At 42.9% G+C, this 68,043-nt stretch overlaps 1 protein-coding gene across 1 annotated transcript; it reads left to right on the plus strand.

Moving 5' to 3' along the window:
- Nucleotides 1–34,680: 34,680 nt before the first annotated feature.
- On the plus strand, nucleotides 34,681–60,648 carry TEKT1 (tektin 1). The gene is made up of 8 exons (XM_010377899.2): nucleotides 34,681–34,773; nucleotides 35,993–36,199; nucleotides 46,930–47,095; nucleotides 50,309–50,437; nucleotides 50,969–51,112; nucleotides 53,221–53,443; nucleotides 59,690–59,886; nucleotides 60,395–60,648. The coding sequence occupies exons 2-8, from the start codon at nucleotides 36,010–36,012 to the stop codon at nucleotides 60,600–60,602; spliced, it is 1,257 nt and encodes a 418-aa protein (XP_010376201.2). The 5' UTR covers nucleotides 34,681–34,773; nucleotides 35,993–36,009; the 3' UTR covers nucleotides 60,603–60,648.
- The last annotated feature ends 7,395 nt before the right edge of the window (nucleotides 60,649–68,043 follow it).

Here is a 68,043-nt window from a genome sequence, read left to right on the forward strand (position 1 = left end):
ACCAGTGCTAGTGCATGCACGGATGCTGCCATCCCACCCCCACTGGTGCCCCGCCACTGCTGATGTGCAGGCACCCCACTGTGCTGCTGTGGCTGCTGGCAAACGCATGCGAGCATGGATCCCACCGCCACTGCCACAACAAAGCACTTTGGACAGCACCCAGTGGCAGAATGTTGTGGCCACTGAGCCAGGAACACCTTAGCTCCCCTTTTTGCAGCAAGTTTCTAATCTTGAAGGGCCACAGAACAAAGCTAGGACCCAGTACTAGCTCCCCAGAGTTAGAACATGCAGACCAGGAGTGATGAACTGAGCCTTGGCTCCCTGAAATACTTTAAACAAAGACAGTTGACTGAACCCATGTTGTACCACAGTCAAACCCTCAAGGCATCAAAGAAAATAACATCAAAAAACCCCATGCAAAGGAAAGCAGTTTCAAAGATCAAAGGAACATCAGCTAAAAACTCAAAAAACTGTAGGAGTGCCCAAGATGGCTGAATAGGAACAGCTCCAGCCTCCAGCTCCCAGCGTGAGCAACACAGAAGATGAGTGATTTCTGCCTTTTCAACTAAGGTACCAGGTTCATCTCAATGGGGCGTGTCGGACAGTTGGCGCTGGTCCACGGGTGCCACCCGACCAGTGAGAGCTGAAGCAGGGCGAGGCATCACCTCCCCTGGGAAGCGCAAGGGGGAAGGGAATTCCTTTCCCTAGCCAAAGGAAAGTGAGACACACAACACCTGGAAAATCGGGTAACTCCCACCCTAGTACTGCGCTTTACCAAGGGTCTTAGCAAACGGCATACCAGGAGATTATATCCCACACCTGGCCCAGAGGGTCCCACGCCCACGGAGCCTCCCTCATTGCTAGCACAGCAGTCTGAGATCTAACTGCAAGGCGGCAGCACGGCTGGGGGAGGGGCGCCCACCAGTTGCTGAGGCTTAAGTAGGTGAACAAAGCCCCTGGGAAGCTCAAATTGGGTGGAGCCCACCACAGCTCAAGGAGGCCTGCCTGCCTCTGTAGACTCCACCTCTGGGGACAGGGCATAGCTTAACAAAAAGCAGCAGAAACCTCGGCAGAGGTAAATGTCCCTGTCTGACAGCTTTGAAGAGAGCAGTGGATCTCCCAGCATGGAGGTTGAGATCTGAGAACAGACAGACTGCCTGCTCAAGTGGGTCCCTGACCCCTGAGTAGCCTAACTGGGAGACATCCCCCACTAGGTGCAGACCGACACCTCACACCTCACATGGCTTGGGTACACCCATGAGATGAAGCTTCCAGAGCAAGAATCAGATAGCAACACTTGCTGTTCAGCCATATTCTATCTTCTGCAGCCTCCACTGCTGATACCCAGGCAAACAGGGTCTGGAGTGGACCTCAAGCAAACTCCAACAGACCTGCAGCTGAGGGTCCTGACTGTCAGAAGGAAAACTAACAAACAGAAAGGACACCCACACCAAAACCCCATCAGTACGTCACCATCATCAAAGACCAAAGGCAGATAAAACCACAAAGATGGGAAAAAAGCAGTGCAGAAAAGCTGGAAATTCAAAAAATCAGAGTGCATCTCCCCCTCCAAAGAAACACAGCTCATCGTCAGCAACGGAACAAAGCTGGATGGAGAATGACTTTGACGAGTTGAGAGAAGAAGGCTTCAGTCTATCAAACTTCTCAGAGCTAAAGGAGGAACTACACTAACCAGTGCAAAGAAACTAAAAACCTTGAAAAAACATTTGATGAATGGCTAACTAGAATAACCAATGTAGAGAAGTCCTTAATAGAACTGATAGAGATGAAAACCATAACACAAGAACTATGTGACAAATGCACAAGCTTCAGTAACTGACTCGATCAACTGGAAGAAAGAGTATCAGCGATTGAAGATCAAATGAATGAAATGAAGCGAGAAGAGAAGTGTAGAGAAAAAAGAGTAAAAAGAAATGAACAAAGCCTCCGAGAAATATGGGATTATGTGAAAAGACCAAATCTACGTCTGATTGGTGTGCCTGAAAGTGATGGGGAAAATGGAACCAAGTTGGAAAACTCTCTGCAGGATATCATCCAGGAGAACTTCCCCAACCTAGTAAGGCAGGTCAACATTCAAATTCAGGAAATACAAAGAATGCCACAAAGATACTCCTCGAGAATAGCAACTCCAAGACACATAATTGTCAGATTCACCAAAGTTCAAATGAAGGAAAAAGTGTTAAGGGCAGCCAGAGAGAAAGGTCGGGTTACCCACAAAGGGAAGCCCATCAGACTAACAGCAGATCTCTCGGCAGAAACTCTCCAAGCCAGAAGAGAGTGGGGGCCAATATTCAACATTCTTAAAGAAAATAATTTTCAACCCAGAATTTCATATCCAGCCAGCCAAACTAAGTTTCATAAGTGAAAGAGAAATAAAATCCTTTGCAGACAAGCAAATGCTTAGAGATTTTGTCACCACCAGGCCTGCCCTACAAGAGATCCTGAAGGAAGCACTAAACATGGAAAGGAACAACAGGTACCAGCCGTTGCAAAAACATGTCAAAATGTAAAGTCCATCGATGCTAGGAAGAAACTGCATCAACTAATGAGCAAAATAACCAGCTAATATCATAATGACAGGATCAAGTTCACACATAACAATATTAACCTTAAATGTAAATGAACTAAATAGTCCAATTAAAAGACACAGACTGGCAAATTGGATAGAGTCAAGACCCATCAGTTTGCTGTATTCAGGAGACCCATCTCACATGCAGAGATATACATAGGCTAAAAATAAAGGGATGGAGGAAGATCTACCAAGCAAATGGAAAACAAGAAAAAGCAGAGGTTGCAATCCTAGTCTCTGATAAAACAGACTTCAAACCATCAAAGATCAAAAGAGACAAAGAAGGCCATTACATAATGGTAAACGGATCAATTCATCAGGAAGAGCTGTCCTAAATATATATGCACCCAATACAGGAGCACCTAGATTCATAAAGCAAGTCCTTACAGACTTACAAAGAGACTTAGACTCTCATACAATAATAATGGGAGACTTTAGCACCCCACTGTCAACATTAGACAGATCAACGAGACAGAAAGTTAACAAGAATATCCAGGAATTGAACCCAACTCTGCACCAAGCAGGACCTAATAGACATCTACAGAACTCTCCACCCCAAATCAACAGAATATACATTCTTCTCAGTACCACATTGCACTTATTTCAAAACTGACCACATAGTTGGAAGTAAAGTACTCCTCAGCAAATGTAAAAGAACAGAAATTATAACAAACTGTCTCTCAGACCACAGTGCAATCAAACTAGAACTCAGGACTAAGAAACTCAATCAAAACCGCTCAACTACATGGAAACTGAACAACCTGCTCCTGAATGATTACTGGGTACATAACAAAATGAAGGCAGAAATAAAGATGTTCTTTGAAACCAATGAGAACAAAGATACAACATACCAGAATCTCTGGGACACATTTAAAGGAGTGTGTAGAGGAAAATTTATAGCACTAAATGCCCATAAGAGAAAGCTGGAAAGATCTAAAATTGACATCCTAACAACACAATTAAAAGAACTAGAGAAGCAAGAGCAAACACATTCAAAAGCTAGCAGAAGGAAAGAAATAACTAAGATCAGAGCAGAACTGAAGGAGATAGAGACACAAAAAACCCTCCAAAAAAATCAATGAATCCAGGAGCTGATTTTTTGAAAAGATCAACAAAATTGATAGACTGCTAGCAAGACTAATAAAGAAGAAAAAAGAGAAGAATCAAATAGACACAATAAAAAATGATAAAGGGGATATCACCGCCAATCCCACAGAAATACAAACTACCATCAGAGAACATTATAAACACCTCTATGCAAATAAACTAGAAAATCTAGAAGAAATGGATAATTTCCTGGACACTTACACTCTCCCAAGACTAAACCAGGAAGAAGTTGAATCCCTGAATATACCAATAGCAGGCTCTGAAATTGAGGCAATAATTAATAGCCTACCAACCAAAAATAGTCCAGGACCAGACGGATTCACAGCAGAATTCTACCAGAGGTACAAGGAGGAGCTGGTACCATTCCTTCTGAAACTATTCCAATCAATAGAAAAAGAGGGAATCCTCCCTAACTCATTTTACAAGGCCAACATCATCCTGATACCAACGCCTGATAGAGATACAACAAAAAAGAGAATTTTAGACCGATATCCCTGATGAACATCGATGCAAAAATCCTCAATAAAATACTGGCAAACCAAATCCAGCAGCACATCAAAAAGCTTATCCACCACGATCAAGTGGGCTTCATCCCTGGGATGCAAGGCTGGTTCAACATACACAAATCAATAAACGTAATCCAGCATATAAACAGAACCAAAGACAAAAACCACATGATTATCTCAATAGATGCAGAAAAGGCCTTCAACAAAATTCAACAGCTTTTCATGCTAAAAACTCTCAATAAACTAGGTATTGATGGGATGTATCTCAAAATAATAAAAGCTATTTATGACGAACCCACAGCCAATATCATATTGAATGGGCAAAAACTGGAAGCACTCCCTTTGAAAACTGGCACAAGACAGGGATGCCCTCTTTCACCACTCCTATTTAACATAGTTTTGGAAGTTCTGGCCAGGGCAATCAGGCAAGAGAAAGAAATAAAGCGAATTCAGTTAGGAAAAGAAGAAGTCAAATTTTCTGTTTGTAGATGACATGATTGTATATTTAGAAAACCCCATTGTCTCAGCCCAAAATCTCCTTAAGCTGATAAGCAACTTCAGCAAAATCTCAGGATACAAAATCAATGTGTGAAAATCACAAGCATTCCTATACACCAATAACAGACAAACAGAGAGCCAAATCATGAGTGAATTCCCATTCACAATTGCTTCAAAGAGAATAAAATACCTAGGAATCCAACTTATAAGGGATGTGAAGGACCTCTTCAAGAACTACAAACCATGCTCAACGAAATAAAAGAGGACACAAACAAATGGAAGAACATACCATGTTCATGGATAGGAAGAATCAATATTGTGAAAATGGCCATACTGCCCAAGGTAATTTATAGATTCAATGCCATCCCCATCAAGCTACCAATGACTTTCTTCACATAATTGGAAAAAACTACTTTAAGGTTCATATAGAACCAAAAAAGAGCCCGCATTGCCAAGACAATCCTAAGTCAAAAGAACAAAGCTGGAGGCATCATGCTACCTGACTTCAAACTATACCACAAGGCTACAGTAACCAAAACAGCATAGTACTGGTACCAAAACAGTGATATAGACCAATGGAACAGAATAGAGCCCTCAGAAATAATACCACACATTTACAACCATCTGATCTTTGACAAATCTGACAGAAACAAGAAATGGGGAAAGGATTCCCTACTTAATAAATGGTGCTGGGAAAACTGGCTAGTCATATGTAGAAAGCTGAAACTGGATCCCTTCCTTACACCTTATACAAAAATTAATTCAAGATGGATTAAAGACTTAAATGTTAGACCTAAAACCATTAAAAACCCTAGAAGAAAACCTAGGCAATACCATTCAGGTCATAGGCATTGGCAAGGACTTCATGACTAAAACACCAAAAGCAATGGCAACAAAAGCCAAAATTGACAAATGGGATCTAATTAAACTAAAGAGCTTCTACCCAGCAAAAGAAACTACCATCAGAGTGAACAGGCAACCTACAGAATGGGAGAAAATTTTTACAATCTACCCATCTGACAAAGGGCTAATATCCAGAAACTACAAAGAACTTAAAGAAATTTACAAGAAAAAATCAAACAACCCCATCAAAAAGTGGGAGAAGGATATGAACAGACACTTCTCAAAAGAAGACATTTATGCAGCCAAGAGACACATGAAAAAATGCTCATCATCACTGGTCATCAAATAAATGCAAATCAAAACCACAATGAAATACCATCTCACATCAGTTAGAATGGCGATCATTAAAAAGCCAGGAAACAACAGGTGCTGGAGAGGATATGGAGAAATAGGAATGTTTTTACACTGTTGGTGGAACTGTCAACTAGTTCAGCCATTGTGGAAGACAGTGTGGCAATTCGGCAATTCCTCAAGGATCTAGAACTAGAAATACCATTTGACCCAGCAATCCCATTACTGAGCATATACCCAAAGGATTATAAATCATACTGCTATAAAGACACATGCACACATATGTTTACTGTGGCACTATTCACAATAGCAAAGACTTGGAACCAACCCAAATGTCCATCAATGATATACTGGATTAAGAAAATGTGGCACATATACACTATGGAATACCATGCAGCCATAAAAATGTTCTTGTCCTTTGTAGGGACATGGATGAAGCTAGAAACCATCATTCTGAGGAAACTATCACAAGGACAGAAAACCAAACACTGCATGTTCTCACTCATAGGTGGGAACTGAACAATGAGAACACTTGGACACACGGTGGGAATATCACACACCGGGGCCTGTCATGGGGTAGGGGGAGGGAGGAGGGATAGCATTAGGAGATATACCTAATGTAAATGATGAGTTAATGGGTGCAGCACACCAACATGGCACATGTATATATAGGTCACAAACCTGCATGTTGTGCACATGTACCCTAGAACTTAAAGAATAATTTAAAAAATAAAGTACAAAGCTGGAGACATCATATTACTTAATTTCAAACTATACAATGGGTCTACTGTAACCAAAACAACATGATACTGGTACAAAAACAGACACACAGACCAATGGAACAGAATAGAGAGCCCAGAAATAAAGTCACACACCGACACCATCTGATCTTTGACAAAGTCAACAAAAACAAGCAATGAGGAAAGGAGTACGTATTCAATAAATGGTGCTGATGTAACTGGCTAGCCATATGCCAAAGATTGAAACTGGACTCCTTCATTTCATCATATACAAATATCAACTCAAGATGGATTAAAGACTTCAATATAAAACCTAAGACCATAAAAATCCTGGAAAATAACCTAAAAAATACTATTCTGGGCATACGACCTGGGAGAGATTCCATGATGAAGAAAACAAAAGCAATTGCAACAAAAACAAAAATTGAGAAAGTGACCTAATTAAACCAAAGAGCTTCTATACGGCAACCCCCACCCAAAAAAAGAAAAAACAAACAAACAAAAAAACAAAAACAAACCTATTAACAGAGCAAACATACAGTCTACATAATGTGAGAAAATATTTGCAAACTATGCATCTGGCAAAAGTCTAATATCCAGAATCTATAAGGAACTTAAACAAATTAACAACCAAAAAACAAACAACCCCATTAAAAATTGGACAAAGGACATGAGCACTTTTCAAAAGAAGACATATATAGGGCCAAAAAGCATATGAAAAAAAATGTTCTACATCACTAATCATCAGACAAATGCAAATCAAAACCACACTGAGATACCATCTCATACCAATCAGAATGACTATTAATAAAACGTCAAAAACAATAGACACTGGAGAAGTCGCACAGAAAAGGAAATGTTTATATACTGCTGGTGCAAGTGTAAATTAGTTCAGCCACTATGGAAAACAGTTTGGCATTTTCTCAAAGTACTTAAAACAGAACTACCATTTGGCCCAGCAATCCCATTATTGGATATATACCCAAAGGAACATAAATTGTTCTGCCCTAAAGACACGTGGACACTTATGTTCATCACAGAACTATTCACAATAGCAAAGACATGGAATCAACCTAAATGCCCATCAATAGTAGACTGGATAAAGAAAATGTGGTCCATATACACCATGGAATACTACACAGCCATTAAAAAAAAGATGATGTCCTTTGCAGCAACACGGATGGGACTGGAGGTCATTACCTTAAGCGAATTAATGCAGGAACAGAAAACTAAAGACCACATGTTCTCACTTATAACTGGACACAAAGAAGGGAACAATAGACACTGAGGCCTACTTGAGGGTGGAGGGTAGGGGAGAGTGGGGATCAAAACAAACCAACTATGAAGAAACCTTCTTATCACCTGGGTGACAAAATAATCTGTACACCGAACCTCTATGACACAAAATTTACCTATGTAACAAACCTGCATATGTACCCCCGAACCTAAAATAAATGTTTAAGATTTTTAAAAATGCAAATTTAAAGGATTTGGTTTTCCCTTGTAATTGCATCGTCATGCAATATGTAGATGTCCTCCTTCTTTGCTCCAGTACATTTGATAATTTATTGGCAGATACTCAGTACCTTTTGGAAGATCTGACTTAAAAGGGACATCATTTTCAAGAGACAAAATATAATTTCACTATCCTTAGTTTTGCTATTTTCAATTTCACTTTCTAAAATATGACATCGCCTATAAGGGAAAAACTTTGTCTCCAGATGTATCAAGAGCATCCCTAATTATACTTTATCTAAAACAATGAGACAACTCCTGGACTTTCTGAGACTAGTTGGCTGTTGTAGAATGTGGATTGCTTGTCTGAACCCCTACAATGAGAATTAGCCTCTATCACAGTATTGGATCCTTTTAAAAACCCCCCTTTTCTCTTCCCCCAGCTTGGGACTACCAAACTACTCCTTGCCCTTCTCCCTATTCATTCCTGAGAGAGAAGAACATACTTTGGATGTCCTGTCTCAGAAATACAAAAGGAGCCCTGAGGCCCACTGGATATTTTACCTTCATGCTAGGCCCTATGGCTCAAGCCTTCCTTCCTTGCTTCTGAGTTGTCATAGCAACAGCAAGTTTGATTCAAGCCACAGTTGATTTTGTGCTAGGTCATACTTCGCACACTTCTGTGCCCAAGTGGTTCACATCTTTGTCCTGACTGCAAACCCCCAACATTTTTCAACCTCTAACCTTACCTCTTATGAGATCCTTTTGTTTGTTCCTTCTCACATACTATTCACCATTACCAAAATCTTAAGCTTGTTACCATTTCTCTCCCAACAGAAGTACAACCACCATGACTGTATTTCAGCCACCTAAGCTCTAACCTTTCCCTGTCCTGATCTTGCTGAAATACCTCTTATAGATCCAGATCTCATTTTCTTTGTTGATGGTTCATACCTCTGACCTCAGAAAGGGGTTTCCAGGCTGGATATGCCATTGCATATATCCACAGTCCCATAACATATGAGGCTTTACCCAGTGCAAATTAGATCAGATAGAATAATTTGTGGCGCTCACAAGAACGTACACTTTAGCTGAGAATCAAAGAGTTAACATCAACACAGATAATAGAGATGTTTTTAGGGTATCACACGACTTTGACATGTTGTGGAAAGTCAGGGAATTTGTGACTACAGCTGGAACACTAGTTAAAAATGGGAAATGTGGATAACCTTCTAGAGACCTTATTATTACAAGAGCTGGTCATACTCAAGACAGAAGCTTATATGGGCAATAAGACCCCTAAGGCAAGAGGAAGCTCAGCTGATAAATATGCTAAGTGGCAGTTTATAAACCTGTCCCAGTCCCACTGTAATCAGACCAGATATTAAACCTACTCAGTTTGCCAATTTATCCTCTATTTGAGGACATTAAAATATCTCAGTTAAAGGCCCCTGAAGATTAAAAGGCTAATTGAAAACAAGGTGGATGTTTTACCCACCAAAAAGTCCAAAGATAGGCTTTGAAGACACTAAGAAGGCTACTTGGTCTCTCCTTGGTCCCTGACCTGACGTTCAGTCTTCACAAAATTTTTCATCATGAGAAAAATACTGACTCAACTCCTTCATCATCATTTGTGGGGGAAACTTCACTCTTTACTTGGGATATCTGCCAAAAATAGAATCCTGGAAAAGTTATAAGGGTAGAGCAAGGAAAAGAGCCACCTCCAGCAGGACTCTTTCTCCATTGGCAATGATATTTTATTCAGCTTCCTAAGTCAGTGTTATTAATATGCCCTGGCCATTGTTTTTATGTTCACTTATTGACTAGAAGCTTTCCCATGTAAGAAACCCACAGCTACTACTGTTGATTCTGTTAGAACAAATTTTCCCTTCCTGAAGAATTCTACTTGCCCTGTCAAGTGACCAGGAAACTCTTCGCACCAGTGAAGTCATCCAAAAAAATCCAAGAGTTCTTCCTCTGTCCCCCAAATTACATGATCCTCACCATATCCAGTCATACAGAATGATTGAACAAGCAAATAGACAATTGAAACTAAAATTTTCAAAACGTTCAGAGGCGAGGCCAGGTGTGGTGGCTCATTCCTGTAATCACAGAACTTTGGGAGGCTAAGGCAGGAGGATCACTTGAGACCAGCCTGGGCAACACAGTGAGACCGCATCTCTACAGTAAAAATACATATTTATATTTTAAAAACCTTCAGAGAACTCAACCTTCCGTGGCCCAAGGTCTTTCCCTTGGTCTTAATTGCTCTCTAGCCTTTCCTTGCTAGACTACACCAGCACCCCATTACCAAAAAGTAATTACTAGCAGAACTAGGAGAATTCCCTAGTCTACGTGGGCAACAGAAGACTCCAGTGAAATTAATTCAGATATTATTTCAGAATTCAACCTTGGATGCATGTCTCACAATTTAAAAAGTACAGGAGTTACTTATAATACAAACCTATTTCACCTGGAGATCTTAAACCAGGGTTCTCTAGGAGGACTATGGCTGCCTCTGCTGAGTCATGCAGGTTGTCAGAGAAGCAGGCGAAAGCCAGCAGTCACAGGCCTCCCCCAGATCCCACGCAAACCGAAGGGCTGGTCTCACTCCCACCGTGTCCCCGCAACACCTCCAAGTCTGTTTCCAGGCAAAGGGCGGCCTTGAGAACTTGTCCGAGGCTTTCTGCCTCCCACCTGTGAAACAAAAGGGGTTTAGTTCTTCCCCCACCTGTGAAGTCTGCAAGCCAGATCGGTGTCCTCCCCTAGGTTCTGGCCAGGAGGCTTCTTGCCCCACTCAAAATGTTACAAAGTTCAGCTAGGGAAGTCCTTCTCCCTGGTAGGGTTTTACCCCTTGCTCCTCTGGCCTCCCTCCTGATGGATCCCAGTGGTGCCAGGCAGGAACAGGCTACTTGGGGATTCAGCGAGCTCCCAGGGCCTCCCTGCTGCCTCCTCCGCCCCTGTATTTCGCTTGGCCCAGCTCTCTAACTTGACTCAGCTCCAGGTGAAGTCGGGAGCATCTCCCGGAAACAGACCTTCAGCTTCTCTGGTGAAGTCGGGAGCATCTCCCGGAAACAGACCTTCAGCTTCTCTGGTGAAGTCGGGAGCAACTCCCGGAAACAGACCTTCAGCTTCTCCAGTGGGGAGGGTGTGTTCCGGAAAGGAGGGTCTCCCTTACCCACTTCCGCAGTTGGGGCACTCACAGTATTTGGGGTGTCTCCCAGATCCTGCAGGAGCAGTCTGCTTCTTTCAGAGGGTCTGAAAGATATATATATATATATATATATATTTTTTTTTTTTTTTTTTTTTTTTTTTTTGTAAACTTTGCGTTTGACTAGCCAGAGTTGAGTCAGTATTTTTCTCACGATGAAAAATTTTGTGAAGACTAAAGACAGGGGCCTTTAACTTCTCACTGCACTACCTTTCTCTCAAAATATTGTTTTAAATATTAAAAGCAGCCGGTGATATTGTTTGTCCCCACCAAATACCATGTTAAAATGTGATTCTCAATGTTCAAAGTGAGGCCTGGTGGGAAGTATTTGGGTAATGAGGACAAATCCCTCATCAGTGGTTTGGTGCCTTCCTGTTGGTAATTAGTGAGTTCTTGTCCTATTACTTCACGTGAGAGCTGGGCTGGTTGTTTACAAGAGCCTGGCATCTCTCTCGCTCACTTTCTCACCGTGTGACACGCCTGCTCCCTCTTCACCCTTCAACATGAGTGGAACCTCCCTGAGTCCCCTACCAGACATAGATGCTAGTGACATGCTTCTTGTACAGTCTGCAGAATCATGAGCCAAACAAACCTCAAACCTCTCTTCTTTTTTTCGAGACGGAGTCTCGCTCGGTAGCCAGGCTGGAGTGTGGTGGTGTAATCTTGGCTTAATGCAATCTCCGCCTCCCGGGTTCAGGTGATTCTCCTGCCTCAGCCTACCGAGTAGCTGGGGCTACAGGTGCGTGCCACTACGCCCAGCTAAATTTTGTATTTTTAGTAGAGATGGGTTTCACCATGTTGGCCAGGATGGTCTTGATCTCTTTACCTCGTGATCTGCCTGCCTCGGCCTCCCAAAGTGCTGGAATTACAGGTGTGAACCACTGCACCCGGCCCCTCTTTTCTTTATAAATTACCCAGCCTCAGGTGTTCCTTTATATTAATAGTAATGCAAAACAGACTAGCACAGATGGAGAAATGGATTCCAGCTTTACATAGTAGAAGCTATACCCTAAAATGCGTTGAGGGGGAACACCAGTAAGTACCAAGTCAAAGAGCTCTCAGAGAACCCCTCAAAGATCCGAGCCTTGTAGTTACCCGTTTCCTAGAATACAGGAAAGTGAGAAATGCCAGGACTGGCTAAAAGTCTCTATATGGAACAATGCCCAACCCACATACCCCACCTTGCACAGAAGATTCACCTTTGTCAAGACCCTAGAGTTTTATTCTCTGGAGAAACGAAATGAAGAGGATCTGAACTTAGAGCGTTAGGTACAGAGATCAGTTGGACTGGGGGATAAGGTAAAATGGGCATAACGTCAAAGTCTGCAAAATGAACAGTGAAGCTCCATCCTTTTTCCCACTCCCTGCCCCTAGAACATCAGGAGCCAGGTGTTGTTCTGAATTCAGGCAATTGGAAGAATCATCTATTAAAAAAAATTCTGAATGGCCCTAGAGAAAATATCTCCAAATATCAACATCTGGGGATGCCCCAATAATCACCAGCAGACTACTCAGAAAAGTTCACAAGCACCACCTGTACACGTAGAGCTTCCGTTCGTTCTTTTTATTGCCAGTATTTTCCTGAGGACAGTTCTTGCTCTTGGTCCTTTACTAATTGTTAACTTGAAACACCGTGAATATTTTCAATGAGCACAGGCAATCTTCATTTCGGGAATAGTGTTTCTAAGTTTTCTGTGGCTATGTAGTGCCATTTGTTCTATCTTTCCTGGAGTATACCCTGCAGATGACTCTCAAATCTGTGTGTCTAGCATGGACGTTTCCCTGAGCCCTGCACATGCATACACAACATCTTTATCTTGAGGTACCTCCAGGTAGTCAAATGCAAGTTTAAAAAAAAAAAAATTAGTCACTGCTCTCCCTCTAACCCCTCATTATTACTGTCACCATATCATTGTCCTCATCTACACTGGTGTTTTGGGTAATGTTATTCCCCTAGACATTCATCCTACAAATTTTCAGTCAATTCTGATTCTTCTAACTCTTCTTCACCCTTCCCTCACCACCAAGCCACTGATTCAGCGTTTATTGAATTCCCCACAGCTGTCTTTTCCTTACCCTTCCCACTCACCTTTCCCTCGTTATCATCTCCTATTTGGACTGCTGATGTCGTGTCAGAATTAGCCTTCTCACTCCACTACCTTTCTTAAATCTTCACACTTCTGCCAAGTTAATCTTTTAGATGACCTGCTGTGATCATTATCCTCCTATATCAGAAATCAACATTGGCTCCCTGCCATCACTGCAACCTAAAAACAAACAAGCAACACCTTTCCAAATTCAGCGCGTAGACTGATCTTCCTATACCTCCTTTTTAATGATAAAAAGTAATACATTTCTGGGAAGATAGTTTCAGTGGAGGCAGCACAGAATTTGGATCTTCCTGGATATCCACATAAACACAGACAGAACAACTAGATAGCAAAATCAAATACCCATGAATCACGTTTACAAAAAGCCGGACAAGTAATCCCTGCAAACTCCAAAACAGGACAAACCACCAATAGCCATAAGACCTATGTGTTATCCGCATCTCACCTGTGCAGGAAAACATGGAAGAAAACAACAGGACATATGACAAACCTGAAAATGGTAAAATTGTAGTAGGCCAATTTGGGAATAACAGCTGCAACTAGGAGGGATCATGCCCACTTGTTTTAGGCCATTCTTGCACTGCTGTAAAGAAATACCTGAGACCAGCTCATTTACAAGAACAGAGGTTTAATTGGCTCATGGTTCTACAGGCTGTACAGGAAACACAGTGACTTCTGCCTCTGGGAAGGCCTCAGGAAGCTTCCAATCATGGAAAAAGGCAAAGGGGGAGCAGGCACATCACATCCTGAAGGCAGGAGCAAGGGAGAGAGGGAGAAGGTGCCTGATATGGATTGGATCTGTGTCCCCACCTAAATCTTGTGTCAGATTGTAATTTCCAAATGTCGGAAATGGGACCTGGTTGGAGGTGATTGGATCATGGGGGTGGATCCTTCATGAATGGTTTAGCACTATCCCTTGGTACTGTTCTTATGATAGAGTTCTCATGAGATCTGGTTGCTTTAAAGTGTGTGGCACCTCTCCCCTCTCTCTCTCTTCCTCTGGCTCCAGCCATGTGAAGTGCTGGCTCTCCCTCCACCTTCCACTATGATTTTGTTTCCTGAGGCCTCTCAGAAGCCAAGTAGATGCCAGCATCATACTTCCTGTTCAGCCTGTGGAACCATGAGCCAATTAAACCATTTTTCTTTGTAAATTACCCAGTCTCAGGTATTTCTTTATAGCAATGCAAGAACAGACTAAAACAGCGTCACATACTTTTAAATGACCAGATGTCAGGGGAAGTCACCCACTAGCGCAAGAACAGCACCAAGGAGATGGTGCTAAACCATTCATGAGAAATCTCCCCAATGATCCAGTCACCTCCCACCAGTGGGGATTACAGTTTGACATGAGATTTAGAGGGGACACAGATCCAAAGCCTATCACCACTCTAATAGCGAGTAGGTGCCAGGCCCCATGATAAGACCTAAGGACCTAAGGGAACTCTTGAAACTGGGCAGCCAGGGTTCTCTTCCAGTATGCAGCAGAACACTTCAGAGAAACCCTTGGAAAAACTCAACTGAAATAAATGAAAGAAAAGATCCAGAAAAGCACAGGGCGGGGAAACAAAGCCAGGAAATCTCGGAAAGCAGGCCATCGTGTTTTTGAACATTACAAGAACAAAAATGGATGGGAATCCAAGAAGTTAGATGTGTTATCTGAACAAGCTTCTTTTTATTAACATGGAAAACAAAATCCACATAAAAATGGCAATAGAAAAGTAGTGAAGTCAGATCCCATACAAAGTTACTATAAGAAAAGAGATGGCCAGGTGCGGTGGCTCATGTCTGTAATCCCAGCACTTTGGGAGGCCGAGGCGGGCAGATCATGAGGTCAGGAGATCAAGACCATCTTGGCTAATACGATGAAACCCTGTCTCTACTAAAAATACAAAAAATTAGCCAGGCGTGGTGGCGGGCGCCTGTAGTCCCAGCTACTCGGGAGGCTGAGGCAGGAGAATGGCGTGAACCCGGGAGGCGGAGCTTGCGGTGAGCCAAGATCCGGCCACTGCACTCCAGCCTGGGGGACAGAGCGAGACTCCGTCTCAAAAAAAAAGATAAAGAAAAGAAGAGAGACAATAAAGGGCAAAATAATATCATTACACAAAATAAAAGCACAATGGAAAGATGAACAAAAACCAAAGCAAAGGATCAGAAAAAATACTAAAAGCTGTAATTTAAGAAAATGCGGGGGGAACTCGACAAGATAGCCAAACAGGAACAGCTCCGGCCTGTGGCTCCCAGCGAGACCAATGAGGAAGACGGGTGATTTTTGCATTTCCAACTGAGGTACCCAGTTCATGTCATTGGGACTGGTTAGACAGTGGGTGCAGCCCACAGAAGGTGAGCAGAAGCAGGGTGGGGCATTGCCTCACCTGGGAAATGCAAGGAGTCAGGAACTCCCTCCCATAGCCAAGGGAAGCCATGAGGGACTGTGCCATGAGGGATGGTACTATTCAGCCCAGGTACTACGCTTTTCCCATGGTTTTTGCAACCAGCAGATGAGGAGATTCCCTCAGGTGCCTATACCACAAGGGCCCTGGGTTTCAGGCATAAAACTGTGTGGCCATTTGGGCAGACACAGAGTTAGCTGCAGGAGTTTTTTTTTTTTTGGTACCCCAGTGGCACCTGGAACCCCAGTGAGACAGAACTGTTCACTCCCCTGGAAAGGGGACTGAAGCAAGGGAGCCAAGGTGGTCTTGCTCAGCGGGTCCCATCCCCATGGAGACCAGAAAGCTAAGATCCACTGGCTTGAAACTCTTGCTGCCAGCACAACAGTCTGAAGTCGACCTGAGATGCTCGATCTTGGTGGGGGGAGGGGCATCCACCATTACTGAGGCTTGAGTAGACGGTTTTCCCCTCACAGTGTGAATAAAGCCACCTGGAAGTTTGGACTGAGCAGAGCCTACCACAGTGCAACAAAACTGCTGTAGCCAGTTTTCTCCTCTCTGGGCAGGGCATCTCTGAAAGAAAGGCAGCAGCCCTACTCATGGGCTTATAGATAAAACTCCCATCTCCCTGGGACAGAGCACCTGGGGGAAGGGGCAGCTGTGGGCACAGCTTTAGCAGACTTAAATGTTCCTGCCTGCCAGCTCTGAAGAGACCAGTGGATCTCCCAGCAGAACACTAGAGCTCTGCTAAGGGATAGACTGCCTCCTCAAGTGGGTCCCTGACCCCCATGCCTCCTGACTGGGAGACATCTCCCAGGAGGAGTTGACAGACACCTCATACAGGAGAGCTCTGGCTGGCATCTGGCATGTGCCCCTCTGGCACTAAGCTTCCAGAGGAAGGAGCAGGCAACAGTCTTTGCTGTTCTGAAGCCTCTGCTGGTGACACCCAGGCAAACAAGGTCTGGAGTGGACCTCCAGCAAACTCCAGCACACCTGTAGAAGAGAGGCCTGACTGTTAGAAGTAAAAGAAACAGAAAGGAATAGTATCAACATCAACAAAAAGGATGTCCACACCAAAACCCCATCTGAAGGTCACCAACATCAAAGACCAAAGGTAGATCAATCCATGAAGATGGGGAGAAACCAGTGCAAAAAGGGTGAAAATCACAAAAACCAGAATGCCTCTTCTCCTCCAAAGGATCACAACTCCTTGCCAGCAAGGGAACAAAACTGGATGGAGAATGAGTTTGATGAATCGACAGAAGTAGGCTTCAGAAGGTGGGTAATAACAGACTCCTCCAAGCTAAAGGAACATGTTCTAACCCAATGCAAGGAAGCTAAGAACCTGGAAAAAAGGTTAGACGAATTGCTAACTAGAATAACCAGTTTAGAGAAGAGCACAAATGACCTGATGGAGCTGAAAAACGCAGCATGAGAACTTCATGAAGCATACACAAGTATCAATAGTCAAATTGATCAAGTGGAAGAAAGGATATCAGAGATTGAAGATCAACTTAATGAAATAAAGTGTGAAGACAAGATTAGAGAAAAAAGAATGAAAAGTAATCAACAAAGTCTCCAAGAAATATGGGACTATGTGAAAAGACCAAACTTACGTTTGACTGGTATACCTGAAAGTGACAGGGAGAATAGAACCAAGTTGGAAAACACTCCAGGAGAACTTCCCCAACCTAGTGAGACAGGCCAACATTCAAATTCAGGAAATGTAGAGAACACCACAAAGATACTTCTCAAGAAGAGCGACCCCAAGACACATAATTGTCAGATTCACCAAGATTGAAATGAAGGAAATAGTGTTAAGGGCAGCCAGAGAGAAAGGTCGGGTTACCCACAAAGGGAAGCCCATCAGACTAACAGCGGGTCTCTCTGGAGAATCCCTACAAGTCAGAAGAGAGTGGGGACCAATACTCAACATTCTTAAAGAGAAGAATTTTCAACCCAGAATTTCATATCCAGCCAAACTAAGCTTCATAATTGAAGGAGAAATAAAATCCTTTACAGACAAGCAAATGCTGAGAGATTATGTCACCATCAGGCCTGCCTTACAAGAGCTGCAGAAGGAAGCACTAAACATGGAAAGGAACAATCCAGTACCAGCCACTGCAAAAACATACCAAATTGTAAAGACCATCAACACTATGAAGAAATTGCATCAACTAACGGGCAAAATCACCAGCTAGCATCATAATGACAGGATCAAATTCGCACATAACAATATTAATCTTAAATGTAAATGGGCTAAATGCCCCAATTAAAAGACACAGACTGGCAAATTGGATAAAGAGTCAAGACCCATCAGTCTGCTGTATTCAGGAGACCCATCTCACATGCAAAGACACACATAGGCTCAAAATAAAGGGATAGAGGAAGATCTACCAAGCAAATGGAAAGAAAAAAAAAAAAAAAAAAGGCAGGGGTTGCAATCCTAGTCTCCAATAAAACAGACTTTAAACCAACAAAGATCAAAAGAGACAAAGAAGGCCATTACATAATGGTAAGGGGATCAATGCAACAAGAAGAGCTAACTATCCTAAATATATATGAACCCAATACAGGAGCACCCAGATTCATAAAGCAAGTTCTTAGAGATGTACGAAGAGACTTAGACTCCCACACAATAGTAGTGGGAGGCTTTAACACCCCACTGTTAATATTAGACAGATCAACGAGACAGAAAATTAACAAGGATGTTCAGGACTTGAACTCACCTCTGGAGCAAGCGGACCTAATAGACATCTACAGAATTCTTCACCCCAAATCAACAGAATATACATTCTTCTCAGCACCACATTGCACTTATTCTAAAATTGACCACATAATTGGAAGTAAAACACTCTTCAGCAAATGCAAAAGAATGGACATCATAACGAATAGTCTCTTAGACCACAGTGCAATCAAATTAGAACTTAGGATTAAGAAACTCACTCAAAACCACACAACTACATGGAAACTGAACAACTTGCCCATGAATGACTACTGGGTAAATAATGAAATTAAGGCAGAAATAAATAAGTTCTTTGAAACCAATGAGAACAAAGACACAACTTACCAGAGTCTCTGGGACACAACTAAAGCAGTGTGTAGAGGGAAATTTATAGCACTAAATGTCTACAAGAGAAAGTGGAAAAGATCTAAAATTGACATCCTAACATCTCAATGAAGAGAACTAGAGAAGCAAGGCAAACAAATTCAAAAGCTAGCAGAAGACAAGAAATAACTAAGATCAGAGCAGAACTGAAGGAGATAGAGACACAAAAAGCCCTTCAAAAGATTAATGAATCCAGGACCTGGGTTTTTGAAAAGATCAACAAAATACATAGACTGCTAGCCAGACTAATAAAGAAGAAAAGAGAGAAGAATCAAATAGATGCAATAAAAAATGATAAAGGGGATATCATCAATGATCCCACAGAAATACAAACTACCATCAGAGAACATTATAAACACTTCTATGCAAATAAACTAGAAGATCCAGAAGAAATGGATAAATTCCTGGACACATACACTCACCCAAGTCTAAACCAGGAAGAAGTCGAGTCCCTGAATAGACCAATAACAAGTTCTGAAATTGAGGCAGTAGCCTACCAACCAAAAAATTCCAGGATCAGATGAATTCACAGCCGAATTCTACCAGAGGTACAAAGAGGAGCTGGTACCATTCCTTCTGAAATTATTCCAATCAATAGAAAAAGTGGGAATCCTCCCTAACCCATTTTATGAGGATAGCATCATCCTGATACCAAAGCCTGGCAGAGACACAACAAAAAAAGAGAATTTCAGACCAATATCCCTGATGAACATCGATGTGAAAATCCTCAATAAAATACTGGCAAACTGAATCCAGCAGCACATCAAAAAGGGCATCCACCACAATCAAGTCAGATTCATCCTTGGGATGCAAGGCTGGTTCAACATATGCAAATTAATAAATGTAATCCATCACATAAAGAGAACCAATGACAAAAACCGCATGATTATCTCAATAGATGCAGAAAAGGCCTTCAACAAAATTCAACACCCTTCATGCTAAAAACTCTCAATAAACTAGGTATTGATGGAACGTATCTCAAAATAATAGGACCTATTTATGACAAACCCGCAGCTAATATCATACCGAATGAGCAAAAACTGGTAGAAGACAAGGATGCCCTCTCTCACCACTCCTATTCAACATAGTATTGGAAGTTCTGGCCAGGGCAATCAGGCAAGAGAAAGAAATAAAGTGTATTCAAATAGGAAAAGAGGAAGTCAAATTGTCCCTGTTTGCAGATGACATGATTGTATATTTAAAAAACCCCACCATCTCAGCCCAAAATCTCCTTAAGCTGATAAGCAACTTCAGCAAAGTTTCAGGATACAAAATCAATGTGCAAAAATCACAAGCATTCCTATTCACCAATAATAGAAAAACAGAGAGCCAAACCATGAGTGCTCCCATTCACAATTGCTACAAAGGGAATAAGATACCTGGGAATCCAACTTACAAGGGATGTGAAGGACCTCTTCAAGGAGAACTACAAACCACTGCTCAATGAAATAAGAGAGGACACAAACAAATGGAAGAACATTCCATGCCCATGGATAGGAAGAATCAATATCGTGAAAATGGCCATACTGCCCAAAGTAACTTATAGATTCAATGCTATCCCCATCAAGCTACCACTGACTTTCTTCACAGAATTAGAAAAACCTTTTAATTTCATATGGAACCGAAAAAGAGCCCGCATAGCCAAGACAATCCTCAGCAAAAAGAACAAAGCTGGAGGCATCATGCTACCTGACTTCACACTATACTACAAGGTTACAGTAACCAAAACACCATGGTACTGGTACCAAAATAGATATACAGACCAATGGAATAGAACAGAGGCCTCAGAAATAACACCACACATCTACAACCATCTGATCTTTGACAAGCCTGACAAAAACAAGCAATGGGGAAATGATTCCCTATTTAATAAATGGTGTTGGGAAAACTGGCTAGCTATATGTGGAAAACTGAAACTGGACAGCTTCCTTACACGTTATACAAAAATTAACTCAAGATGGATTAAAGACTTTAATGTAAGACCTAAAACCATAGAAACCCTAGAAGAAAACCTAAGCAATACCATTCAGGACATAGGCATGGGCAAAGACTTCATGACTAAAATACCAAAAACAATGGCAACAAAAGCCAAAATTGACAAATGGGATCTAATTAAACTAAAGAGCTTCTGCACAGCAAAAGAAACTATCATCAGAGTGAACAGGCAACCTATAGAATGGGAGAAAATTTTTGCAATCTATCCATCTGATAAAGGGCTAATATCCAGAATCTACAAGGAACTTAAACAAATTTATAAGAAAAAAACAACCCCATCAAAAAGTGGGAGAAGGATATGAACAGACACTTCTCAGAAGAAGACATTTATGCAGCCAAGAGACACATGAAAAAAAGCTCATCACTGGTCGTTAGAGAAACGCAAGTCAAAACCACAATGAGAAACCATCTCATGCCAGTTAGAATGGCGATCATTAAAAAGCCAGGAAACAACAGATGCTGGAGAGGATGTGGAGAAATAGGAATACTTTTACACTGTTGGTGGGACTGTAAACTAGTTCAACCATTGTGGAAGACAGTGTGGTGATTCCTCAAGGATCTAGATCCAAAAATGCCATTTGACCCAGCAATCCCATTACTGGGTATATACCCAAAGGATTATAAATCATTCTACTATAAAGACACATGCATACGCATGTTTATTGCAGCACTATTTACAATAGCAAAGACGTGGAACCACCTAAACGCCCATCAATGATAGACTGGATAAAGGAAATGTGGCACATATACACCATGGCATAGTATGCAGCCATAAAAAAGGATGAGTTCATGTCCTTTGCAGAGACATGGATGAGGCTGGAAACCATCATTCTTAGCAAACTAACACAGGAACAGAAAACCAAACATCGCATGTTCTCACTCATAAGTGGGAGTTGAACAATAAGAACACATGGACACAGGGAGGGGAACATCACAGATCACGGACTGTTAGGGGGTGGGGAGCAAGGGGAGGGATAGCATTAGGAGAAATACCTAATGTAGATGATGGGTTGATGGGTGCAGCAAACAACCATGGCACGTGTATACCTATGTAACAAATCTGCACATTTTGCACATGTACCCCAGAACTTAAAGTTTATTAAAAAAATCTAACTCTTAATTAATGGATATCACCCTTATTTTATTTTTCTGAAGAAACTGCTTATCAAATTTTTATTTTCACATTTTTTTCTACATCTTCCATCATTTCTGCTTTCTCCAAGTTCCTTTTTCCTATTTGTTTGGATCTCTTTCTTCCAAGTTGGAGGCTGTCTTTAAACGTTTGGTGATCCTGGGCTGCCTATTCCTGTCTAAGTGTGACTCACTGAAAAGATGAATGGGAACTCTGAGGGAGTAGGTGAGGCGTGTCCATAGAAGGACTTACAACAAGGTCGTTGGGCAGCAAACTGGCTTTTAAATTGGGACAGGACTCCAAGATGTCAGAATTTGGAGGTCTTTTCTCTGGAGCCACTCGGTTATCCAGAGAGAATGTGTCAAACCTCCTGCTGGCAGTGAGGGTAGGGGAGGTGTGCAATGGGTGGGTGGAGAGAGCTGGGGTGTGCCTGCTGTAGGAGGAGGAAGTAAGTCCATCCTCCCCCTATACAGGCCACTTACCCCGCCCTGTTTTTAGTCCCATGCCTCATGCCCGCCTTCTGTAGATTTGGATCTCCCCTTCCTCAGCACCTAGACTTCCACAAAACCACCCCCTTTCTGCTTGTTAGTTTCCTCGTCTGCAGGGAGCCAGGTAGTGATCTCCAGCTCTGCCAAGTCAGCTCCTGCTCCTCTCCCTCTTCCAGATATTTGCGGGACTCTGTCATCCATGTTCATCTCTTCCTTCATTTTATCCCCTTATGAGTTGATATATTCTTGATTCCTTTATTGCCATTTCAGTGGAGTTTTGGAAGGGAGAAGTGAGCAATCTGACATGCTGACTCAGAAGTGGGCTGCATTTTAAAAACAAAATCGCCTGCATTGCTCAAAGATGAGGGTTTAGGAAAACCAATTTGTGTACAAGACATACTTTGTCATGCATATATGTATGCATGCCTTACGTGATGAAACTCCTGTGAGAGGGGCCAGCCCGTGAAATTCCCAGTTGGTGAACACAGGACCCACCTCAGTGAGTTGCTGTGAGGATGAAATGAGCTAATACAAGTAAAATGCTTAGCACAGGGCCTGGCATTTGAGTTCTCAAGGGATAGCAGTGATGATTATTCTGATAGCTTCGGGATGAACTTGACTAAGGGCTGTGGGGATTTAGGGGAACTTCTGTCCATCCTCTTCTCTGCCCTGAAGGAGGAAACACCTTCTGCAGGCTTCTCATGGGAACCCCACCAGCCTGTGGATCTCAGAGCTCTTTGGAGTTTGCGAAGGCAGCGGGGAAATCCCTCTGGTCTTGGCCACTCTGACACTGCATAATCGGCATAACTGGGACATCCCAGCTCAGACAGGAATATTCTTGTTTCTTGGCATGAACCTGTCTTTTTGCAAACACAGTCTCTTTGTGTCTGGCCCATCAGCCCTCTTCCAAAGGTTTGTTCTACTCACTCCTGCCCATACACATCTTTTTCAACAGTAAAGTCGCTCTTTAATTTGTAACAAAGATATATGGGTTCTAATTCTGTGTTTGCCACTAATTGCCTAGAAATAGCTCAAACTTGGGATCTAGATTTGATCTGCCCGATTTGAATCCCAACTCTGCATGAGCCGTGTCCCACGGGCAAGCCCTCAGTCCTCTATGGGCCTGGTTTCCTCATCTGTCAAATGAAGATAATAGTTCCTAACTCATAGAGCTACCATGGGGCTGAAAGAAGTAATCCATGTAACGCTCCCAGCCTGGTACTCAGAGTTCAGATAAAGCTAGCTATAAAGATGACTATCTTTCCCAATTTAAACTCTCCCACAAACTTTGTAGCTCCAGGCATAACTTGAGGTGAGGACTCAGAGGAAATGTGATTTCCTTGATTTTGTATGTAGCTTCTACTAGATCACATAGCAACCGAGCAACACAGCAGCTAATGAAAACAATTCTGTATAATTCCAAGTCTAGGAGCTTACGTTTTCAAAAGTATGTCATTCAGACTTAAAAAAACCCCAATCTTCTTGAGTAGTTTTCATGTCATATAGAAAAGCCCTTTATGGTAAAAATGGTATTTGATTTTTGTTTTTGTTCAAAGCAGTTCTTATCACAAATTTAAAAACTGATCACAAAACTTCCTTGGCTCTTCCAAGCCTAGTTTTATAAACGAGTTATTATACTGCCCTCTTGTGGAACACATTGATTTCCTTGAGTTAAAATCCTTGCTTAGATTTGAAATAGGACTCCCATTTATAATTTATCATTCACTGTATTAGGTTCATCGGAAAGTATGCTTTATCCACATATTTCACAAAACTCTTTTAAAAATGAATTATTCTTTCATTTTCAGTTGTTCGAACTTGGAGGCTTGATGTTCACTGATTCTATCTTCCTACAGCGATTCTACCCAGGGGGTATGTCAATCCTGCTCCTCGAGCTTCCTCTGGGTTCAGAGGGCTACTCATAAATTAGTCCACAGCAATTCAGGCATAGTGGGGAGAGCAGGCCACAGGCCACAGGCCAATTATGCTGCAGGAGTTGCGGTTAGAACTCAAGGAAACTGCCTGAAAGCCTCCTTTGTGCCAGTCCCCGTCCAGCCTCACCCCAGCTGGAGGTGCTGATGATCCTAAAGAGGATCAGAACATGCCACCCCCCAAATATGCTACCTGGGAAGAAAGACATTTTGAGCTGTAGGCAATGAAGAAACAACAGATGTAATAAAAGTTCTCCGCCCGCCCTTATCTGCCTAAATGCAGGACCTAAATTTTGCTTTGAGGAAGATGCCCGTCTGTACCCGGAAGAAGGAAAGTGACTCTTATCACTGGTGATGGGAGTTGCGTCGAGAAGAATCTGCATAAACCAACCTTACAGAGAGAATTTTTATCTTCCATTATTTTCTCCGATATATTCCTAAGCAATTTCTCACAATTTATTACCCCAGAAGCCCAAACATTCTTTCCTTTGCCCGGTCACTTATCCATAATTTATCACCCTTTGTGAAAATAGTATATACTTTCTCACGTCTAACCACTTATTTGAGTTTTCACTTCTTTTTGTGAAGCTCCTGTGCACATAAAAATATTAACATCAGTTAAAATTGTATTGTTTTTCTCTTGTTAATCTGTGTTTTATCAGCTTAATTTGAATGTCCCCAGGACTGAATCATAAGAGAGTATGGTGTGGAGTTTTCTCTAATGCCAGGTGTGGAGTTTCCCAGCAGAGGGGCAGGACGTGGGTCAGCAGCCTTCATGCCCTTCTCTAGGACAGGTTCTTGCAGTTGGTTCGACTCTTGAAAAGTTACTCCCAGCTTCAGCAATCACAGCTGCTGTGCCTGACAAATGGCAAAAGACAAGAAACCGACCACACCAAGATCCCAGGGTTCCAGGCAGGATTTTCCCTGCCTCATCTTGACTTTCAGGTGGCTTTTTGTGCCTATGCAATGTTGCAATGTTAATCCTTGAGGGTGAAATCCAAGCTGGTTTATCCGCAGAGCTACCAGGGCCTGTGGTGATGGTGAGCAACGAGGCACTAAATTTCTTCTCCTACAATGCAAAGGATCTGCTCAACGCACTCGCAGTTTCACAGTACAAACAACTATTCTGTATTAGATCAGCAAAGGAAACCAGTCCCAGTGCAAAGGCAATTTTAGATCTATGTCCTGTTTCCTGTGGAAACGCGAAACCAAAGGGGAACCCACTGGCAGGACAGAGCAAGCACCTGTGAAGGTGCAGCCTGTTTTAAACTTAAGTTCTGATCCAGCAGGTTTGCGGCAGGTCCTGTGAATCCATCCGTTAACAAGCATCCCCTGCGGGAGGGGTTCTGATGCAGAGTGTAGGAGGGCTGCCTGTATTCTGAGAAACCCTGGATGGTGTCTGCCAAGATTCAATAGCAGACATTATTACAATTATCGGGAGACACAGGCTGTACCAAATAGTAAAATAAAAATAAATATATTTACATGTTCCAGGGTTTGGCCCAATCAGACTGCTTGGCTTACATAAATCCCAGCGCATAGGCATTTGCAAACAATAAGCATATGTTTAGCATCCTAAACTCTACTTTTAAAGAAAACATTAAGGAATAGTCATGATTTATGCAATTAGTAAGTCCACAATTAACACTGAAGACTATTAACAATAGTTAACACATAATTTTCACTATGTAATACTTATTTTAAAATACCTTTCACAGCTCAAGGGATCAGGCAGTTGTTCAAATTTTTCTTTTTCTTTTTTTTTTTTTTTTTTTTGAGGCGGAGTCTCGCTCTGTCGCCGAGGCTGGAGTGCAGTGGCCAGATCTCAGCTCACTGCAAGCTCCGCCTCCCGGGTTTACGCCATTCTCCTGCCTCAGCCTCCCGGGTAGCTGGGACTACAGGCGCCCGCCACCTCGCCCGGCTAGTTTTTTGTATTTTTTTAGTAGAGACGGGGTTTCACCGTATTAGCCAGGATGGTCTCCATCTCCTGACCTCGTGATCCGCCCGTCTCGGCCTCCCAAAGTGCTGGGATTACAGGCTTGAGCCACCGCGCCCGGCCTGTTCAAATTTTTCTAAAGGCCTGAAAATTTTCTAGAAGGCTTACACCAGCATCCATGAGTATCTTCCTTTCTTGGAAACTGGACCTTCAGATCTCATTCATGTGTTTGATAATTTCATCATAAAGAACAAAGACAACTGCGATGTGCAGACATACTCTGCCACAGCATAGAATTGTTCTTTGTAAAAGTTTTTTCAATACAAACTTTATATGAAAAAAAAAATGCCAAAGAAAAAAGTTCTCAAAATATACTTTTCTTGGAAGCTTCTGGTATTTGTATGGGAAATACAATCCAGTTTAACCACATATTTTTATTTTTTATTTTTGCTTATGAATTTTAAAAAAGATTACTGAGTGCCTATTTTGTTGAAGGCACTCTTCTCAGTATTGGCCTAGCACCATCTTTAAAGCAATTTTCAGTGAATATAATATATATTGATTATATATTATACACTTCCTTATTGACTAATACAAGATAGAATAATTTCAAAAGAAATGATTTTTCCTGGACATCATCTTAGCAGAAGTTCTGCTTCCTTTTCTTTCATTCATAGAAAATGTGTTTTCTCCTAATGCAGAGGGGCAGGGATGCTTTTTCTGCCCCAGTGAGTGGCCAGGAGACAATTGCTTTCTCTTTGTATATGAACTCAAGGGCCAACATTATTCTAGCAACAGTAGGACAGGTGGCAAAAGTGTTCTTGTGTCCTAGTTGTTGCCATTAGAAAGTTCAGGCAACTAGAAAGTTGCCTGAGGTCATGCCCTGCAAGTTACATACCTTACATAATGAGGCACTGGAGAGAGAGCCAAAAAATCCCAATTAAAAATATGCAAGCTAGGTGAGGTGGCTCACACATGTAATCCCAGCACTTTGGGAGGCCAAGGCAGGAGGATCGCTTGAACCCAGGAGTTCAAGACCAGGCTTGGCAACATAGTGGAACACTGTCACTACAAAAAATTAAAAAATTGGCCGGGCGCGGTGGCTCAAGCCTGTAATCCCAGCACTTTGGGAGGCCGAGACGGGCGGATCACGAGGTCAGGAGATCGAGACCATCCTGGCTAACACGGTGAAACCCCGTCTCTACTAAAAATACAAAAACTAGCCGGGCGAGGTGGTGGGCGCCTGTAGTCCCAGCTACTCGGGAGGCTGAGGCAGGAGAATGGCGTAAACCCGGGAGGCGGAGCTTGCAGTGAGCTGAGATCTGGCCATTGCACTCCAGTCCGGGCGACAGAGCGAGACTCCGCCTCAAAAAAAAAAAAAAAAAAAAAAAAAAAAAAAAAAAAAAAAAAATTAAAAAATTAGCGAGATGTGGTGGCATGTGCCTGTGGTCCCAGCTACTCAAAAGGCAGAGGTGGGAAGATCACTTGAGCTCAGGAGTTGGAGGCTGCAGTGAGCCACGATTGCTGCCACTGCATTCAGCCTGGGCAACAACAGAGCAAGACCCTGGCAAAAAAAAAAAAAAAAAAAAAAAAAAGAAAGAAAGAAAGAAAAGAAAAAGAAACAAAACTAAACAACCCCCAAACAAACAGACAAACAAGCAAAAAACAAGGGAAACAAATCCTGCAAGTTGTATAAACCTGAACTGGACGTGAACTTGAGTCTGACACCAGAGGTTGACTCCATGCTACCCACCCTGAAGCACCTTGCACTGTGCGATGTAGGGAGCGGAGCTTAAAAAGGGACTTGTTAAATGATGGATAAATAATGCAAACACTTTCTGATATACAGGCACTCAACTACTATTATTAAGGAAAACTACACAATTTCTATTCATTATTGTGCCTGGATGACTTCTGGGGCCTCACTACAAGAAGAAACAATGGTTAGGAACTGGAATGAATCCAAACGCAGGTTATGTAATGACTTGAACCAAAGCAGAGATTTGATTTCAGCTTTCTTTAAAGCAAATGACCAAATGTAGCTACTCTTTTAACTGGCTAGTCCTTACTGGTTCATAGCCCATCATTGTAACTGAAATATTCTAGCCCTTTGTCTTATTTGTTGTAAGATTTTCTATCTTGCTCCTACTTATCAATACTGGTCTAGAACTAATTTTAATAATCGTAATATAAATAAAATTCAATTACTATTTTTGCAAAAGTAGTAAATACATGTATACGGTTCAAAGTGTAAAAGACACAAAAGGGTATTCAGTGAAAAGTCTCCTTCTACCATTGTCCCTGGCTACCTAGTTTGCTTCAGAGTCAGCCAAGGTCACCAGTTTCTTGTGTATCCTTCCAGAGATATTTATGCATTCACAAGCAAATATGGATATGTGTTTTCTTCCTCCCCTCTTATTTTTAGAAATATTTTTGAGGACAAAATAGGTAATATCAACTTTTCTGCTTCAGCTACTCAGGAGGCCGAGGCAGGAGGATCACACTGATTCTTTATTGTTTTTCACTGAAAATTATCCTTTGGAGGTCATTTCATTTGGTTACAAAAGGGTTCTTCCTCATTCTTTTGTAGCTTCATAGTTTCCAATGGTAAGGATGTACCGCAATTTGTTTAGCAAGACACCTACTGATGGGCATGTAAGTTGCTTCTCGTCTTCTACTATTATCAGCGATGCTGAAATGAATAACATTGTGCATGCAGGTGTCATTCTAAAGCCGTCTCGTTTCTTTCTTGCTTACTTTTGATTATATTTGGTCTTGTTTTTGGAATACTTGGTAAAACCCTGAATATGTTCAACGTTTGGTTTGGTTGCCTAGAAAGCAGCCGAGAGCAAGCCTTCTAAGCCTGATTGAGTAGACACATATTCCCTGAGTGTCTCCAAAGCAAAAACCTTAAACCCTGAAAACAAAAGAGTTTCATGAAAGTTACTCCAGTAATTTTGGAGATGAGGGACTGCTCATTGTCCTCAAATTCAAATTGCCAAAGCACAGTCAAGATCCTGCTGTGATCAAGAGCCCAGACTTCCAGACATAGAAGACAGCCTGGAAACAAGACTTCTGGCTCAGGAGTGGGTGAGCAGAAGCTTACAGGAGAGCCGGTAGAGGCAGATGGGGTGCTCAAAGGATCACGCACATAGCTGGTTTTTCTTTAAGGAGAGCCATACAGCATATGATGAAGGGCAGGAAATAGCCACTTTGCTCAAACTCCAGAAGGCAAATAGGAACCAGACTTCAGAAAGGTCTAGTCCAGCCTCCAACGTTACACATTGAAAAGATCATTATGCACTATCTTGAAAAGTACTAACCTGTCTCTTAGGAGCATGTGAGTCAATGTGGTGCTCAGACAATGGGAATAGTGGTTAACATTACAGACTCTGGGGTCAGGTAATTAAAATCCCTGTTCTCCCATTTAGTACCTGTAAGTAACTTCTTTGTGCCTCTTCTCTTCTAAAAAATTGGGTCATTAATCATAGCTTCCCTAAAGGGCTGTGTGTAGATTAAATGGGATAAGATCTCCAAAGTATTGAGCACAGTGGCTGGCATATAATATGTGCTGGATAAACGGTGGCGATGGTGATCCTTTGAGAAACAGGAAGCATTTCACAATTTAATTCTGCACCACAAGCACGCTACTTGAAAATTTCGTGGACTCGTAGAAATAAATACCGGCTGCACATATTCTTGACTATCATGTTTCTAGCCTCAGGATTTTGATTTATTTTGTACTGTGGTGTCAATTACAGAGAAAAGCCACATTCTAGAAATGAGAGATGGTGACCCTGAATGGGGCCTCATTTGTGAACTGTGCTGGGACATCCTGGTGTGTGCCATACAGTCCTGTCATTGATCAGTGTCCTTAGAATCTTTCCCATTTTTTTCTTCCTTGTTGATTTGCTGTGACCATCTGAAAGAAAGATGGTGGAGAACATCTCTTCCTCCTTACTGACAGTGAAAATCTGTTATTTCAAAGGGGAAGCTCATGCTTTATATCCTCTTGTTCTCCTAAGGGCCTCTTAAAAGCACACCACAGTTATTTGGTAGGTTAAAATTCCAATGAAAAGCTTTTAAGTTATCATGTTTGTTAACTGCTAATTTGGGGATAGCGTCATACAACAGGGGACTCAGTCCTTGCTACAGACCCAGGACACTGAGGTCTTGAATGCCCAGCTTCACACAATGGCCTGAGATATTGATACTTATTATAAGGAATAGCGAGAACAAAAGGCTGGTGGTTTATAGCGAGAATAAAAGGCTGGTTCTTATCAATGAACTCACTGTTATCAATGAACTCACTGTTCCACAGTGAAACTGAAGATGGAAAACAATTCCCATCTTACCAACACCCTCCTAGGAGGGAAGTTTTTTTCCCCCTCATCCAGGTGCAGTTCGGTGGGGAAGTTGACACAGATCCCAATACCACGGGCAGTGCTACCAAAACAGAGGTCAAGGGTCATAGTGGCCACTGTATGAAAGTTAAACAAGAAGTGAATAAGATCTGACGTTTGGGTAGCACTTTTGCATCCATAAAATGCTCAGGAGAGCATGACAGATGTATCACGGATGGGAAACCTGAGGCTCGTCCGTGGTGAGATCCGGGCTGGAAGCCAGTCTTCAGGCCCCTGGCTAACTGTGTCGTCTGCTAGACATACCGCCTCTGTTCATTTCCCTCTGAATTCTTCTGGTTTCCAAATGACTAGTTAGCTCTGTCTCAACGCTCTCACACCTCCTGCTCTTTTAGCAGCTGCCCTATTTGTGTCATTCGTTTGCTTAAATCATTTATTATAAAGAGTTTCTGCAGTTTTATATTCTTTTAAAAGAGATAATGTATTGTACAACTCTCAAAAGGCAGAAGATTTTTCAGTAAAGTCTCCTTTCCCCTCCACATCCCGACCATCCAGATCTCTTTCCAGAGGCAACCAGTGTTACCAGTTTCTTAAGTATCTGTCTGGAGAAATTCTATGGGTACACAAACAATTACATTCTACCATTTTCTTTCTTTCTTTCTTTTTTTTTTTTTTTTGAGACGGAGTCTTGCTCTGTCGCTCGGGCTGGAGTGCAGTGGCCGGATCTCAGCTCACTGCAAGCTCCGCCTCCCGGGTTCACGCCATTCTCCTGCCTCAGCCTCCCGAGTAGCTGGGACTACAGGCGCCCGCCACCTCGCCCGGCTAGCTTTTTGTATTTTTTAGTAGAGACGGGGTTTCACCGTGTTCGCCAGGATGGTCTCGATCTCCTGACCTCGTGATCCGCCCGTCTCGGCCTCCCAAAGTGCTGGGATTACAGGCTTGAGCCACCGCGCCCGGCCCCATTTTCTATCATAACAAGGTAAAATATTATATATATGATTCCTGGGAACCTTGCTTTTTTCATTTAATATACCTTGCTGGTCACTTCATATCAAAGCGATGTAAAAAAGATTTCTAATGATGTATTTTACAGTAAAAAATACTCTATGACTGTTTCATAATTTATTTAACCAGTCTCCTCTTGGTGGACATTTGGGATATTTAAATTTTTTCCTACTAAGAACAACTTTGCAATGAATAACTTTTTCCACACAGTTACATCATTTCGCATGTGTGCAGATGTATCTGTAGGATAAATCCCTAGATGTGGAATTGAACAGCTGTGTCAACAGCTGTGCGTCTGTAATCTCCACAGAAGGCAGAGACTATGTTTTATCTTCATCTATCCTTAGTGTCTAGCACAGGTCTTGGTACTTCATAGACGTTCAACAGGTATGTGGACAAATTAATGAATGAGTGAATTCAGAGAACGAGTTCAGAGAGTGGTCAACCAATCTTTGTGGAACAAATCAATGAATGAGTTCAGAGAATGAATGAGTTCAGCTGGGATGATCACGAAGGGGATGGTGACTTTTGGCACCATCTCTTGTATTTCATATACTATTCTGAAAATGACCTCAAAATGTAATGTTCTTCATACTTATAACTTTCCTCTGCAGGTTTTTATTTTTTATTTATTTTTAGGTTTTTAGAGACAGGGTCTCACCATGTTGCCCAATCCGGTCTTGAACTTCTGAGCTCAAGCAATCCTCCCGCCTTGGCCTCCCAAAGTGCCAAGATGACAGGTGTGAGCCACCATGCCCGGCCCTTGTGCAGCTTTTAACTTTTCTCAGAATTTGTATTTGTGTATTTTTTAACTTATAAAAATTACAAAATATTTTAATAGACAGGGGTCTGTCACCCAGGTTGGAGTGCAATGGTGTGATCAGAGCTCACTGCAGTCTCGAACTCCTGAGCTCAAGCCATCCGTCCCAGGCATCCCAAGTGACGGCACTTCAGGCATGCAGCATGGAGCCTGACATCGTTTATCTACTTTTTATGGATCAGAAGAGACATAATTTCAACTCACCATGTGGTTATACTTCTGGGTTATGAATCATAGTTTGTAAAACTCTTCTTAAAGATGTTCTTCAAAACTTCTTTGGACTTTTAGTTGTAATTCAGACTGATTGCTTTTTCGTTCTACAGCTATTACACTGAGCTTTGTTTTCATCGCACAGCTGGGTCGATTCCACTATGTCTTATATCCAAATATCCAATGTCTTCTTCTTTCTGGATTTTTCACTTTTGCTCTATTATTTTTTTTTCCATAAAGAATGTATGCTCACCGTTTTGAGTACTGGTATGTTCAAAGAAGTCCTCATTTTGCTCTCACACATGAAATGCTTTGACTGGTTGTAGAATCCCAGATGAAATAATTTTCTATAGAATTTTGAAGGCATTATTCTAGCATCATTTCTAGCAACCATCATTTCTAGCAACTTGTGTTAGAGATGAAACGCTTGATACCTATTCTTTCTTTTTCTCCTTATTCTTTGAATTAAGAAATTCCACCAGAATAGGTATAAAGTTGGCCCTTCATATCTGTGGATTCTACATACTTGGATGCAATCACACGCAAATCAAAAATATTCAGGAAAAAAATTCCACAAAGTTCCAAAAAGCAAAACTTAAATTTGTTGCGCTCTGAGTGCTGTGTTGAGTCCACGCGAATGAAGTGATGAGTAGGCATTGTTAAGCATTGTATTAAGTATTGTATTAGACATTGTATTAGGTACTGTATTAGGTATTAGACGTCATATTAGGTATTGTATTAGGTATTACATTAAGTATTAGATGTTGTATAATGTATTGTATTAGGTATTGTATTATATATTGTATTAGACATTGTATGGGGTATTATATTAGGTATTAGGCGTTGTATTAGGTATTGTATTATGTATTGCATTAGGCAGTGTATTAGGTATTGTATTAGACATTGTATTTGGTATTATAGCAATCTAGAGATGATGTAAAGTATGCCTATCTAGGGATGTGCATAGGTTATATACAAATACTACAGCACTTTATATACGAGACTGAGAATCTGCAGATTTCGGTATCTGAGGAGGATCCTGGAGTTAATCACTCTCTGGATTATATGCATAATCCACTCTATGGATCCACTCTATGGATTATATGTATAATCCATAGGGAGGACTATATGTAAGGAGTGGGCGTGTGTGTTAATTTCAGGTGGGTTGTTAATCTAAAGACTCGAGTCTTCAGCTCAAGTTATTTCTCTCTCACCTTCATAATTGTTTTGCCATTTTTTTTTCTTTCCTTCTGGAAGTCCTACTTGACAAATATAAATCTTCTGGACCTATCCCCTCTGATTTAATTTTTCTCCCATATTTTCCATCTCCTAGTGGATGCAGAGTGACTTCTAGAGTGTTTGTCTGAAGGCGTCCTACTCACACCTGCCCTCACAGAGTGCCCTATCGGGCGCCCCACGCAGAAATAAGCCAGTGTGGTAACAGACCTATACAAACGCTGGAGGAAACTCATTGTAGCTTACATAATCCATCAACTTGGTTTCCTGATTTTTAACCCTCAAATTCACCTGCGACTGCGAGGGCCTGGAGGCATCACCCAGCCCAACCCCACTGTATACCCGGGGAGTCCGAGACCCGGGGTACAGAGCGACCCGAGATGATTCGGCCTGCGGGAGGCCCGGACTAGACGCAGGTCTCCTGACTGCCAGCTTGGGGCTTTGGCTGCTGTCTTCTGCTTGGTGACCCGCGTCTTCGCGGTAGGTTGAGGAGGCCGGAGCATCTGGCCCTACCCTTCTCATACGCCACACTCCTGGGTCTCTGGCTCTGGGATCCGCAGAATTTGCGCCTGCGCCAAGCCACTGCAAGGCTGCTCAGGGGCGGAACCCGCCCCCTTTGCCCTGGCAACGCGTCACTTGTTGTCATGGAGACCGCGATGTTTACCTCTTTGTTCTGCAAGAGCTGGAAGCTCCATTTGGGGTAAGGAGGCTCCCATCCCGAGCTTGCGAAGTGGTTCTGTGTGGCGCTGAGGTAAGTAAACCTTGACCCTACCCCACCGACCCCCACCCGCAACCCTCCCCGCCTAACCAAATCCTTATGCCGCTGGTGATGAGCCCTAATTTAGGTCCCCACCTCTCTGGGGGCTACTCAGACTTATCCAGGAGTCTTGGGTTAAATGCTGGGCTCCACACTCAGATAAATTTGGTAGCAGTCATAAAACGGACTGGACTAGGAAGAAATGGAGAAACTCCATGTTGTCTGAGGGGGCTGGGTGGGACAAGGTTCTCAGCCTGGTCAAGATCTTACTCCAGTTTCATCCTTACATATGTGAAGGCTTCAGAGATCCAGAGGCCCCTAAGAGCAGGGGCTCAGACTTTGAGGTAGAGTTGGAATTGGGGGCAGATTTCAGCCCTGTCTGAGGAAGGCAGTTCTCACGGTCCATCAGAGTTGTATGGAGATGAAGTGGGTGATTTTAGTGTTTCCATTGCTGACAGCCTTTGCCAGCTGGCTTCCCCTGTGTTGTTCCCCTTCCTGTTCTCTCCTTTCCTTTGTCCTGAAAGTTTTTAGATTCTTTTACGTGTTTAACAGGTTCGATACTCAGTTGTCAGTTTACACGTCACATTATTTCTTCTTCTTCTTCTTCTTCTTCTTCTTCTTCTTCTTCTTCTTCTTCTTCTTCTTCTTCTTCTTCTCTCTCTCTCTTCCTCCTCCTCCTCCTTCTTCCTCCTCCTCCTCCTCCTTCTCCTCCTCCTCCTCTTCCTCCTCCTCCTCCTTCTCCTCCTCCTCCTCTTTCTCCTCCTCCTCGTCCTCTGCTGCCTTCTTCTTCTTCTTTCTTCTTTCTTCTTCTTTCTTCTTCTTCTCCTAGAAAACATGTCTGGGTTCATCTGTTTGGCAGAACATTACTCCATGACCCTGCAATTCTACTGTTGAGTTAAAGAAGTCAAATACAAAATAATACACACTGTATGATTCCATTTATGTTAAATTCAAAAATAGCAAAACGAATTTGTAGTGTTAAAAGTCAGGATACTGGTTACCCTGAGGGGCTTGAGGTGGAGTAACTGGGAAGAGGTTAGAGATGCTGGTAATGCTTGTTTCTTGGTTTGGGTGCCAGCTACACAGATGGATTCATTTTGTGTACAGATTATGATTTATTCAACTTTCCATATGTATGTCATGCTTTAATAAAAATTGACATAAAAAGGACAAATTGCTTTCATTTAATCTAAAAGAGTCTACTTCTGATCAGGACTTTGGAAACCTCAAATGGCTAAACTATTACAACCTCCGCCCAAGTTCCTGCCCTCAGAGTGGCACACTGCTAACAAGAACCAGTACCACAGAGCAGATGCCCAAAGGTCCCGATCGGAACGCCTGGTCGCAGAAAGCCAGAGGCTTGTGGATGAAATTGAAAAGACCACAAGAAAATCTCAAAGTGATGTGAACAAGAAACTAGGTAAGACAACATGCTTGGCATATTCGCAAACATGCTAGGATGAGGCTGATGAGCTTAGCCATAGTGTCATGTTCAGGTGTGGCAACGTATTATTCTTGCGTATTAGAGAAAATCGAGTGTATTCTCCAGATTCTATGTTTAAGTTCACTGCCCTTAGACACAAGGTAACCCAGTCTGATTTTCAGCCACCCATCATTCATTTATTTGTTGATTTGATGCACAGTTACTGAGCATCTATGGGCATCTGTGTACTACACACGAGGCATATCACAGCGAATGATCAGAATCTCTGCTTTTTAGGGGCTTTTAGCTTAAAGAGCATAAAGACAAAAAAATTAATCATCAGAATACAGTCAGCACTTCGTATCCATGGGTTCAGCCAATTGTAGGTCCAAAATACTTAGGAAAAAAACCAATAAAAGATAACAATACAACAATTAAAAATACATATAGAAACAATACAGTTCAACAACTATTTACATAGTGTTTGCATTGTATTAGGTATTATAAGTAAGCTGGAGATGATTTAAAGTATACTGGCTGGGTGTGGTAGCAGCTGCTGGGAGTCCTAGCTACTTGGAGGGCTGAGGCAGTAGGATCCCGAGAGTCCAGCAGTTAGAGCCCACCCTGTGTGATACAGCAAGACCCTGTTTCTTAAAAACAAAAGAAAAAGAAAGGAAGAGAGAAAGAGAGAAAGGAAGGAAGGAAGGAAGGAAGGAAGGAAGGAAGGAAGGAAGGAAGGAGGAGGGAAAAGAAAGAAAGAAAGAAAAAGAAAGAAAGAAGAAAGAAAGAAAAGAGAAAAGGAAAGTATATGGGAGGATGTGCATAGGTTAAATGCAAACACTACACCATTTTGTATAAAAGACTTGAGCATCCATGGATTTTGGTATCTCTCAGGGACTCTGGAACAAGTCCTCCGAGGATACCAAGGGATAGTTGTATAAACAGATGGGTGCTGGGGTGGGGGAAAAAAGACAGGAGTGGAGTAGACATGAAACACTGGAAAAGTTTTTCTAGAGAAGAACATTTACTTGAGTCTTAAAAGAAGAGTCATTTCCTTTTGGCAATTCCTTACTTAAAACAGCATTTATTTATATTTATTTAAATTTCTTGAGATAGAGTCTCGCTGCATCACCCAGGCCACAGTACAGTGGCACAATCTCAGCTCACTGCAATCTCTGCCTTCCAGGTTCAAGAGCTTCTCCTGTCTCAGCCTCTCGAGTAGCTGGGATTACAGACATACGCCATCACACCTGGCTAATTTTTGTATTTTCAGTACAGATGGAGTTTCACCATGTTGGCCAGGCTGGTCTTGAACTCCTGACCTCAGGTGATCCACCTGCTTCGGCCTCCCAAAGTGCTGGGATTACAGGCGTGAGCCACTGTACCTGGCCTAACACAGTATTTAAAAGGTAGTGTTCTTTAGCAAAGATCTCAGGAAAGCACATTAAAACAAAAGATAGTGTCCTTAAATAATCAAAACAAAAATAAACATAAAACAAACCAACCAACCAATATCTCGTAAATGCCAAAAAGGGATTAACCAGGGGTCACCAACTCAACTATCTATAGGGACCAAGCAGGTAGCATAGGGCTTGGGTGTAAGGCATTAGGGTTTAGTAGAGACTGTGGGGACCTGGAGAACATGTGCCCCATCTAAGGAGGAAGCTGCTACTCGATTTCAACCCATTTCTTCCAAGAAAGAACATGGGCCCAGTGTTGCCTAATTGTTCGATTTTTTTTCCAAGAAAACCTGGAAAGCTGGAATTTATTCACGTTTTCAATGTTGGTAACTGATTTAATTTATTTATAACACTGGGTCAGCTGTACAAACACATTTATGGATCAAACCTGGTCTGAGGACTGGAGTTTCTAATTTCCTATAAACTAAACCTTCATTCAGGTCAGCAACGTTAGATGTTAGGCTCTCCTTATAGGTTGACCCTTACATTGATACCACCCTGTAGATAGGCCTGTTCTAAATATTATTCTAAATAATAATAGGTAGGTGTTAAAAATGAGAAGGCACCCGGGTGTGGTGGCTCATGCCTGTAATTCCAGCACTTTGGGAGGACGAGGTGGGCAGATCACAAGGTCAGGAGATCGAGACCATCCTGGCTAACACAGTGAAATCCTGTCTCTACTAAAAATACAAAAAATGTATCGGGTGTGGTGGCACGCATCTGTAGTCCCAGTTACTCAGGAGGCTGAGGCAGGAGAATCGTTTGAACCCAGGAGATGGAGGTTGCAGTGAGCCAAGATCACGCCACTGCACTCTAGCCTGGGTGACAGAGTGAGACTCTGTCTCAAAAAAAAAAAAAAAGAGAGAAAGCATTATTCATTTTCACAATACTGTGTTTCAGTATATATTGGGGAAAAAAGTGAACCTTCATTGATTCATTGAATCATTTTAAAAATTAGCCATTAGGCATTAAAAAAATCAAATATGTAGGAATGAATCTAGCAAAAGATGTGCAAGTGTTTTGCACTGAAAAATCATTTCTGCAAGAAATTAAAGAAACTCTTAGTAAATGCAGGGATTTATGAGTTAATGGATTGGAAAACCTAGTATTTAAAAGTGTTGATTCCCTTCAAAGATTAATCTATAGATTCAGTGCAAATCTCAGCAGGTTTTATGGTGAAATTGGCAAATTGCTTCTAAAATTCATATGGAAATGCAAAGCATCAAGAATAGGAACTAGGCTGGGCGCAGTGGCTCATGCCTGTAATCCCAGCACTTTGGGAGGCCGAGGCAGGTGAATCACCTGAGGTCAGGAATTGGACACCAGCCTGACCAACATGGCGAAACCCTGTCTCTACTAAAAGTATAAAAGAAGTAGCTGGGCATGGTGGCACGCACCTGTGATCCCAGTTACTCAGGAGGCTGAGGCAGGAGAATCGCTTGAACCCAGCAGGCAGAGGTTGCAGTGAGCCAAGATTGTGCCACTGCACTCCAGCCTGGGCGACAAGAGTAAGAAGCCATCTCAAAAGAAAGAAAAGAAAAAAATAGGCACAACTATCTTAAAGAAGAACACAGTTGGAAGACTTCTACCATAGGTACTGAGAGCTGTGACAAAGCTATGGTAATTGAGACAGCAAAGTATAAGTGGGGATAGACCTGTTGACCAATGAAAGATGACAGAGTCCACAAACAAACCCACACACATTCATCTGAGTATGACAAAGCAACACTACAGTGTAATGGGAAAAGGAGAACCTTTTCTAATTGGCAATTAGATATTCATATAAAACAATGATATCCTGGCTGGGCACGGTGGCTCATGCCTGTATTTGGGAGGCCGAGGTGGGAGGATCACAAGGTCAGGAGATCGAGACCATCCTGGCTAATACGGTGAAACCCCATCTCTACTAAAAATACAAACAATTAGCTGGGCATGGTGGCAGGCATCTGTAGTCCCAGCTACTCTGGAGGCTGAGGCAGGAGAATGGCGTGAACCCGGGAAGCGGAGGTTGCAGTGAACCGAGATCACGCCACTGCACTCCAGCCTGGGCGACAGAACGAGACTGCATCTCAAAAAAAAAAAAAAAAAAGATATTCCAACCCCTACCTCGTATTTTCTATCTATCTATCTATCTATCTATCTATCTATCTATCTATCTATCTATCAGCAAATCTAAGTGGAGTGTATATCTAAAAGGGAAAGGTGAAACTATGACACTTAGGGAGAATATCTTTATGATCTTTATGACATGGAGAAGGCAAAGATTTCTTATTCTTAAGCAGGACTGAAAAGAGACATTCATAGAAAAGAAAAACAATAAATTAAACTATATTAAAATGAAGAACTTTTGTTTAACAAAAACACCTCATCAAAAGGCTAAACAGCAATCTAAAGAGTAGGAGAAAATGTCTGCAATATATGTATCTAACAAATCCATATCCAGAATATATAAAGAACTTTTAAGAATACAAAAGAAGGCTGGGCGCGGTGGCTCAAGCCTGTAATCCCAGCACTTTGGGAGGCCGAGACGGGTGGATCACGAGGTCAGGAGATTGAGACCATCCTGGCTAACACGGTGAAACCCCGTCTCTACTAAAAACTACAAAAAAAAAAAAAAAAAAAAAAAAACTAGCCGGGCGAGGTGGCGGCGCCTGTAGTCCCAGCTACCCGGGAGGCTGAGGCAGGAGAACGGCGTGAACCCGGGAAGCAGAGCTTGCAGTGAGCTGAGATCTGGCCACAGCACTCCAGCCTGGGTGACAGAGCGAGACTCTGTCTCAAAAAAAAAAAAAAAAAAAAAAAAAGAATACGACAGATAACTCAATAAACAAATGTATAAAACCTTGATAGACACCTTACAAGTGAGGACATTCAAGCAGCCGATGAACATGTGAAGAAGTGCTCTAATTTTATGAGTCATCAGGGACATACAAATTAAAATCAAGTTGAGATGCCATTATACAGCCATGGAATGGCTACAATTAAAAAGAAGGAAGAGAACAAGAAGAAAGGAGAGGGAAGAGGATGTGGAGCAACTGGTACTGTCATACTCTGCTGGTGGAAATATAAATTGCTATAATCACTTTGGAAAGCTTTGGCGGTATTGACTATAGTTGAAGATATGCCTACTTTTCACCCGGTTATTCTACCTTTAGAGTTTTATCATATAGGAATATATGTTTACCAAATATATTTGCTGCAATGGCCAAAGGAGTGCCATTTGTAATGGCCCCAAAGTAAAACTACCCACATGCTCATCAACAGTAGGATGGATAAATATGCTATACTTTACAGCAGAAAGAATGAGTGCTCGACAGCTATACAACAACACTACAGATGACTCTTACAAACTTAGTAAGATGTTGAGTGAAATAAATGACACACAGATGAGTACATGCCGTATTATTCTATTTATGTAAAGTAAAGCATACCAAATAAAAGGGAAAAATTAATCTATACTGTTAGAAGTCTACCGTGGTGTGTGGCATGATAGGAACTGAAAGGGGTCATGAGAGACCTCCTAGGATGCCAGTTATATTCTGTTTCTTGAGTTGGGTCTGTGTTATATGTGTGTGTTCACTATGAAAATACATTGAATTTTATGATTTTATGATATGTGTACTCCTCTGTAGGTTTTTGATATTTCAATAAGAAGTTAAAAATAACTTGCAAGTACCTGTGCTGGTGCTGATGATACAGATACACCAGACTAGTGTTTGCCCTTGGGGAGCTTGCAGTCTGAAAGTAGAGATGAGTCCAGTACAGGATACCCAGGGTACGGTGTGATTCATCCCATAAGTGGCACCAATAAAGCACCGTCAGATTGGAGGAGAGGGCAAATCACTTCCAACTGGTCACATCCAATGACTACTCAATTTCCCAATCTAACGCTCACTTAGTGTTCATCCAACTTGACCTCTCTACAATACTGGATGCTCAAAACTGGATGCGTCCAGTTACTTTTAGAATTCTATGGCACAAATTTTTCCCAATTCATTTCCTTTCTCTCTGGCCATTTCTTCCTCTTCTCTATTGTTGATGCTTCTTTCTCCATTCATTTCCTATTGGTGTTCTTTAGTGTTCTGTTCTTGGTCTTCTTAGCTTTTTCTTCTCTTCCTTCTATGCAATCTCTCTTGATGACCTCATTAGAAATTTTATCACTATTTTCTTTGTGTTATTGGTTTGCAAATAGAAATCTTCAGCTCTAATTTCTCATGAGAACTTTTTGGGGAAATAGAGAACTACTTGCTATATATTGCCACCTAGATTCCTTCAGGCACCTCAAAATAAGTATATCCCAAGATGAACTCATGACTGTCCTTCAAAACTTGCTTCTGCTTCTGTAGTTCCCTATCCTGGTTAATGGGACCGGAGCTCAATCATTCATTCATTCATCCTTCAAATAGGTCTGACCCTGTGCTAGATGCTTAGGAGTAGAACATTGAAAAAGACTGATACATTCTACTATGCAAGAGAGACAAAACACAAGTAAAAAGACAAGTAACTAAAATTATTGTAAGTTGCTGGCCTAGATGAAGGCAATGACAGTAAAGATGGAGAGAAAAGGTGCTCGATAATATGTATGTTGGATTTATGAATGAATTTTAACAACAGAAGTCAAGGAGATAGCTTGGACAAAATAATAAAGGCAGGATGAGTGTGACATTTATGGGGAATGAGTAGAGAGGTCCAAGTTGATGTATAGAGTACGTGAGGAAGAGCAGCATGATGAAGATGAGAGGGAGATGAGGCAGGGCCAAGCCTGAGGAAGACCTTGAATTTGGAAGGTTCAGTTCAGTGGGTAGCCTGTTAGAATTTAAGAGGTAACGCTAGAAATCTGGAGGTAATCACATCAAGATGGGTAAGGGGAGCCATAAGTGTAGATTAAATTACCCAAAGAATGTATTGAAAGAGAAGAAAAGGGCACATGAGTTGAAGAGGACCAAGAGAAGAGCTGAGGAACAGAAGTTCAGGTGGAAGAACAAAAAGATGAGACCCAGGTTATGAAAGCCAAAAAATGAGGTTTCACAGGCGAGGAAGTCTTCTATTGTATCAGTGGTTGTCTAAATGTCAAAGAGGCTGAGAGTTGAGCCAAAATAAATTTGGACTGGTGACTTGAAGACTGGTGACCTTTAAGATAAGAGATGTCCAGTAGGGTAGTGGAGGGTACACAGTGGAGGTGAAAATCAGTTACAAGGTGTCAATGGGAAGAGGCCAATCTACGTGGTGGATTGAGCACATGCATTTGTCTTCTCTTCCTTTTAGAATTGCAACAAAATAGCAGTAAAGAATTAATAACAGTAAAGCTAACAAGTAACAATAAAGCTATGCCCCAAGCATAAGAGAGATTGAGACACACACACACACACACACACACACACACACACACACACACACAGAGTTAAAGAGGAAGCAACAGTAAACAAATGATGAAATCAAGATTTTAGAAAGCAAAGGTCAACTGGTAACAGACCTAGGGACTGCAGAAAGGTCAGGGTGGGTAGAGAACAATAAGAAGCCAGTTGATTCGTGCTACAGAAATCTTGCAGTGCTCAAAATGGATGCGTCCAATTACTTCTGAAGCTGAAGGATCAGGATAGAACCAGAAACAAGATTGGTTGAAAGTCTTTAAAAAGAGCTTCCTCTTCACTCTGGCTCTCCCTCACCCCAGTAAAAGGTAAAAGGTTAAAGGTTAAAGGGTTCAATGAATGTCTACTTAGTGATTCATTCATTCCTATGTCTACATAGTAATTCTTCCAGCTGGTTCCTAGGACACTGGTAGCCAGGCTTCTACCCTCAGGAAGGAGACTGGAGGACTTCTCTGTAGAGAAAGTAGAAAGTAACCGGCCCAAAAGGAAAGATCTATAGATATTAACATTTGAGGATTCTCCAGCAAGATGCCAGGGTCTTACCTGATCACTCTGCACAGTAAAGCATTCTGGTTGACAAGCACTGTCCCTGTAGACAGCATTTCCAGGTAGCACTTTAGCATCTCGGTCTAAATCAGATGATCACCAAATAATTGAGGAAAGCCACTAACATGGCAGACACCAAAACAAAAAATCAAAGACACAGAAACTCAGCAGACAGACAGTGCATAGAGAAAAAGAAGAAATCTATCAAATCCATCAAGAATTTAGAGAAGAGATTGCATCCTTGGGACATTCAGAGGAGTCTTTAAAAAAGATAACATTTGGAGAACAAGTGTTCTTAGAAATTAAGAATATAAGAGCAGGAAAATCTTAGAAATCAAAAGAAGTGTTGAGAATCTCCAGAATGTGGGAAAAAAGGACAACAAAAAAATAACAGCAAGGAAAAGACAAGAAAATTGGAGGATCAATCTGGGAGGCTCAATAACTAATAGGAGTTTCAGAAAGAGTATTTAGAGAAAACGGAGAAGATATGGTGGGCTCATACCTGGAATCCCAGCACTTTGGGAAGCCAAGATGGGAAGATCAGTTGAGACCAGGAGTTTCAGACCAGCCTTGGCAACATAGAGAGACCCTTGCCTCCACAAAAATAAGAAAATTAGGTGGGTGTGGTAGTGTCTACCTGTAGTCTCAGCTACCCAGGAGGCTGAGGTGGGAGGATCTCTTGAGCCCAGGAATTCAAAGTTACAGTGAGCTATGATTGCACCACTGCACTCCAGCCTGGGTGACACAGTGAGATCCTGTATCTAAAAAGAAGATGAGGAAGCAGGGCCCTAGGCCTGGCCCAGGAAATCATTTTTTTCTCCTAGGCCTCTAGGTCTGTGATGAGAAGGGCTGCTGTGAAGATCTCTGACATGCCCTGGAGACATTTTGCCCATTGTCTTGGCAATTAGCATTCAGCTTCTTGTTACTTACACAAATTTCTGCAGCTGGCTTCAATTCCTACCCCCAAAATGGGTTTTTCTTTTTACCACATGACCAGGCTGCAAATTATTTAAACCTTTATGCTCTGCTTCCCTTTTAAATGTAAGTTCCCATTTCAGATCATCTCTCTCAAATTCAAAGTTCCACAGATCTCTAGGGCAGGGCCAAATGCTGCCAGTCTCTTTGCTAAAGCATAAGAAGAATGAACTTTGCTCCAGTTCCCAGTAAGTTCCTCATCTCCATCTGAGACTACCTGAGCCGGACTTCATCATCCGTATCACTGTCAACATTTTGATCAAAACCATTCAACAAGTCTCTAGGAAGTTCCAAACTTTCCCACAACTTTCTGTCTTCTAAGCTCTCCACACTGTTCCAACCTCTGCCTGTTACCCAGCTCCAAAGTCACTATCACATTTCCAGGTTATCTTTATAGCAGTGCCTCACTTCCAGTACCAATTCTCTGTATCACTCCATTTTCACAGTGCTATAAAGAAATACCTGAGACTGGGTAATTTATAAAGGAAAGAAGTTTAATTGACCCACAGTTCCACATGGCTAGGGAGACCGCAGGAAACTTACAATCATAGTGGAAGGCGAAGAGAAAACAAGGACCTTCTTCACATGGTGGCAGGAGAGAGAAGAGAAAGTGAAAGGGGAAGAGACCCTTATAAAACTATCAGATCTCAGGAGAGCTCACTCACTATCAGGAGAACAGCATGGGGGAAACTGCCCCAATGATTCATTTACCTCCCACCAGGTCCCTCCCTCAACAGGTGGGGATTACAGCTCAAGATGAGATTTGGGTGCAGACGCAGAGCCAAACCATATCAAAGGGTATGTCTGGCATGTGGCACAACAATTAAATAAGTTTGACACCAGTGTGAAATTTCAGGGCACTAGGAAAATAGAAAGATGACTAAAATTTTTCAGAGTGGAAAAAACAGGTCACATACAAAGAATCAGGAATCGCAATGGCATCAGACTTCTCAACAGAAACTCCGGAAATTAGAAGGAGATAGGGGGACACAGTCACAATTCTAAATAAAAAAGAGTTACGAACTGTAACTCAGGGCACAGCCAAATAGAATGAAATGGTGAGGGTGGAATAGAGACATTTGCAGACTTGCAGGTTTTCAAAAACTTTACCTCACATGCATCCATTTCTTAGGAAGTTACTGAAGGATATGCGTTAGCATACTGAGAGAGTAAATCAAGGAAGAGGAAGAAAACAATCCAGGAAATGGGACAGCAACACAAGAAGAATGAAGGGGATTCCTGGAAGCAAAGTCATAGGATGATAGCTACACAGCAAACTAGAGAGCAACGAATCCAGCAGAAGATTGCAGCAGGAGAAGATGCTCTAGGAGAGATATCTCCAAGGAAGAAAGAAAACTGATAGCTTACTTCATGGGTTGGAATATATTAAAGGGATATTGAGAAAAAGTTAATAATATAAAGAAAGTGAAGCAATCACTATGCTACCCATTTTGCTATCTCATAACGTCATGTTGTAAACCTCAAATATATACAATAACATTTTTTTTTAAAACAGAGTCAGTTTATGGAAGTGGAAACTGACACTACAATACAAGCAGTACATTATGACGTTTAAGATTCAAATGCCAAACTACTCATTATCAATTAAATATGAGTATAACATATAGTTTTCCCAGTATAGTCATTTTTTACTTATAGTGCCCAATAAATCTGCCTTTAATTATTATTTAAAAAAGAAAGTGAAGCAAAAATGCCATTTTAACCCCTCCCCAAAACAGAAAATTTTGTAAGAAATTTATCACAGTGTATGATAGGGCTCAGGTGTAAATAACATTTATATATTTATAAAATGTAAATAAACAATAAGTTTACTTATTTATTGTTTAACAAAATGGTGATACAACTATATTGGGAGATGGAAGTACGTCGTGTGAGTTGGTTAAGGGCAAATCATTATCTTTCATCATAGGAAATCAACATATAATATCAAAAGTGATAATGAGTGAATAGCAGTATAAGCAAATGTCAGAAGAAGTGATAAGCGTGTTTAAAGTGGCTTCCCCCAGAAGGTGGGCATGGGTGGGGACAGGTCAGAGTTTCAATTCTTTGTGATACTATTTGACTTTTCAAACAACACACATTTATATCTTTGATGAAATTAAAAGTTATTAAAAACAGTAGGCACCAAAGAACTAGTGAGCGTAGAATGACACATTTGATGTGGACTGTAAGAAAATGTATCTTCCTTTCCTTCCTGCAAATAAACATTTATAAAGATGAAAAGATGCCCCAAGTAGCACAGTGCTAAGAGGAAAAGAGCATATCACAGGTAGTTTTACAACAGTCCTCAAGTTGCTAATTCAAATGTTAGCTACCTTGGGATAGATTAACCCTGGTGTAACTTCCCTGTGTGCTTCAGAACAGAGACTCGAGGAAGTCCGGTTCTGGAAGAAGGAGTTAGATGACAAACTTGAGCAGCTTGTGAATGTAACCGATGATCTACTCCTATATAAGATCAGATTGGAAAAAGCCCTGGAGTGCTTGAAAGAGCCCTTGCACATTACTGAGACGTGCCTGGCATACAGGTAGGAGCGAAGGTCCTTCAAATGATTCACATGTTGTGACAAATGAGATGCTGGGTAATAAATGCTGGCTGTGCGCGATGGTGAGTTAGAAATGGCAATTGAGCAGGTGTTCTTTTAGAGCCTGAAGTTATCCTGGCATGCCCCTGGTGCTGGACAGTGCAAGGGGCACTGGACTTAGTTCATGCCTCAACTCTGCTCTTGAGTAACTCAACTCAAATATATGTTAGGACTAGGTTTGGCTGTGGGTAGCAGAAAACTCTAAAATGACATTGAATTTAAAGAAAACGATTTCTTTCTCTCTTACATTTAAAGAGTCTAGAGATAATCAGTCCAGGGTTGGAGTGGTGGGCCACAGTTTTAGGGTTCCAGGCTTCGTCTATCTTGTTGTTCTACTGCACATGGCTTTCACTCCTAATGTTACCTCGTGGTTTAAGATGGCAGCTGGAGCTCCAGCCATTGTGTCTACATTCCAGCAAGTAGGAGTAAGTGGGGTCTGGCATTCATCATTTCTATTTGCATCCTATTGACTAGAACTTAAGCACATGGCCACACCAACAGAAGCTGGGAAATGATTGGCTTTACTTTGGGCAGCCAGGTGTTCAGCTAAAAAACCAGGGGTTCTGTTTCCAAGGAAGAAGGTGGGAACAGACAGTACAACTCCCAGGGGACAGTATGTCTCTCCCATGCAGAGCCACACGGAAGCACTTTGTAATCCAGACAGCACTATATGAAGGTGCTTTTAATTAGTGTTTCCCTCCTATAAATCCAATGAGTAGAATGATCCTTTCTACTCTGGGGTGATGCTGGTTTCCGGACCTGGGTCCTGCCGCAGCCCTAGCTGGAGTGCTCTAACAGGTCTTCTTGCTGTTAGCATAGTCCCCTATAATCTAGTGCACCCTCCACACCCGCTGTTCAGTGAACTTTTCCAAATGCAGATTTTTCCAGGTCACCGCCATGCTTAGAATCCTTCAAACCCCAATGGCTTCAAGATAAATTTTAAGATTCTCAGTTTAGCAAACCAAGGTTCATCATGATAGGGCCCCCAGTGACCTCTCTGGGTCCGTATCTCGTTCCCAATAGCAGGATGTGCTTAGGTGTGGGGAGCTACTTGCAGTTTCTCAAATGCACCATGCCCCCGTCTTCCTGGAAAGCCCTATTCTTTCCGTAAGCTTAACCAGGACCCTTTGCAGGAACCAGGCAGCAGTCTCTCCAGCCAGATTTAGAAAGTCTATGCAGCACAGAGAAATAGCAGCTCATCACAGAGCTCAACACCCAGTTGGCTCAAGTCTAAGCCTAAAGATAATGATAACGTAGAGGCTGCTAAGTTTATTGAGCATATACTATATGCCAGGTACTGTAACTTATGCTTTTACAGCTCATTCGTACTGTGCCACAATCCTATGAAGTACTAATAATGATCCCTGTTTTACAGAAAAGGAAAGCAAGGCACAGGTAGGTTACACAGTGACTAAAGGCACGCAACTAGTGAGTAGGGGAACCTCCTTTCCAAGCACTATCATGCAGGTTGAAAAAGAGCAAAATGTCGTGCAGCAGGGTCAGTTTGGGAGGAGGATGGCATCATGGCTAGAAGCACAAGTGATACACAATTCCGTGACACTGGGTAGGTCACTTCATCTCTCTGAAACTCAGTTTCCCCATCAGTACCTGAAAGGGCTAAGAAAGAATGTTTATATATAAAAAGCTTAGCACAATGCCTGTCACAGAGTAAGTGCTCCTTGGCGGAGGCAATATTACTATTGGTGTTATTACTATTAATAGTTATTATTGCTATAAAACGTCTTTTTTTTGAGACGGAGTTTCACTCTTGTTGCCCAGGCTGGAGTGCAATGGCACAATCTCGGCTCACCGAAACCTCCACCTCCTGGGTTCAAGTGATTCTCCTGCCTCAGCCTCCTGAGTGGCTGGGATAACAGGCATGCGCCACCACTCACGGCTAATTTTGTATTTTTAGTGGATTCAGGGTTTCTCCATGTTGGCCAGGCTGGTCTCGAACTCCCGACCTCAGGTGATCCACCCGCCTCAGCCTCCCAAAGTGCTGGGATTACAGGTGTGAGCCACTGCGCCCACCCTAAAACATCTTTCTATATTCAATTGTTTGTCTAAATACTGAATGAGGGTCAAGGAAGGAAACAGGTCTTTAATTTATTATTATTATTTTAAACTTTCTTCTTCTTGGGAAAAAAGGTCCATTTGGTTGCAAATCAAAACCACAATGAGATATCATCTCATGCTAGTTAGAATGGCAATCATTAAAAAGTCAGGAAACAACAGATGCTGGAGAGGATGTGGAGAAATATGAACACTTTTACACTGTTGGTGGGAGTGTAAATTAGTTCAACCATTGTGGAAGACAGTGTGGTGATTCCTCAGGGATCTAGAACTAGAAATACCTTTTGACCCAGCAATCCCATTACTAGGTAAATACCCAAAGGATTATAAATCATTCTACTATAAAGACATATGCACACGTTTGTTTATTGCAGCACTATTCACAATAGCAAAGACTTGAAACCAACCCAAATGTCCATCAATGATAGACTCGATAAAGAAAATGTGGCACATACACACCATGGAATACTATGCAGCCATAAAAAAGGATGAGTTCATGTCCTTTGCAGGGACATGGATGCAGCTGGAAACCATCATTCTGAGCAAACTATCACAAGGACAGAAAACCAAACACTGCATGTTCTCACTCATAGGTGGGAACTGAACAATGAGAACACTTGGACACAGGGCGGGGAACATCACACAATGGGGCCTGTCATGGAGTGGGGGGAGGGGGGAGGGTTGGCATTAGGAGATATACCTAATGTAAATGATGAATTAACAGGTGCAGCACACCAGCATGGCACATGCATACATATGTAACAAACCTGCATGTTGTGCACACGTACTCTAGAACTTAAAGTATAATTTTAAAAAATGCAAAGAAAAGAAAAAGAGAGGAAAAAGTCCATTTGGCATGTTTCAGACCAAGTGACCAGTCATCAATCAATTTTTCTTCCTTGTGTTTGGATATTTTGAAGTCACATAGACACCAACTAATACCTGTCACCCACTGCCTCATCGGATGGATCAGGTGACACTCAAATCAGTTGTGCAGGTAGCTCTGGGTGTGCAGACATTAGCCAACGTTGAGTCACCTCGTGTTGCACGTGTTGGTTGACTGGCTGCCTTTCCCCCTGCCAGGGAGAAACGCATTGACATTGACCTGGTGCACGACACAGTGGAGCATGAGCTGATAAAGGAGGCTGAGATCATCCGGGGCATTATGGCTCTGCTGACCCGTACCTTGGAGGAGGCTTCCGAGCAGATTCGGTATGACTCTTCGGCCTGCCTTCCACATCTCCACTGGGAATTTTGAGAAGAGGCAGTGTCCACAAAAGCTGGGCTTCATGGCACAGAAAGAAAGGGGTTCAACACTCCTACTCCCACTTTGTATCCCCAGATCACCCTAGCACTCAGGGTAAGAGCTGGCCACATCCCTCATACATGGCAGCCGCCCTCTGGTAAGGGTGGGGATGGAGCTGGATTTCACCCTGGTTATAAACTGGAGGGCGCTGGAGCCCACTGGCGAGGCTGACCCCTCACACACAGGAGGCTGCAGTGGTGACACTGGAAAGTGTCACAGTAGAAGGGGGGATCTCCAAGTCCACGTTTGGTCATGTTGATTTGTCACCGGGCATCAAATGGTGTATGAGTGTTGCGGTGATGGGAGTCGGGGTGGGGCAGTACCGTCATCCTGCACCAGACCTAGCTGCAGCTTCACTTTCCAGGACCTCCCCGAGGACCTGTGGGTGCCACCTGGGCACTCCAGAGGCAGAAATCCAGTTTACTTTCTCCCTTCAGGATGAACCGCTCTGCCAAGTACAATCTTGAGAAGGATTTGAAGGATAAGTTTGTGGCCCTGACCATAGATGATATCTGCTTCTCACTCAACAACAACTCACCAAACATCAGATATTCTGAGAACGCCGTGAGGATTGAGCCAAAGTGAGTGGGCCTTGCCGTCTTCCTCCCTGCTGGTGATGTCCCAGTGCTTCTCAGACAGGCAATATCTAGTGACTCGTCCTTGCAGCTGGCTGAGCTTGGAGGTGGTGGGCTTGGGAAAAGGGCGGTGCTGAATGGTGACCTTGACATTGGGCCCAGAGGCTCCCGATCCTCCAGGTTATGCCCAATAACTAAGAAAGTCTGACATCAAACCTTTAAACCTTTAAAGACTAAAACAATTTATTCCGTTATCTATACATCTTTTTAACAAGTAAAAGAATCTAAAAATGTATAAAGAGCAAGTGAATTTTTCTCCTTTCCTTTTTTTTCCCTTTCTTTTTTCTTTTTTTGAGATGGAGTCTCGCTGTCACCCAGGCTGGAGTGCAGTGGTGCGATCTTGGCTCACTGCAAGCTCTGCCTCCCGGGTTCACGCCATTCTCCTGCCTCAGCCTCCCGAGTAGCTGGGACTACAGGTGCCCGCCACCTCGCCCGGCTAATTTTTTGTATTTTTTAGTAGAGATGGGGTTTCACCGTGTTAGCCAGGATAGTCTCGATCTCCTGACCTCATGATCCGCCCACTTCAGCCTCCCAAAGTGCTGGGATTACAGGCGTGAGCCACTGCACTCGGCCATCCCTTTCCATTTTTATATCCACTGAGATAACGGGTGTTAGCTGCAGGTTCACACAAACATATGTACGTATGCACTCATACACATATGGTAAACTTGTTTAGTTTATAAAAATGAGATTATACTATGTACCTTTTCTGTGACATCTAATTTGCATTTTTCAGTTAACATTATATCACAGCCTAACTCACTCTAATTTTTAAAACCTTCTTTTTGAAATAAAACATACATATAGAAAAGCGCACAAGTTTGAAGCATTCTCGTTGTGTTAGCTATCTTTTGCTGTATAATAAATTATCCCAAAACTTTGCAGCTTAAGACTATAAACATGTATTATCTCATGGCTCCTGTGGGTGGGGAAGCCAGGCCCTGTTCAACTGGGTGCCCCAGGCTCGATGTCTTCTGAGGCTGTAGTCAAGCCAGCTGCTAGGGTTGCAATCCATCTGAAGGCTTGGCCCAGATGGGGTCCAATTCCAACCTGATTGTAGGTGATGGTGGGCCTTGATTCCTTGCCTTGTGAATTTCACCATGGGGATGTCCCATGACATGGCAACTGGTTTCTCCCATAATGAGTGTTCCAAGAGAGAAAGACAGAGAGAGAGAGAGAGAGAACCGATGACAGAAGCCACAGTCTTTTTATATCCTAATCCCAGAAGTGACAACCTTCTATTTGTGAGAGGCAAGTCAATAAATTCATACCATATTCAAGACGAGGCGATTACACAAAGGCATGAACACCAGGAGGGGGGATCACTAAGGGCCATCTCAGAGGCTGCCGCTAATCACAAACTGAACAAGCCTCACATCACCACAAGGTCGAGAAAGAAAACATTATCACCATCCCTATCATCCTATCCTCTTCCAATCAATAGTCCCTACCTCCATCCTGAAGGTAATAACTTTCCTGACTTCTAATAGGGTGGTTTTGCCTGCTTTTCATTAAACAGCATTATAGGCTAGATGTGTGTGTGTGTGTGTCTGGTTTCTTCCAAGTAACATTATTTTGAAGTTCATCAGTGTCGTTCCAGAAGACAGTTCTTCTTCAAACTAGTAATTTATTCACTTGTTTATTTTAATCTATATAAATGGATGGTTTCTATTTTATTCAGTGTATTATAATCTGTCACATTAGTATTTATTTTGATGCTCAAATTATCTCTAGCTGAGCGATCTCACCCAAGTTACTTCATTTTTCTGAGCTCAGTTCCCCTCATCTGTAAAATGGGGATTTGGAAAGTTAGCTCACCTGGCCATCATGCGGATTAAATGAGATAATGTCTATAAGGTGCCAGCCCAATGCCAGAGTAGGAAGGTTGCCCAAAGGGACAGCTATTGATACTGACATACCACTATTTGCTCTGCCTAGAGATAGGGAAATGTTCTAGGTACTTCTGGTGAGAGGTAGGTGTAGCTCGGTCCCCTTCCCCAAGCCCCTTCCCCACCCAAAATATGCTGTGAATGAAAGCATGGGGTCTATTTCAGCTCCGTGAGTCTGGAAGACTGGTTGGACTTCTCCAGCACCAATGTGGAGAAGGCTGACAAGCAGCGAAACAACTCTCTGACGCTGAAAGCCCTGGTGGATCGAATCCTGTCCCAGACAGCCAATGATCTGCGCAAGCAGTGTGATGTGGTGGACACGGCATTCAAGAATGGGCTGAAGGATACCAAGGATGCCAGGGACAAGCTGGCTGTTCATCTGGCCAAGGTGAGGCCCCTTGAGGGAGCATGGAAGAAGAGCAGATTCAGGAGGTTTCACCATGGAAAACAAGAATGTCCCCTGGGCCAGACCGCTAGAATTCTGGGCTTGGGATATTGGGTTAACTTGTGGGTAAAGGTCATTCCTATCTCTCCTGCTTAGCGGCAGGCTTTGCATTTTTGGGGACTGGAGTGGGACTTTGCCCCACTCTGGGCCTCCATTTTCACTCACTGCTGCAGAGAACACAAATGCAGAGGACAGAACCCTGAGGCTTAGGGGCTGGCTGCAGCTTTGTGCCTGGCTGTCTTCCCACTCCAGTTGCCATTCCTCCGTATGTGAAATATAGAAATGGACTACATGCTCTCACGTGTCCTTTAGGGCTCTGAAGCTACAGGAGTTAATGCAGCCAGTTTCTCCAAACCCAGTTGTAGCTTTAGGACTCTAGCCGGTCGTTTCTCCTGGTTATCCAGTGTTGTGCTGGTAAACTGGCCCTCCGAGGGTGTTTTAGTCCACTTTCACACCACTGGAAAGAGCTCCCCAAGACTGGGTAATTTATACAGGAAAGAGGTTTAATTGACTCACGTTCTGCATGGCTGGGGAGGCCTCAGGAAACTTACAGTCACGGCAGAAGGTGAAGGAGAAGCAAGCACTTTCTTCACCAGGCGGCAGGAGAGGGAAAGGGTGCACGGGAAACTGCCACTTTTAAAACCATCAGATCTCGTGAGAACTCCCTCACTGTCATGAGAACAGCATGGGGGAAGCTGCCCCCATGATCCAATCACCTCCCAGCAGATTCCTCCCTCAATATGTGGGGATTACAATTCAAGATGAGATTTGGGTGGGGACACAGAGCCAAACCATATCAGAGGGGGTTAGTATTTGTACTGCAAATACAATGTGGGAGCATTTGTACTACAGATATTGGCACATTCTACAGATTAGGGTCCTTCCTGTAGAATTTGTCGATATCTGTAGTACAAATATTCCCACACTGGTGGATTTCAAGCTACCCATTTCAGCAGGTCACTGGCAGCCCACCCTACACTTTACTGCTGGTGCAGCTGAAACAGAGAGGGGAAGGGCCCCAAGGCGGCAGCGTGGGAGTGGAGCCCAGGCCTTCTCAGCCCCTGAATCCCTGTCCTGTTGCTACATCCTGAACACTCCCTCCCGGAGCTCAGAGCCCAGCTGTGGACAAGATTTATTTCTGTGATGTGCAGGAGAAACCAGAGTATCATCGAGGGCGAAACTGCAATATTCAGCAAACGGAGAGGTAGACTAGCCTAGTGGAAATCGGTAGATGTCAGAGCCAGACATCTTGGGTTTGAATTGTGGCTTCAACACTTGCCGTGGGACCTTAGGGAGACCCTGAAGCCCCCTGCTGCAGTGGCCGGATCTCGGCTCACCGCAAGCTCTGCCTCTCGGGTTTACACCATTCTCCTGCCTCAGCCTCCTGAGTAGCTGGGACTACACCGCGCCCGGCTAATTTTTTGTATTTTTAGTAGAGACGGGGTTTCACCGTGTTAGCTAGGATGGTCTCGATCTCCTCACCGCGTGATCCACCCACCTCGGCCTCCCAAAGTGCTGGGATTCCAGGCGTGGGCCACCGCGCCCGGCCAGCCCCTGTTCTTTAGTTTCCTCCTTGATAAAATGGGAAGAAACAATAGTTTTCTCCAGCCAGGGTTAAGTTAGACAACTCATATGAAATATTTAGAACAGTGCCTGGCATGTATACATTTCACACATACACACACATACAATTTGCGTATATGATTAACATATAATATCATACATATAAATAATAAAAATTAGTTGATTGATGATGATGATGATGATGGTAGCCAAGGAATACTGCAGAGGCTTCCTGGTGGAATAAGAACTCAGTATAGGCCTTGAAAGATGGATCCGAGATAGGAGAGGAGCGAGGAGGGGAGAGCACTGAGAAGAGAGGAAGAGAAGAGGCTAAGGAGCAGAAACAAAGACACACTGGTAATAAAACAATAAAATAAGATGTCACGGCCGGGCGTGGTGGCTCATAACTGTAATCCCAGCACTTTGGGAGGCTGAGGTGGGTGGATCACCTGAGAGGTCAAGAGTTCACGACCAGTCTGGGCAACAGGGTGAAACCCCGTCTCTACTAAAAATACAAAAAATTAGCTGGGCATGTTGGTGGGCGCCTATAATCCCAGCTGCTTGGGAGGCTGAGGCAGGAGAATCGCTTGAACCCAGGAGACGGAGGTTGCAGTGAGCTGAGATTGCGCTACTGCGCTCCAGCCTGGGCAACAAGAGTGAAACTCCGTCTCAAAAAAAAAATACATAAAAATAAAATAAAATAAGATATCACTGTATGGTGATACACGGTTGGAAAACTGTCAAGTTATAAACATGTCACTGTGATTTATAGTGCTCTGGGCAACAGTGCAAAGCCATGAGAATATCACATACAGTGTGTCACCATGACTTAACTCTGCCATGGTAGTTCAGAAGCAATAATAAATAAATGAATAAGCATGGCTGTGTTTCAATACAGCTTTATTGATGGACATTAAAAATTAATTTTATGTAATTTTCACATGACAATATTCTGCTTTTGTTTTTCTCCCCAGCCATTTAAAAATTTAAAAACGCTTAAGACAACGAAAATGCAAACCACACACTGGGAGAAAATATTTGCAAAACACATATCTGATAAAGGATTATTATCCAAAATATACAAAGAACTCTTAAAATTCAACAATAGGAAAACAGACCAACTAAAAAATGAACACAAGATCTAAACAGACACCTCACCAGTACAGATATACAGAGGGCAAGTAAGCACATGAAAAGATGCTCAACATCCTATGTCATTAGGGAATTGCAAATTAGAACAACAACACCTCTGCACCTACAGAAAATCCAAAGCACTGACAACCCCAAATGCTGTTGAGGATGTAGAGCGACAGGAACTCTCATTCACTGCTGATGAGAATGCAAAATGGTACAGTCCCTTTGGAAGAGAATGTGGCAGTTTCTTACAAGGTTAAACATACACTCTTAGGATTCAGCGATCTCCTTCCTTGGTATTTGCCCATATGGGCTGAAAACTTATATTCATACAAAAACCTGCATATGAATGTCTATAGCAACTTTATTCATGATTGCCAAAATTTGCAAGCAGCTAAGATAGGTGAATGGATGGATAAACCGTGGTACATCCAGACAATGAAATATTATTCAGCACTAAAAGGCGTGAGCTATCAAGCCATGAAAAGACAGAGAGGAACTTTAAATGCATATTGCTAAGTGAAAGAAGCCAATCTGAAACTCATACTGTAGGATATGAATCATGATTCCAACTATATGACAGTCTGGAAAAGACAAAACTATGGAGACGAAAAAGATCAATGGTTGTCAGGGTTTGGGTGGGTGGAGGAAGGAAGGAGGGATCAATGGGAGCAGCCCGGGGGGTTTTAGGCCAGCAAAACATATTCTGTATGATATTGTAAAGGTAGATACACGTAGTTATACATCTGTCAAAACCCGTAGAATCGGCCGGGTGTGGTGGCTCACGCCTGTAATCCCAGCACTTTGGGAGGCTGAGGCGGGTGGATCACCTGAGGCCAGAGGTTCAAGACCAGCCTGGCCAACATGGTAAAACCCTGTCTCTACTAAAAATACAAAAATTAGCCGGGTGTGGTGGTGCATGCCTGTGATCCCAGCTATTTGGGAGGCCGAGGCAGGAGAATCGCTTGAACCCAGAAGGCAGAGGTTGCAGTAAGCTGAGATCATGCCATTGCTATCTAGCCTGGGCGACAGTGTGAGACTCCGTCTCAAAAAACAAAACAAAACAAACAAACAAAACCCATAGAATGTACAACACAAACAGTGAACCCTAATGTCAACTGTGGACATTAGTTAATAATAATATATCAATGTTGGCTTATCCATTGTATTAATAACAAACGTACCACACTAATGGAAGATGCTAATAATAAGGAAAACCTAGGTAGGGGGGAGAAAGCATATGGGAACTCCACTTTCTGTTCAATTTTTCTTTAAACCTAAAACAGCTCTAAAAACAATGAAGACTATTACCTAAAAAAAATTATTATTTCAGTCTGTACAAAAACAGACTGCAGACTGGATTTAGTTCATAGGCCATAGTTTGCTGATTCTTTTTTTTTTTTTTTTTTTTTTTTTTGAGGCGGAGTCTCGCTCTGTCGCCCAGGCTGGAGTGCAGTGGCCGGATCTCAGCTCACTGCAAGCTCCGCCTCCCGGGTTTACGCCATTCTCCCGCCTCAGCCTCCCAAGTAGCTGGGACTACAGGCGCCCGCCACCTCGCCCGGCTAGTTTTTGTATTTTTTAGTAGAGACGGGGTTTCACCGTGTTAGCCAGGATGGTCTCGATCTCCTGACCTCGTGATCCGCCCGTCTCGGCCTCCCAAAGTGGTGGGTTTACAGGCTTGAGCCACCGCGCCCGGCCAGTTTGCTGATTCTTGATCTCACTCACAGCAGTAGTAGTTTTATTATAAGTGGATTGTTATCTGTGTATTTTGGATGGTTAAGGTATTTGTAAAATTTAAGAGATTTGGACTGTTTTTTTAAAATTTTCTTTAAAATATGTAATTACATAATTGTTTTAACCTTATAATTTTAGTTGAAAATTTAAATTTGAAGATAGCCTTAGAATATTTAAGAGAATTTAAAGCATCATCGTTTTTCACTAATTTATTAGATTGACAAATTTATTTAACAACTCCAGAAGGTCTTATTTGTTAAGGTAATTCAAATCTTTTAAAAAGTTATATATCAAATTTATAAATGCTGCTTTAAATAAATATTCAAAGGACTTTAGGTGAGTTTGAAGTAGGAGCAATTATTAGTCAAAATCAGCGTAAAGTAATTGCTAATGTCTGCTAAATTTAAAAATTTAAAAACAAATAGAACTGGACTTATGAAAAGCTTAAGGAGTGTTTAAAAAGAAGCTTAAGAAAGTCAAGTGCAATTTCTGGACCTCATTGGGATATAATTTGGACAAACCAACTCTACCAAAATATATGAAACAACTGGTGAAATTTCATCACTAAATATTATTATAATATTAAAGAATAAGTTTTTTGTCTCTTTTTTCGGTGTGATAAAGGCATTGTGGTTATGTCAAAAGAAAAAAAAAGAATCCTTATGCTTAGAAATACACTCAAATATTTAAGGGAAATATTTAACTAAAAGGAGATAATATGTGGGATTAGTTTTAAAATAACGAAGCTGATGGACAGCAGTATAGATGAAGCACGATTGGCCACATACTGCTCATTGCTCAAACTGATGGTGGATATACGAGGTGCCTTAGTCTACCTACTTTTGTGTATATTGCAAAAGTAGATGTACAAGTTTTTTTAAAAAATGCTTCATGAAGAAATACATTTTAAACCAGTTAAATATTAATTTTGTTAAAACCAAGTAACTTAAAAGTAGCCTTTTTCTTTTCTTTTCTTCTTTTTTTTTTTTTTTTCGAGACAGAATCTCACTCTGTCGCCCAGGCTGGAGTGCAGTGGTACGATCTCAGCTCACTGCAACCTCCGCCTCCCGGGTTCAAGCAGTTCTCCTGCCTCAGCCTCCTGAGTAGCTAGGATTACAGGTGTGTGCCACCATGCCCGGCTAATTTTTGTATTTTTAGTAGAGATGGGGTTTCACCGTGTTGGCAGGCTGGTCTCGAACTCCTGACCTCGTGATCTGCCTGCCTTGGCCTCCCAAAGTGCTGGGATTAGAGGTATGAGCCATTGCACCTGGCCTAAAAGTAGTCTTTTTCTGTGCATAAAGTCACTCACAAGCATAACAACCAAACTCAGACCGAACTGCTTTCCTTAGGCTTCCAGAGGACAGAGCTGGTGCTAGCAGGATAGGAGTGTGAGGAAATAGGCAGCTTTCTGCTCACGATACAAAGGTACCCTGTACCAAGCCGAGCAGGCGGCTTTGAGCAGCAGTGAGATCCCCACGCTGGCCAGGACTTTGCTGAGGGCATTCTTCTGTGGGTAGATGAGGTGACAATGGCCCGTCCTGTCCCTTGAGTCCATAAGGTTCTAAGTCTGGGTGAGTGACCTTGCCCACCAGCAATCACTGCTTTAGGGAAGAGAGATCAGACTCACTCTGGCATGCTGCTTAAGAAGAAATCCGAGGTTCCCTTTTCCTAACTTACGTGATCACAATGCATCTGTTGTCAGCTGTTGAGTTTTGAGGAGCACAGCTTGGCCTTACCTACTCTAATCCTTTTTGTAAGGTCATGGAAGAGATTGCTTCCCAGGAGAAAAATATTACAGCTCTTGAAAAAGCCATCCTTGACCAAGAAGGGCCAGCCAAGGTGGCTCATACGCGCTTGGAGACCAGGACACACCGGCCGAACGTGGAGCTGTGTCGTGACGTTGCACAATACAGGCTAATGAAGGAGGTTCAAGAGATCACCCACAACGTTGCAAGGTAGGTTAGCAGCCAATGGGCAGAGGGCCTTAGGGTCTTAATCCCAACTTGGATTTCAAGCAGAGGCTAGGTAGTGACCAGCGGGCTGAATGAAGCCAGCCTGCTCTGTAATGTTTGAGGAATCCCCGCTACAGGGCAGTCTCCACCACCTCCCGCCAAAATTGTTGACTTGGAGAAAATAGATCCCAATATTGAATGATTCTACAGAAGCCCACATCCAGATGTTTAGGTCAAATCTGCAGTTTTAAACATCAGCATTTCATAAGGTGTCAACGTCATGAATCTGGCCTGTGGCCACCAATTTGAAATCTTTTTTTTTTTTTCCCAGGGCCTTTTCAGTATGCATTTTATTCTAAAATTAATGAGATCTCTGTCTTCATGAGGAGAGAGAAAGGGGAAGAGCACATGTCGATTTGGCTCCTGCACTGAACACTGGGGAACATTCTTTCCCTTGAAAAAGCAATGCATAGAGAGAAATGATTCTCTTCTGTTCTTCCTTTTCTCCCAGATTGAAGGAAACTTTAGCCCAAGCGCAGTCTGAGCTGAAAGGGCTGCATCGCAGACAGCTTGCCCTGCAGGAGGAGATCCAGGTCAAAGAGAACACCATCTATATCGATGAAGTGCTGTGTATGCAGATGAGGAAGTCCATCCCGCTCCGGGACGGCGAAGACCAAGGGGTCTGGGCCGGGGGCCTCCGCCCTGATGCTGTCTGCTAATAGTAGGGCTAGTTCCAATTCTCATTAAACCACATTGTAAACAGTAGTTACAGTAGTACCGAGCTCTCATTTCAGGCTGGAGGAGCCTCTAGCCAGCCTGCAGCGACCTCTTGACTGGCATTCCAAGCCCGCTTCGGGGGCTGATTTTGGGGCGAGTTTCTTTTCCTGTGCTGCTGGTGTAGTGGTTGCCTAACAATTAAAATCCATATTTTAGCACAGGCCACTCTTACAATGTCACAGGACTTGGGGCCCCAGGACAGGGTTTCAAGACATTTCAGTTCAGATTCAATTCAATAAAGTAGTTGGGCTGGATCACCTATGTAGACCATGCCCCTCTTGCTCATGAGATGGGATGCTAACCTTTCTCTTGGCTCTCAAAATTTCTTTTGTCTAGAAAAGAATGTGGTGATGGCTGACTTAGACCCCTCTGGCTGGTCCATAGGAAGCTTATTCAAGTCCTACAAAACCTAGGTGAAGAGCAGCAGCCCCCATCGGGAGTCGCCTTGAGCCTGTAGGCACCTCTCTGGGTCTTTCTCTGGAGTAAAATTCGATCTGGGGGCAGGGAATGCGGAGTGGGTGAGCCAGGTTGCTGTTGTCTGGGGTTATGGGGTCATAGGATGGGGATATCACAGGTTGGAGGAGGTCTCTAAGGGGCGCCTGTGGACGCGCGTGTCAGTTGTGGGTGGCAGGCGTGGAAGAGGCAGCTGATGGGGGTACACAGCCTGTGTGCTGTGTGCCCACCCCAGGAACTGCAGTCTCAGAATTGCCAGCTTGGAGAAGAGGAGGCAAACATTGCCGGGCTCCAGACGCAAGCTTTTCCAGGTACCAGTAGAGTAGGTCCTTTAGCGCCACCACGCGGTAAGATATTTACATCTCTTCTTTTCCTGAATGTAAATATCCTCAGAGTGTGAGTTTGGTGGAGATTTCCAGACCATTAGTAATCATTGTGAGAGGTTTCTTGTTTTCTTTTACATACTCATACAACATAAAGAAAAAGAAAAAAATTCCATGCATGCCATGGGTTCAAGTCAATGGGTAAGACTGGAGGTTCTGGATTTCGCCATCTGCAGTATAGGACCTCCAACCACATTGGTTGTACTCCAACCACATTGGAGTCCGTACTCATAGGGCTATGGGGTCGTTGAACGAGATCACTTCTGTAAAGAGCTTCATACTGAGCCTGTATCATGGGGCACTAAGTGTTTAATGAATGTGAGCCATTGTGAGCAGTCCCACCCTTTACCAGCATAATTTCTGCACAATTGTACTTACGGCATAAACTCAATTTCATGATTGTTTTCTAACTTCACTGCTAATTATTGCAAGCCTTTGTTCATGAGGCTAAATTGTCTTTATAATTATTTTAATGGTTATGTACCTCTTTACAAGTTTTCAGCAAGACTTTTATATACTTACTGTTTCTTTTCCAAAAAGAGTTCTACTTACGGGAGGCTGCCTTCCGCTGAGTTGCAGCAGGTCAGAGATCGATGTGGGTTACTGTCAAAGGAAGACCTTTGCTGGGGAGGCTGCTCGTTCATTTCTTATTCCGCTAACATTGAAGGAACACCTTCTAGGCACGAGGCTTACCATCTCAGCACCCTCCCATATGTGAAGCTGCTGCTACACTCTGCTAACATTTGGTTCCCTGATGCTTATGGACACCTGACGGTGTGGGGCTCAGGAGACCTAGCTTCTAGTTCCAACATTGCCAGGAAAGTGTCTCTCCTTCCTTAGGGTCACCTGTAAAGTAAGGAATGGACTATATGGTCCGGAACTCTTCCTAATCCTTGCTGTTCCCTGAATCTGGCTGTCGTAGGGCAAAATGATAATGCAGAGTGTGGGCCTAATACCTGGGAGCTTTGCAATCTAGGTGTTCCTTGGTCCAGAGACTCTTTGCCATCAGAAAGGATGTTCCCAATCTGGGATGGAGAAATCCCCTTTGAGGCCAAAAGCACTGGCTTAATTCTGATCTATGCCACTCCAGTGCTGAACATCTCTCAGAGTGCTCAGCAAATACACAGCCCTTCCCAAGCCCCAATCAAGGAGGGAGGACCCTCTCTGCTCACTAGGAAACCTCTGGGTGCTCTTCTGCTCTGGCTTGGAAGAGTCCAAATAGGCCTTCCCAGCTCACTGGGCAGACCTCAGAGTTTCTGCTGACTTAGCAGGGTTATGAGGTCTGTCCCAGAGGATGTGGAGACAGTGGACTAAATCCTTCCTTGTGAATACTGCTCTCAGAGGCAGCCAGCCTCAGTGGTGGATTGAGATCTCAGGCTCTGCAGGGAGATGTAACTCAGATCAGCTGGTGGATGAGTTCCACGGTCTACCTGTGGTGTGATCCCCGCCAAGTTACTCAACTTCCCCGAGCTTCAGTTGCCTAATCTGTAAACAAGACTAATAAAGCCTAGATGAGCGAGATAACGTATGGAAGACTCTCAACAGTGTCTGGAATACGCTGATTTTAAGGGAAATGCAATTTTGATTACGGTTGAGGCCATTTCTCAACATGTAGACACAAAATGCAGAAACATCTAAGATTTCAAGAAAACAATGTTTTGCTGGTAAACCTGCTCATGCACTTCCTAGGTCTTACTGAGTGTCGACGTTGTTTCACAAATGAAATCTGGTCTTAGCCTGTGTTTCATGAAGGACACCTGCAATTAGCCCACAGTTGCAAAAGCCTTCATAGCTACTGATGAAGGCCAACCTGTTCCATACCCCTCTGACCCATCCAAGCCAGATATCTTTTCAAGATAAAATACAGCTTTCTTCTTAGATAATACAACATTTATTTTAAAATACCATCGCTTAAATTGGGAGTCACTTAAACTTGAATTTTCTTAAGATAGAACCAAAGTCGAACGTGTCTGTCATCCACATAATTAAAAGAAACACAGGAGTAAAGTTTCTGTCTCTCCTGTGGTTCATTTGGCAGTGACAAGTGGGAATTCTCCCGGTGGCACAGGACTCGGCACGCTGGGAAAATCTCCAGAAGGTTGTTTTTCTCCCAGAGTACCCAATGTAGGTATTCCTCTGTTCTGTGGATTCTGTTGCCTGCCACTCACCCTAACCCAGAGAGCTCATGTCTTGTCATCTTCGCCCTCCACCACCACTCTAGCATGCTGTGGGGGGTGCCAGGGTTGGGAGTGACAAGGTCAGAGCCGCCCTCCCAAGGGAGCAGGATCATATTTGGGTAACAGTAGTGAGCAATGGTATTAGAACCCACCTTTGGTTCCCGTTCAGTCTGGGCTCTATTTAAGCGTAGTTTCTCATTCATTCATGCTCAGCCCTGATGCCTTCATGAGTTAGTTTTTCTGTGGCTTATGTAGGTGTGACACAACCTCAGGCCATCCCAGATAATTGACTGATGGACAACAATAGCGATGACCTGTCACACTCGGCTGTGATCCACAGTTCATAAAGTGACTTCTCGTATATTTTCTCACCAAATCTTTACAAAAACCTGAAGAGGCTGGTATGATTACTAGCTCCATTTTATTTTTATTTTTATTTTTTTTGAGACGGAGTCTCGCTCTGTCGCCCAGGCTGGAGTGCAGTGGCCGGATCTCAGCTCACTGCAAGCTCCGCCTCCCGGGTTTTACGCCATTCTCCTGCCTCAGCCTCTGGAGTAGCTGGGACTACAGGCGCCCGCCACCTCGCCCGGCTAGTTTTTTTTTTTTTTTTTTTTTGTATTTTTAGTAGAGACGGGGTTTCACCATGTTAGCCAGGATGGTCTCGATCTCCTGACCTCGTGATCCGCCCGTCTCGGCCTCCCAAAGTGCTGGGATTACAGGCTTGAGCCACCGCGCCCGGCCACTAGCTCCATTTTATAGATGGGATGCTGGCCTTTATGTCAGATAGACCAAGGTTCAAATCCTGGCTCACTCTTTCTCTTACTGTGTGACCTTGGGTAAGTTGCTTAGCCTCTCTGTGCCTCTGTTCTATTATCTCAGAGTCATGAGGCCTACACCGTTCTTGTGATCCACATAGCCCTTTTCTGGTGTAGCACTTTGCCATCCCAGGCTCTGGGATAGAGGAGGCTAGTGAGATTCTTGAAGTTTCCAACAAATGTTCGTACAGCCTGCTGTCAACAAGTTCAGACACCCAAAGCTGCAAAACTAACAAGAAATTAACAGGAACACTGATGCTGGATTCTGAGCTGCCTGTCATAGGGAATAAAGTATCTGATCATGAGTCAAGCTGGTATCTCCCTCCCCCCGGGCAAAAGAGAGACCTATCCTCGCAGCTGCCTAGGCCTGCTGGCTAACCCATTGGTCTCTTGTGCAAAGAGTCCTATGTTGGGGGGAGAGAAAGGAAAGGGGGAGTGGATGAAACACACGAGGAATAGAGGGCTCCACCTCAGATACTAGTGTTGCAAAGGACACTCCCCGGAGTCATTTGCCCACCAGGGCAGGGCTGGTGGCCATACAGTCAGCAGTCTCATGTAGCTAATTTATTTTTACAGGGCATGTGTAGTATTGAGGCAAACCAAGTCTGACTTACAACTCTGCTTAATGAAGTGAAGAACTGGCTCCCACGGTCTCACTTTAAGTCCATTGACTAGAATTCGAGCTTCCAAAGGTCACTCTGCTACTGGGATCTAGTTTCTGTGGCCACCTGATAAGGATGAGCTAACCTTTAACTGAGACCAGATCTGAGGTAAATTAGGTAAACATGCTTTGTTAATCACTGGCACTTGTGTTTTTCACAATGAGCTAACAGTGTTTAAATCTGGCTTAAAGGCAACCATTTCCACTCTTGCAAAAGAGGCTTCACATTTTCCAGGCTATGATGAGAACTTTGACATAAACGTCAAACACAGTTCCTGCATCCAAACTGATTCTGAGGCCTTGTAAAACCTGCCACAATAATAGTTCCAGATGCATCCATAAATCAGTGAAAACCACGTTTAACAGAAAGAGAATGACCTTATTTAGGAGAATCATCATATACAGTCTACCTAAGGCCACTGCTAAAATATTGGGAATGAACTTGGTCCATAAGAAAGGTACTTGGAGGCCTGGTATGGTGGCTCACATCTGTAATCCTAGCACTTTGGGAGGCCATGGGGGTGGGGGGGGGGGTAGATCACTCAAGGTCAGGAGTTCGAGACCAGCCTGGTCAACATGGTGAAACTCCGTCTCTACTAAATAAGAAAACATACAAAAATTATCCGGGTGTGGTGGCGGGTGCCTGTAATCCCAGCTACTCGGGAGGCTGAGACAGGAGAATCACTTGAACTCAGGAGGCAGAGGTTGCAGTGAGCCGAGATCACACCACTGCATTCCAGCCTGAGTGACAAAAAGCAAAACTCCGTCTCAAAAAAAAAAAAAAAAAAAAAAAAAAATAGAAAGAAAGAAAGAAAGAAAGGCACTTGGTCACAATCAATTGTTCTATTTGCTGCTACCTGAAGAAGACTAATATGTTTAATTCAGAAGACAATTTTCCGAGTCTTTTTTTCTCTACATAAAATTTTTCTCAGCTAATTTTCCAAAGCTAGTGGTGTGATTTGGAGAACCTCTTACATCACTGGTCCTTCTTGTTTGAAGATCTGGCACACAGGGTCAACTGGGCTTTAAACTCGGGGGCCTCCACGTCCTGGGAAAATGCCGACATCAGTCACTGTCTCAAACATCACCAGAAAAAACTCCTGAGAGATCATCAGTTGAAAAAATGAATATTAGAAAAAGTTTTAAATCCCACATGTAATTTCTCAGGCGAGTAAACAGTTCATTCTTGCATGGTGGCGTTAATGGTGTCGATGTTAAATGAAAGCCAGTTAGAAACTGTACGGTGTTACAGACCAATCTGGTACCTTAATCCATTGAAACAAGAGGAAAGTATAAACAGTCATTCCTGGCTTACTGGCTCCTAAGATTCCCAATAGCCAGTGGGAGTGGAGAGGAAAGATTCCTCAGAGTGGATCCAGATCCTAGACCTACATTCCTAAGAGCATGAGAAGTAAACCTTCATCCTTGTTCTCAGCATGTCAATGGCACGTGGCCGCTGGTCCAAATACCACAGTAATGGCTTGATTTATTCTTTTCCCTGGATCATCCCCTGAAAACAGATTAATGTTCAAAATGAGAGAACAACTTAAACATTTAGGTGGGATGGGAGCATTTGGTCACGTGTTCGCTTGGGCTGTTTCTGCCATAGGTAACCAACCCGATGGTATTAGAACCCAACTTTGGTTCCCGTTCAGTCTGGGCTCCATTGAAACATAGTTTCTCATTCATTCATGCCCAGTCCTGATTCTTCCATGAGTCAATTTTTCCGTGGCTTATGTAGGTGTGACACAACCTCAGGCCATCCTAGATAATTGACTGATGGACAACAATAGCGATGACCTGTCACACTCGGCTGTGATCCACAGTTCATAAAGTGACTTCTCGTATATTTTCTCGTCAAATCTTTACAAAAACCTGAAGAGGCTGCTATGATTACTAGCTCCATTTTATAGATGGGATGCTGGCCTTTATGTCAGATAGACCAAAGTTCAAATCCTGGCTCACTCTTCCTCTTACTGTGTGACCTTGGGTAAGTTGCTTAGCCTCTCTGTGCCTCTGTTCTGTTATCTCAGAGTCATGAGGCCTACGCTGTCCTTGTGATCCACATTGCCCTTTTCTGCTGCGGCACTTTGCCACCAGGCTCTGGGATAGAGGAGGCTAGTGATTCTTGTGGTTTCCAATTGACCAGTGCATGTCAGGGAAATTTCTTCCTCTTAACAAGTGTAGATACATCCCAAGGGCGCCTTTCTAGGCAGGGGTTTCTACGTATCAGGTCAGCAGGTAACTGCCTAATTTAAGACTGAAGTTTTTGAAAGGTCATTGTCAAGTCCCAAATCACCATTTCCTAAAAAGCCTGAGTCAGCATCTTGCCAGGATACTGCCTCTGGACAGCCCTGGGTGTGGGGCAGCGAAAGGAGTGGGTGAGATTGGAATTCCTGCTCCGCACAAAGTGACTGTGAGGCTTCAGGGAAGTTACTTAACTTCTCTGATCTTCATGTTTTGGTCTGTAAATCAGATGAAGAACATTCTTCTTGCCAGGTTGTTGTGAAGATAAAATGAGTTATGGTATGTATAGTGCCTGATGTAGTGGGTTCCCACTAAATGGTACCTAGTTTCTTCTTAAATGAGTTAGTTTCCAATATTTTGAGAAAAAGCATCTGTGAACTAACAGTAAATATTGAAAAGTAGTACCAGAGCTTTAAAAAGTACAAATTTTTCCAGGCACGGTTTCTCATGCCTGCAATCCCAGCACTTCGGGAGGCCGAGGCGGGTGGATCACCTGATGTCAGGAGTTTGAGACCAGCCTGGACGGCATGGTGAAACCCCGTTTCTACTAAAATTACAAAAATTAGCCAGGCGTGGTGGCGGCTCCTGTAATCCCAGCTACTCGCTAGGCTGAGGCAAGAGAATCGCTTGAACCCAGGAGGCAGAGG

Source organism: Rhinopithecus roxellana, chromosome 19 (assembly GCF_007565055.1).
Source record: "Rhinopithecus roxellana isolate Shanxi Qingling chromosome 19, ASM756505v1, whole genome shotgun sequence".
In the NCBI taxonomy this organism is placed as follows: Eukaryota; Metazoa; Chordata; class Mammalia; order Primates; family Cercopithecidae; genus Rhinopithecus; species Rhinopithecus roxellana.

What these genes read in the sequence shown, in the direction of transcription:
- TEKT1 (XM_010377899.2), top strand. Translation starts at nt 36,010, where the DNA reads ATGGCTAAACTATTACAACCTCCGCCCAAGTTCCTGCCCTCAGAGTGG. An exon ending in TGATGTGAACAAGAAACTAG is followed by an intron (nt 36,200 to 46,929) that starts GTAAGACAACAT and finishes TGTGTGCTTCAG; the next exon opens with AACAGAGACTCGAGGAAGTC. An exon ending in TGGCTGTTCATCTGGCCAAG is followed by an intron (nt 53,444 to 59,689) that starts GTGAGGCCCCTT and finishes CCTTTTTGTAAG; the next exon opens with GTCATGGAAGAGATTGCTTC.